We start from the raw sequence: 72089 nt of genomic DNA, 5'->3' as shown, positions 1-72089 counted from the left end.
ATTTGTATTGCAGGAGATTGAGTGAATAGTAACATGTATTTATTTTTTTTTATTGTATCGTAAGTTTACTAGTTTTATCTTATACATCATATGAACTTGTACCATAATTTCACGAATAAGTTTTGTCGACATGGAAATATGATAAAGGCAATATTTGTATTACATGCGTAAATGGCTTTGTTCAATAAATGTTAAAACTGCCAGTGATATAGCTCATTAAACATGTATATACTTAAACTAATTGGTTTACATGATCTTTTACCAATACTGGTTCTCTTTCGTTCTTCTATAATATTTCACTTGAAGGTTAAAACAGATGCTAACATCCATTTAACGAAGTCATAATGTAATTGTATCTGTTTTGTTCAATATTGCCAATTTATTTTTATCACCATTGTGTCATAAGAAATGAACGTTTAGGTGTAAGTGATTGTAAGAATCAGGCGAAATGAGGAAAAGCAGAATCATGCATGTCAAAGACCCACCGATCTGATAATGTAATATCACTCAAGGATACTTTCTCTATTTGAAAAGACTATTATTTGATCTCTGCATTACTGGCTTTGTGCAGAAATTTGTCAATAGAATGTTAAAAAAATAGGTTTTTGACAGAGTTATCTGCCCTTGGAAAATCTAGTCGTATTTCATTGATTCTGATGGAGAAAAAAGTATAATTAAACTTTCAAAATGATGGGTTTTTTTTCATACCAAGTTTCACAACTGCCTGATTCTTACAGGGACTGACACTTAAATCGTCTCAAAAATTAGTTTACCTATTATTTTTTTATAATGTCTTAATTCTGGTTTAAATTACTATTGTTGTGTGATTTTTCTTTTAAAAGGAGTCTATTTTGTTCGTGTTCAGGCAATGCATTTATTGAAATTGACTTATAATTTTCTTATTTGTTGCCCATATTGATTAAAAATGTTTGTATTAATCACATAAGGTTGAGATAATATTTTATTAGTGCCTAAATTTAGATAAGGAAGAAAATGACCAAGGTCAATATAACATTGCTAAATTGAATCAACAATGATTTAGAAAAGTAAATAATCAAGGCATCTGATATGTTTCTATGTCGATACGTTAGAGGATAATGAAATTAACAATGATCTTGAAATCTAAGTTTAATCTTTTAGAGTTTAAATAGCACTCCACATAAGAATTATGCAAATGAGATTCATTGTTGGAAAGCCTACATATTTTTATTTTTATTTTTGATATTTTCTTGGAAATGTCATACATGTACATAAAAAAGTAACTTGTGGTTTGTCATATATCCCTTGTTCATGGTAGTTGACAAAATATTTCGAATGTACTGTAGGATTCAAAATTAAGGAAGATAACTCTGTAAATGTCGCTAAAATACAAAAGAAACTGTAAGATTTTCCACGTGAGTTATTTCCTTAGAACAGTCAGACTGAAATGCATAATTATACATTTCATTGTATAGACTTATAAAGCATCTTAATAACACAAATATGCATGGCTTTTTTTAGGTGCATCACATTTTAACTTTTTTATGTGCACTTTATGTGATGATCGAATGTTTTATTTCTGATGTCTTAGTGGAGTGTAATAGCGTTGACCGTAGCACATTTTTAATGAAGCGCTCTATATCGACTTTCGAAACGTAAATGTCTGATTGAATCAAGATGTATTTTTAAAGTGAACAATTAAAATACACACTTAATTATGGACGTGGCCTATATTATTAGGTGGAGGGTGTCTATGAATGGCTCTTGAAACATTACGTCAAAGCCTGTTATACAAAGCCTAAATCAACATTGTTTTTGTTGCAGAACGTTTTACATCCAATGTTTATTATCAGAGGTAGACGTAGAAAATAATAGCCGTGATAAGACCTATACTGCTACCCCACTCTCCAAAGAAGAGATTGTGGAAAACTATAAATCTGTACTATCCTCTTTTGGTCTCTCTACAAAGGACGATGATTGTGATTTACCGTCTATGTACTGGATTCCTACACTCCACAAAAATCCATACAAACAACATTTCATAGCTGGATCTGCAAAATGTACCACCAAACTTTTTTTTCAAAACTTCTATACTCACAACTGTGAAAGAGGGTTTACAGTCCTACCACAACATTTGTTACTCCCTCAGTGGTATTAATGCAATATGGATCTGAATATAATAGCCCAAGGAACTTTAGATAAAGAATACTACAGACACAGTGAAGTCAGCCTCACATCTTGACCTACACATAGAAATCGATGGTGCAGGAAACTTTACGACAAACGTGATGAATTTTGTTCAGAATTGTCAACTTTCCTTTCATCTGTGGCAACATCTCTTCAGCATCTGCGTATGTAGTGTTCATATCACAACTCATACGTTATGCCAGAGCTTGCCGAAACTACGCAGACTTTTTGTATCGCGCTAGAAATCTAACAAATAGGCTTCTGGAACAGGGTTATGTTGCTACAAGATTGAAGTCATCACTACTGAAGTTTTCTAGTCGTCATCATGAACTCATGGATCGCCATGGTGTATCCTTCTGCGCCATGAAAACTGATTTATTCAACAGGTCAGTTTTCTTTTCCTCGTTTGTCTACTCCGGACTTGACTTTTTATCAGCAACGGACGCTTACCCTACCGGTGCACCTGGTCCATGCTCCCAGTTTTTAGTAGAGTCCGAGTTGCTCATTTGCTTTTGTTACTTTGTATGTATGATTTTAATTACTTTATGTTCTTCCTTGTGTAAGTCTGTTTTCCATGTCTGGTCTTTGTCCCTGGATAGCATTCCTTTGATTACCGCTAAAACATTGGTTCCCTTGATTACTCATTCAATGAGATAGACGTATTTTAATGATATGATATACATAGTAAATGTAATCATTTATCAATACAACATTCCTTATTACGACAACACAACTTATACTAAAACAATAAATACATTTTTAAACTATACAAAAAAAAAAAAAAAAAAAAAAAAAAAAAAAACCACACAGAGTTATTTCCATTTTTTTGTTTTCATATGCATGTATAAATATTCAGTTTTAGTTAGATCTAACTGAACTTAAACAAATATGTAGTTACAGAGCTTTTATGTCCATCACTTATTTTTCTTTCTTTCTTAAGTAAAAAATAAAACGAAATACAGAATTTTAACTAATTCTTATTGAATACCGATTTACTTTTGACATATTACATGATATATTGAACTATTGTAGCACGTTAATATTCTATTTCCTGGTTTGTCATCATATCTCGACGAGAACTACAAAAATATACAATCGTTTTATTTGTCCTGCAAATGTACGCATACATATATTATGAAATAATGTATATTTAAATGTCTTATCAAAAGAATAGTTTAAAAAATATATAATGACGAGACAGGTTAAATAGACACACACAACAAAGAACATGGAATAATAAAAAAATGTACAAAGACATCGAACTGAAAGAACTATTCGGATGCTATTTAGAACTGGGAGCATGGGCCAGGTGCACCGGCATAGTAAAAATGTTCTTCTTATTTTAGAAACACCTGTGAGTTGCTAAAATATATCACGTCCAGTGTCGTCTATAGAAAAAAAAAGACAACTGTGATAAGTTGGCACTCAATGTGCAGGTGAATACGCATCATTATTTCGTGTCATATGACCGCATGCTGGTGTCACTTGAAGGGAATGACAAGTAAACGTTCGTGATAAAGTTGAGATTCATCGAACAGAGTAATAAATCTACGGATATTATCATATAAAGAAGTGAAATATCAGACGTGTTCTACATCATAATTTGTTTCAATTTATTTATTTATTTTTTTTTTTTTCGCTTTCTAACTATCATCAACTTTATCTTCTGCAGTTAACTGTTTTCAAACTTATTTAATATAAATATTTATATACTTAAAATGGTAATAAACTAACGAAAGTTCCGCGATCTCATTAATTTTAAGCACAAATTTGCTTATTAATTTACTAGATTACTTCTTCACGTTTTGCAGCGATAAACACAATAAAAAATAATTATTCAATTGACAAATCTTTAAGAAAAAGCTATTGCATTTACATCTATGTATACATTTGAGAATTAGCAGGTAGACAAATGTTTGGTATTGGTATATTTTTCATCACACATGTCAGGGCATACTCTAAGTCGCAGAGTTGAGAAGTCGCCAACATTTTTTTTTTAAAATGTATTTCCAAGAAAGATGAAGTCGCTGATCAATGTGACGAAAAAGAGTTAACTCTAGTCCTTCCAAGTAATAAACAACCTAAATGGCAGCAATTTTTTAATCGCAGATAAAAGGTTAAATTAGAGGAAGCTTACTTAATTGTCATCATTTCCAATCAACCAAGGAAATTTTTAATCCCTTTTGGGAATCTTGATTATGGATAAAACCAGAACTCATCATTCACATAAATTACGGAACAAATTACAGTAACAATCTTATCACTTACTATTTTTAATTTCAGTTACTTATCATTCATTAACTTATTCATTTGCGAGTAAAGATAATAGAATTACAGATACACACTTAACGCATTTGCTTGTCATTATAAGAATACATTTCCATATTTAGATACAACTTTATATCAATGCAGTAAACTGTTTTAGACTTGGAGTATGATTTATCCCCATTCAAGGCAGCTTTCACACCTCACTCCTGTCATTTATATTTGCATTTAACCTTCCAATGTGCATGTCTTGATTGGCATTAAATCAATAAATCCAGTCGCAATAGACATTGCATTAATGTAATATAACCAAGATTTGTTTTTGTTTACATCATTGGTTATAATTGTTAATAATGGCTAATTTAAAAAATGTTTCTTTTTTTCCCTTTTTTTCATAACCTAACCAATTTTTTCGTATTTGGTTTGCCACTGCAAACAGTGAAAAAAGAGCAAAGAAATTTTTGTATCGTTTGTTTTTTTTTTTTTTTTTTGTTGGTTTTTTTTTTTTTTTTTTTTCATACCATTACATTCCAAATATCTTTCCAAACTTTCCCTTTGAGGTGCAACGCGTTAATTTGTTGACCATCTTAATTGAGTTCCTTTTTTTTTATCAATTAGTACTGATATACAAGTAATGATTTATTGACTAACTTTGATATTTTTTCACCAATATAGCAAACTCGACATACACATCTAACTCCATCAACCGTGTTTTTACAACTACCTCAATACAGGCAAGGATTTTTGGTGCATCTTTTTTCTGTAAGAGTATAAAATATGCATACCTCGTTATGACTTTTTATCAAATTCATTAGCTAGAATATGTCTGACTTTAATTTGACATATAGCTGGTATCTTTTTGCTTATTTTGCATATCTTTTCAAAATTTTCAAATAGCCTTTAAGAATTAATTCATTTATGATTAACACTCCATAATATATCAATAGAATAGTAGATAAAAAGTATCTTTTAAGGACCATACCTTCTGTAGAAGGTTTAGGGACATTAGTCCATGAATATTGCTACAAAAGTAAAACTGTTGTCACGACAAACTGATTGTGTAATCATGCTATAGTATGTAAATGTAAGAAAATCGATGTTCATTTTTATAACGTCATAATGGTGAAACTGTCCACAAAAACAACTTTTCTAAATTTGGACCTATGACAAACTGCATATAAGTGAAGGTACTTCCTTAATAAGAAGTTACTTCATAGCGATGGACACTTTTTCATTGCCATAGATATAACCGAAAAGTGATCAAACAGTAGAAAATGAACAGAATACTGTGAAAGTATTATTGTTCGTAGGAAACTTATTCTCGTGGTTTTCGTGCGTAGACTAAACCACAAAATATGGTTTCCAACGAATAAGGGATTGCTGTTGATGTGTATACTGTAAATTTCAAAACCACGAATTCAAGAACCCACGAACTTGTGCTTCTTTTTTGATCCACGAAAATCGGTATTCAAGATTTAAAGTACCTTCACGGTATTTGAATTTTGAAAAAAATCATTTTATCATTTTAATGTAAATGCTTCCAAAAATCCTCATGATGTTTTCTCAGTTTGTTATGGATTCAACTCTAGTGCCCCTTTTCTTTTAGTGGGAAATGCTAATTCATAATGCATGATTAAAAGGGAAAGGTTTACAATTAAAACACATCTATTATTCAAGTACGCATTTAGTCCTGCATAATATTTCGTTGTTTACGCTAAAAACTAATGGGCAATATCTATCCCGCTTGAAGGGGGTCCACATTTGAAACCTGAAGTATAATATATACAATGTACTTCTTAAATCGATGATGTTGCATTATTTCTTCAACACTGTTGTTTTCTGACAAACGCTTAGTTTTATAAAAAAAATCCTTGATTGAGATACGCCTACCTTTCTTTTGTAATTACTTCAATAATGTAACATTAGACCATTTAACGGTTATCTTTACCAGTATGACAGGCGTATGTTCACAGAATATCAATATCAGCCAAAGAAAAAAAAAAAAAAACGAAAGTCTTTCAAATAAATTTTAAAATTGCATAAAACATAATGTGTCATTGCAGTTCATGCATGTATTACACTGAAACTGACAATGAGAATAAAAGAAAAAAAATAGCCAAGTTGTGTGAAATATCTCAATAATTCATAAAACAAACCATGTAGAAAAAACCTACCCACTACGTCTTTCAAATAGGAAGTTAAAATACACAACATAGTATTTCAGTGAAATTTTTCCTTTATCCAGAGCATTGATTCGATTACATGGATTTTGTATTGTTGGACTAAGACAACTGTAAACTAATTTATTGTATTTTTTCACCGAATTTACAGTCAGTACAAATATCCCGGAAATAATTTATATTTACATTTAAAGCAAGTTATAATTTTTATCGACGACGGCGATTTGATTGAACGTAAAAACCGAACATATTTCGCTTTAAAGTGCTCTGTTTCCGTGAAAACCTAGAAATACCGACATAACTGCGAAATTAAATATAAGTGACTGCTAACTTGTTTGAAAGTCAGAAAAGTGCAATTACTGAAAAGGCTACATATTTTTATTTTTGTAATTAAGTTGTTGTAAAGGTCGATATAATGATATGTGTAATTATTCATTCCAATCTGTCTGCTCTTACGAGAAAATTTACTTTGAAAATCCAAAAGATTATATTGTATTTGAGTGTCGTTTACAGAGTTATCTCCCTTAATTTTAAAATCTACATTGTATTCTACATTTTTTTTTATCTCCTAAGAACATGGGTTATATAAAAAACCAAAACTTAATTTCTGTTTGTAGTGGCAATTCAAACGAAATATCAGAAATAAAAATATGTAGACATTTCAGTCATGAATCACATTTTGTATGATTCTTAGAGTGCTACTTAATGTCTTTAATCGGTTGGGGATAGATATCAAAATAAAACAGACGTGAAAGCAATACATACTATTGCTTTGCAATGTCCAGACATTAGAAAAAAACAGTGGCTGCGCTTTCTCGAAAAGAGACATTGCAATGACATGAAAACATTGACGCATGAGCATTTTTACCGAAAAAAAGATGCCAAAAGAAGATACAATACACAATATATTTTTTTATCAAATAATGGTCAGTGAAAGTTATGTTTCTGGCTCGGAATCAGTATATTTTGCTATCATTTCATTCGTGGCTAACGTTTTTGAGGTTAAGATATTTTGTATTTGTTCAAAGAAAATGATGACTAGATATCTGCATCGTTCAAACGCATGTGATAGTTCAATATATTAAATACTAAATCCCAAAGAGGTACCTCATGAACAATAATATGTTCAAAGTAGTTGGTTAAATAAGTCGTTATGACTAATTTCGTCTTTACTGTGACCCATTTTGTGTTCAAAAGTATATCTATAAATTGACATTAAATTACTATCTGCCATTCAATCAGGATTGATGTTATATCTACGATTTTTCCTTAAATTCATTTGTTTCATTGAGCAGCTTGAGCAATGTCATTTTGTTTTTGTTTGTTTGTTTGTTTAGTTTTCGTTGTTTTGGTTCGTTTTTATATACCACCCTCCCCCCTTTTGGTCAGTCCGCTTATATGATATAAAGGAAATCTGTAAATAGTGTTCTAATAAATGTATCAACAATCCTTGTTGAGCTTCAATTTATACTACGATTGAATTTCAATTTGAATGTGAGTCTTTTTCTAAGTTATTAATATAATAGTGTTATTATATGGGTATTTCCATTATAAATTCCAAGCCTAATACGACTGTACGAGGACTGTTTACAGAATTGTTATGAAAATACTAATGTTATGATGTCTCTAGTAAATGTGTTTAATTACTGTATAAAGACACTCATAAGCTAAATAAATAAAATATTCGTATTAGACCACTACATCCGTACGGTATATTAACTTTATTAAAATCTTAACATTTTCAGAAAGGATGATCGATAAAATTAGAATTACATTTCCTCTACATAATACGGTATCGTTAGTGTTTGGTTATACTTAAATGAAAATAAATAACTTGCATAATGCTACATGCAAATTGAATCTGTGAAAAGTAGGGAGATTTATATATTTTGACTGAGTTCATCAGCAAGTTTTTTTCTCCTGCTTTCTTCGTTTTGCCAAGAATGGATCAACTAAGTTATTTCCTTCTTGCTTATTTAACTTTTGATTTTGGATCTTTTTTTCTTTTATGCTATTGGAGGTAAAACTGGACTACAACTTTTTTATGAAATTGTTTTTCTTTATCCAAATGTTAAAACGAATTAAAAAAAAACATACGAACAGGCAGACAGACATAATCACTATATTTTGCAAGTAACATTCCTCAAAGTCATCACAGGGGTTCAGCCAGCAATTGTCTTCTTGCTTGAACTACAATTAAATATTTTAAAAGATATAGCCATGATCAACCAGTTAGCAAATCTAAATGTTACTTTTAACTAAAAAGATATAGCCATGATCAACCAGTTAGCAAATCTAAATGTTACTTTTAACTAAAAGATATAGCCATGATCAACCAGTTAGCAAATCTAAATGTTACGTTTAACTAAAAAGATATAGCCATGATCAACCAGTTAGCAAATCTAAATGTTACGTTTAACTAAAAAGATATAGCCATGATCAACCAGTTAGCAAATCTAAATGTTACGTTTAACTTAAAAGATATAGCCATGATCAACCAGTTAGCAAATCTAAATGTTACGTTTAACTAAAAAGATATAGGCATGATCAACCAGTTAGCAAATCTAAATGTTACTTTTAACTAAAAAGATATAGCCATGATCAACCAGTTAGCAAATTTAAATGTTACGTTTAACTAAAAAGATATAGCCATGATCAACCAGTTAGCAAATCTAAATGTTACGTTTAACTTAAAAGATATAGCCATGATCAACCAGTTAGCAAATCTAAATGTTACGTTTAACTAAAAAGATATAGACATGATCAACCAGTTAGCAAATTTAAATGTTACTTTTAACTATTGTCTATTTCAAGATATTGATATAGTATTTGTCATTCACTATATTTTTGTTTTTATGTATTTATATCAGAATTAGTTGCGTTTTAGGTCAGATATTTGCTGTTAAAGTTATCCAGTACCAGAGTAGGCAAATATCTGCACCTATAAAAGCACATCGTTCAAATCTTTCTTGCTTTTAGCGTAAAAATAAAGAAATTAGATGGAATACTAGTAGGCCCTAGTTAGGAGAATTCTTGAATAATTTCAATTATTTAAGACTGATATCCAACCCGATTGACATGCATCCTAACATTAACTATTATGCGATATTATCATTTTCGTCAATTACTATCCTTATATAGATTTATGGTATAATTGGACAGGGAAGGCTAGAGCCAACAATTTGTATGGATAATCAATGCCTAAAATTAATCATTTATACTGATACATAAACTTCAGGTGTGTACAACCAATACTCGCCTGCCTGTATTACTGTGTTAACTATATGCAATTTAAATGTAATGGTTTTTGACACTTGCTCAGTGCAAATTAAGATTAACATCTTTTACAAATACAATTGCTTTACCTGTTAAAACATACATTCTTTTGTATTAATAAAAGAAAACAAAGTGGTTCACGTACTAAGTGCACGATGGCTACATTTACATGTAAAGGGTAAAATGAAATAAAAGACAAGTTGAATACAAGTATTTAATTTAAAAAAAAAAACATAAAATAAGTCTTTTTTTTTCTCGGCTCAACATTTCGGTCTCATTCCTTTGCCAGGATAAAAAAATACTCATTGTAAAGACAAAACACTGTCAGGCCAGACTGTGGAAGCTTTCTAGTTTACGTGTTAATTTTAACTCATTTGTATTTAGTTTCCGGTTATATTTCAAAAGAGGCACTTGTTCACTTATAGATTTTTCGTTTGTATCAATGTTTGAGATTATTGATCCAAAGAGTATACATATATATAAATTGAACTTCCAAGGTGATTAAAGAGCAAACACTTGAGCCTCGCTGAAGTCATAATGGCACTATATCTGTATAATTATAGCGATCACGATCTTTGTATAACACCGGGTGTAAAATAGTGAATCGTATGCGTTTAAACTCTTTTAAAGAGCAAACTGTTCCCTCCATGTGTATTTTTTTCTAAAACATGTCGAATAATAAATATTTTGCACCAAATGAAGTTATTTTTTTCCAGTTCACCGACCAGTACCTCTATGTATACAATGGAACATGAATGTAGTGTTAGTAATAATAGTCTGCGTAAGAATCATGCAAATTCAAATTCTGTAAAATATGACATTCTCCTAAAAGGGTACACATTTTTATTTTTGTTGTTAAGTTGTTTTATAGGTCTATTTGATGAAATGTCTAATTAGTCATTTCAATCTGTCTGCTCTTAGGAGATAATACACATTGAAAATCAAACAGTTTATGCTGTATTTTAGTGTCATTTACAGAGTTGTCTCCCTGAATTTTGAATACTACAGTACATTCTTTACATTTGGTATCCCCTAAGAGCACGGGTTATATATAAAAAATGGTTTGAATTGCCATTGTTAACAGACATTACTATTCGGTTTTTCATATTACCCGTATTTTTCGGAGATAAAAATTATACAATATATACAGTAGCTTTGATTTAGAAATTAAGGGAGATAACTCTGTTAATGACACTGAAATGCTATAGAATATATTAGATTTTCAATGTTGATTACTTACTAAGAGCAGACAGATTGGAATGAATAGTTACGCATTTAATAACATAGACCCACATAATAACTCAATTACAAGAATAAAAATATGTAGCCTTTTTGGGGGTGTACAATGTATCACATTTTGTTCAGATTTTGCATAATTCTTCCAAAGACTGATACTTCATTGTATAGACGAATGCATCATAGTAAACTAAAACGTAGAAGAGTTTTAAATCTTCTTTTTCAACGTCCTCTTTTAATAATCGTATACATTATCATTTAGTATATAAATTAAACTTTCACCATGACTGACATTTACATATTTTTTTCATATTATATATCTTAGTATTAGTATTCATTCTTTAATAATTAAGCAGTGTAAAGCTGGTTACTTATTCAATATTCGTTTGATATTCGCTTGCCATCCTTTTGATATTCGTTCTGCATTGGTTAGACACACTGATATACAATACAAGATTGTACAGAATACCCCCATTTCAAATCAAGACGGAATAAACATGTATAATGTGAACACGTCCGTTTATCCGTCCGTCCATCCATCCGTTGTCCGATTGCCTGCCGACAAGACACATATTTTAGAGAGCTAACAGTACCAATGTTATATCTTAACTGCACCTTTTTTCACTTTTATAACAAGTACATTGTATTTGAAACAGACAAGTCTTTCTGGATGTGTTTTTTTCTTTTATTTTTTTATGATTATTCCCCTCATAAATCGACAAAGAAATATAAGCCCGCTTTTTGGTTGATGCAACAATTTTATCGTCAATCGCCTTTCAGTGAGGAAGACCCTAAATGCAAAAAAACAATTTTGATTAAAAAATTGTTTATCATTACAAATGCTAAACACTTTATAAGAGCATTTTTAGTACTTTTAGATTTGTTTGCTTTGGAATGCATAACAGTTATGTGTGTATTTACAGCATTTCAACCTTTGAAATTACTAATTCATATTACAAATTGAATGAACAGCATTTGATAACGTAGACATAGTTTACGTAAAGCGACAGAGCGAAAAATTCAGCAAAATATATTGTTAAAAATAAAAGTAAATCGTCATTATTTTTATTCCGAAAAACAATTCCTTCATGAAAATACTGCATTTTATTACCTAATCTAACATCATTTTTGACAAATGCCTTTTTAGGTAATGCTGATTTAATGAATTCTAATACGAAGTGGTAAGGATATATTTTAGGTTGTTTTTTTTGTAAACCTGGAATGTAATCACGAAATAAACATCGCCACACTGAAGTTAAAATATAAAAAAAAAAATGTTAATTTAGGTAATAAAGTTGAAGAATTATAAAATATTCATTAAAATGATAGATTACAAATGTTCAGCTACACAAACAGTGAAACCTTATCAACAGAACCGGGCTTTAAACGTTTGTAAAATTGCTATTTGACATTCGACTTCATATTGATTGGACGTCTTGAGGTCCCCTTAAACGGAAGTGTTTAATGGTTTAACTATATGGAGGTTGTAGTGCAGTCCCTGAACCGATCTGCGCAACGATTTGATGGATCGATGACCGTTGACTGATTGATCGCTGATGGATCGATGACCGATTACCGGTGACCGATCTGATCGCAATTTTGTTATGTAAAATGACGTACAATCTGTTTGAAATATAAGAAATGTAAAATAAAAGTATAAATTGATGTTTAAATTTATTACATTATGTAAATATGGATAAAATTGACAAAGAAACCAATAAAAACCCTAAAATACAGTGACCGCTCCGTGGTCAAGTGATGCAATCACCGGTTTAACGGTTCGGTTTGACGGATCGATGACTGACCGAAAATTGTTCGGCGACTGATGATCGATCGCAATTTTTGTTGCACGGATCGGTTCAGGTGCTGTATATATTTAGAGCAACAATTGGCGGCAAACCGATACCCGGTACCTAGGGTCTGGAATTCTTACCGGGGCCTTTACTTTTGAAAATTCTCTATGACATTTGACTTCGTACATTATGGACGTCATAAGATCCCTTTAACCAAAAATGTTTCACGGTCGGAATATGTAGGGGTTATAGTACATGGTTCGGACAATAATCATCAACAAATCGGTACTCGGTACCTTGGGTCTTGTACTGCTCACTTTTGTAAAGTTTGCTATTTGACATTCGACTTCATATTGTTAGGGCGTCATATAGGAATATATAGGGGGTTTCACAGTTAATTCGTTTACTATTTTGTTCCTTTGTGTGGAAAATGAGGACCTTGTTTACCTTGGTCACGTCTCATCTGGTATTCTATTATCATATATCTTCGTAATAAAAGGGCTATGAAGTTGCATTACCGTGCGGGGAGACTAGATCTCCATCAGCAGGAGTAATGTCATGGTTGTAGTAAATGAGGGTTGCAAAAAAGTTACAGAACACTAATCCGATGAATTAACAAGTCCAAAACAGATCTTGCAAAACACTAATTTAATTACCGGAACAGCTGGAACCGCAGTGGGCCTAACATGGAGCCGGTATTTCAAACAAAATGGTGGGTAAAATCTTGTTTTTAATATGACGTGCGTTCAGACCTATCTAGACCACAGCCATGTTAAAAAAAGTGATAAACACATGATCAATTAACATTTCGTGTAACACAAAGGCTGCGACTATTCAACAATATGAAGAAACTAGTCATATCAGAATCAAAATAAATCAGGGAAACTCCATTTGACCGCTATCACCATCGATCGGGCTAAACAATGCGACAACAGTAGACAGACCGTGAATAAACATTGGTACAATTTATTTCTTAATTTTACAGCGATCTAAACCAACCTCTTCCCTTGCGGCGAGAGAATAACCGTGGTGATAGAAAAAAAATCTGTACAAAAATCCCGGTTGCCAATTGATGGATTGACTTCTAATTCGGTGTGTGTGTTTTTTGTTATGTTTACAATTTCAATTGCTCCCCTATACCAACGTCCTGTTTGGCGCGACTGCCATTTTGGATTTTATATAAAATTAGAGAAACATTTCCCATAAACAAAATGGCTCCTAACGGATGGATTGATTTTAAACTTTGTTTGTGGCTTCATATAGATGGAGCATATGTTTTAAGCAATTTTAGTTGCTCTTCGATATCAATGCTTGATTTGCGGATCGTTGCCATATTTGACAAAATAGAATTATTGAGAAAATTTTTGTCAAAAAAATCTCGGATCCTTATAGATAGATTGGTTTCAATTTTGATGTGTTGTGTCATATAGATAAGCCATTTAATGTAAGTGATTTCGTTTTCATGTCATGAAGATCGTATTGCCTAAATTCTCTGCTTAAATACCCAAAGTCGGTGGTATATCAAGAAAGTGAAATTTCAGAAATATACATTATCACTCAAATTGAACTGGATTTTTGTTTCAAATATCACAATATTAATATGATGTGTGTTATCATCCTTTGATAACCTGTTTTTAAAGAATCATCTCCGATGAGTAATTGACACACCCATACCCAACATCGTTAAAGAGTGGATGGAGAACCACGTAAAAAACTATGTTTTTTTTTTAAGGAAATTATAAATATTGTCTTCATTAAGTCAATCTTAAATGCATATGTAAAATGTCTAAGATGCATAGGTTTTTCAATTATTCATTATGTCTAATAACTTAGAGACTAGCATTATGATGTTAGCACGTGCAATCATTATAAATAATAATATTTAAAAAAAAAACAAAGCATGAATTCCTGACTCAATGGATGAAAAATTGAAATCTTAAAACTCCTTCTTTTTATTATCTTTTAACAAGAAAAGTCGGGATTTTAGCGTCTGCTTTGGAAAAAGGTATTAGGGATATTGTTTATCAAGAATGTACAGGGGATACATTTGAGTTATGTTCAGTTTGTGTATTCTATAGCCAATAATTTTCTTTCACATTTAGACCGATTGCAGTTGGGAATGGGTACAATCCATACGTCTAAATGGCCTTAAATAAGTACAATTATGCATAATTGCTTTAGCTTGTTAGAATTCGAAGACACTATACAAAAATATGGTTGAATACAACATCGCGTTTGAACTATGGCATTTAAACAAGTTACAGTTGGGATGGAAGTAATATGAAATTCTGAAAATTTCCCTTTTATGAAAAGGTCAGTATTTTCAAATTAAAACTAAGGAATGTGCTTGCTCCTAAAATTAGTAAATATTTTGAATACATTTGTTATTACAACAAAAATATAAAGTACCTAACATGTCTTTGTCCGTCGCTTTTATGCTAAAACTAACGTTTAAGTTCATGTGGGGTATTCAGCCGTCTGAATGGATCGGATATGTTAATTATGAATGCATTGAGTTTTACAGTATCGGCATGCTATGAATGAGAATTTCGTTTTATAAAGAAGCCATTTTTCAAAGTGTAAGGATCTTAAACTTTTGGGGTATCTTTGTTTTCGCAAAGATCAGTTTTTCGTGCTTTTATTATATAGAAAATTAAAATTAAACTATCTATCGAATGATACCAACATTGCAACGTTTCAGATGAGCAAAGTTTGTATAATCGAATTAATTTCACCTTTTATGCGATTATGAGAAAATCGAAAATTCTTTTTTGCATGTAAGCACTAAGTATACATTTGCAAACTATCGAAATTACATTGATGCTCACATACATACGTGTACATACATATAAAACCTACAAACATACATGCAAATTAAATATGAATAATAAATTGTTAGACAAATTATTATTTTAATAAATTCAGGTTATTACATTGTCTACACAGTGTAATATCTGTTGGTGGGTTTTCGTATAATCTTGTTTAGTAAAAATAGGAATTCATCACAGTTTGCTTGACTTTGTAAAATCTTTGTTCAAAAACGCGCAACTATATATTTTTCTTTTTTTCTTAAAATAACTCTTAATGGAAATCATAAACCTAAAATCTTAAATAATTAATTTCCATGTCTGTATAATTTCTAAATCTAGTTATGAATCCCAGAAGAACAAAGTGCATTATTTCCATCGCAGATATTCAATACAAGCTGACAAAAACATAAATATTAATCACACCATTGTTATCATTTCAAATATTAAAAATAATGTGAATTCATAAAAGAGAAACCAATGATGCAAACATCTAACCTTTAAAAATACAAAACATTGAATAATCAGAAAAAGTTGACATTCACGCGTCATCGATTTTATGCAAGGAAATCAAAATATATAAATTAAAATATATTTCTTATTACCAATACCACATGATTCGTTTTCCAATTTGAAACTGATTAATAAAAGATAAATCAATTTAATCATTGTAAGTGTAAAGAACAAAATTTACTCAACATTTTATAGAGATCTGCAAAAGCCCTACATATTTTTTAACTTTATTGGTTTTGAATAAAAAATCATATCATGGAGAGTAAAAACATGCATTCCGTTAAAAAATCAATACTTGACAATGGTTCATTAATGTGGAATTCGAATAAAAATGACAATAGTTATAATAGATAGGAAAAAGTCACAGTTTTGTTTTAATTTCTTTCCATGAGACAATGTAAATGTATAATAAATTGACATCATTTTCCTTCATAAGTCCAAGTTCATTTTGTTACCTATGTGTACAGATCTGTTTTAATACAATTTCCAACATCTTTGATTAAATTTTTTTTAATTAAATTAAATTAGATTTAATTAAATTTGATTAAATTTGTTTCCCCCGTGCAGGTCCGGGTGATAAAAGAATAGGCCTGCAGCAGCGCTAAGCTTGTCGTATAAGGCGACTAAATAGTGCTCAGAAACCTAGCCGGGGGCTAGGCGCTCTGCCCATAGAGCAACTGGGATGTGTGCCCCAGGTGGTGGAATGCGGTACCCCTGGCGTGTTACATGCTGGGGTTGTCAGGCTATAACACGGAAACCTGACCGCAAACCATAGTGGTGCACCGTGTTGGGAAAGATGCCATGTTCCTCGCACGTTAAAGAACCCTGCTGTGGTATTCGATAGGAGTAGGAACCTTTGCGCTCCGCCACAGGAGGTTAAATTGCCCGATCTTACCCATCCCCCCTTTTTCCAGTGGCAATCAAAATTTGTCGACCATATTATCCTTGTGACCCATCCTTTTTTTTTCATTTCATGTTCATTATATCATCCGTTTCATGTTCATTGTCTGAATATAGCTGAACTATTGCTGCTCGGACGTTAAACCCCAACACACAAACAAACATTGATTAAATTTTCGATAGTGGATTAATGTATACATTGATTTATTCATTTATATGAAGTTTCTATAAAGTTTAAGGATTCTATTGGAAATATCATCAAAACAATCATGACTATATGTATACTTCACTGATCCTTACAATTAGTGGATTTGTAAAAGGCCTATTGACGTGTTCCCTAAATTATATCTACGCATATCTGAGATGGTTCCCGCAAAATAGATATAGTTCAGTGGGAAAGGAAAAGATCGTGGTAAAGCAGAATTACATGTAATTATATATATATATTATAGAAGGGTCTAAAAAATTCCCAACTGTCAAATTTGCAATGCAAATTTTTGATCGTTCCCTCCGCGAGACTCGAAATCGTACAGCTGTGACATCTATGGCAACACCATCTGCACAAAGTCCAGCGCCCTAGACCACTTGGCCAGCTAGGCTATAAAAATATAGCTTTCGCTGACCGGGTCATTCCTCCACGTAGGATTAATCTAGGGCTCTAACTTGGTACACGGTGTATGGTAGTACGAGACAGTTCGTCTAGGTGTTATTATGTAGGATAGAGGATCAAATTAATGATGCACGTCACAACAACCATACGTCGTTAGATTCTTTATTCATTTGATGCAATAAACATTAAAATTTGAAAATATTGGATACTTGTACGCATTCTGTTCTTAAACTTACAAACAAGTCGTACTTAAAATACCTGTGACAGATCACCGATCAAGTGAAGCCATTATCAAATATCGATTGAACACGTATTCAACACGGAAGATATACACGGAAATATGAAAGTCTCTCTTTTTGACAACCAGATATTCTATCTAGAAACAGTTTTGTATGACAAATTACCTGTAAGACATGAAAACCAATTTATTTCATTAGAATTAACGTTTCAAGTCACTGGTTATGCAGGAAATGGCAGATTTTTCTTTAGTAAATATTATGAAACGTTGATCACGGTTCATTTAATATCAGATAAACCCATCACTTTTATTAACTCTGAGAAAACAGCACAACTTTGATTTTCCCGCCGTGTATTAATTCTAGTAAAGAAATTTGGCCTTCATTTTAAAATCAGCGGCAAGACGCTGTCATTTCATCACTGGGTAATGTTCAGTTATTTTCCAAAATTGAAGACAGTTATTAAAGCAGGAATTTGATATATACCCGGCGGACATAAAGTTAGTTGATAATTTTAATTTATTGTCACAAAAACGTTTCAACGGTATAATGTGACTGAAAACGTTGTTTCGGATGTTGACAAACAAAAAGTAGTTCCATAAAATGTGGGCGTGGCCTAAATAGTAATTGAGTTTATACAATTGAAACAATGTTGATTTTTGTCAACAAACCAATCAAATGGCAGGATTCTCATCAAATTAAAATAGTTGGTGTTGGTGAGAAAAAAATTAATACCATCTAATTGGTTGAAAAACACATTTTAAAGATTGTTATGTTGTTTTGCAGTTACAGCTAGTGACATAGACGGGTGATCGTTACAATTTCCGCCATGGCTGATGTTAAATAATAAGTCCAAATGTTCCAAAGGAATCAACGTGAAAACAAGATTTATAACAACTAAACAATTAGTACGCAACATATCAACTTGCGTTTGTTATGATATTGAAATTAAATAACTTGAATTGTTATTTTGCGATATCTAACTTCCAATCATTATGAAATCTAAAATTAAGCCATGATTAGAATAAAAATATTCGAAATATAATGATATATAAATTATATAGAGAAATAATGTTACAAAATAATAATAATCAAAACATGTGATTAATTAAACTAAACAAGTCAGCACAGGTATGTTAATTCTAATATGACGTGATTTATATCTTAATTGCATCCTGCATAAAACCAGTATGTTCGTGGTTTGTCTTGACAAAAGCTCCATCAATCCCGCTCAGCTCACATTTTTTTTTCTAGTCTTTCTTCCAGTGGAATATAACATTTATTTTATCTGAGTAAATAATATTCAAATTGCCAGCATTGACCAAACAGAAATTACCCAACAAATTATTGTATCCTTATTTCGATCCTACAAATATATAGAGCCAATATTATACAAATATTTTATAGTATCCATTATTTCAACTGATAGACATTTAATTAAACGAGCCTCAACATTTCGAAGTGCAGTAAACCAGAATCAATCAAATATATCGGTTTGCAATACTAAAATTTAAATAGACTTGTGATATTATAAAATGGACGGATGCTCACGATTTGGTTTTAAACTCAGTGATAACAGTTATTTAAACCGAACAAATATAAAATAAGTTTTAGAATTACAAGCGTTGGTTAAAATGGGTAAACGTCAATACGTTGCTAAATTGGTATAAAACACTGAAAGTCTTCGATATATTTTTTTCGAATTATGTGAATGACGTTTGAGGATGTACTGGGCACAATATTTCCATGTGTATGTATGGATGGTTATTGTATGTGGTTTTTGTAAGGCATCGCAATGCATCGCCAATCAGCTGAGCATTATAGGTGGAGACTACCAGATTTCCACTTACAGCAATTCGTTTGTCATTAGGGAAACCTCTTACACAGGACCAAAAGGGTGCATCAAAGAATGTCTCTATCAGTATGGGTGCGATGCTGTCAACTATAAAACAAGTCATACATGTGAACTGCTTTCAACGATGGCTGGTGATGAAAAATGGACAAAACAGTATTCGTTCTTTTCTGAAATTGCAGATTGGAAAATGGTAATCATCTTATCAATGCTAATAATGTTTATTCACAGTTGATTTTTAGCATCAAGAACAAAAAAAAACCCCAAAAAAACCCAAAACATTCATTCAGAAGAATATATAAATTCAAACGATTAACTCTTATTCACTTTGGCCATATTTTAAATTGTGTCCTAAGATGTACTGTTTTCGATTCAATTTGCATAATGTAAAGTATCTGTATATAGTAATCAAATGCATTTTCATAATATTATCAATTCATCTTTTGTTCAGTTTTGAACTCTGATATTTACAACTTGCAATATTTTGTACTACATGTTTGTATTGAAATACATCGAAAATAATTAACTGTAATGTAATCGTGAAGTTTTACACATTTGAAAGTCTACTAGTTTATACCACAACTTCACTGGAAAGGTCAGTACCAAATCAAAACCAACGCGGTTTTATCTAAATTGTCTGATTGTATATTATGACATAGATGGCATACGGCTTCTTATGACTATTCATTGTGGTTTCGTCCTAGAGTTTATCATAATATTAGTATTAAATTCTCCATGAAACAGACTTAAATCGACACATCAATTCTCTGACGTGTATTTACCCTATCGACATTGCTTGTATGACTTTCTAAACAAATGCGATGTATATTGTATTTGCAACAATGCAGACGTATAAGGAAGTACGATGGAAGTTTTGGGTAATCACCCAAAGGAAATAAAAACTCAGAATATACAGTGAAACCTGAAAAATTGGAAACCTTCCTAAACAAGAAAATTTCGACGTCCTTTTACATCAGTTCAAATATATTTTGAATCTTTACAAACCGTACACCCGTCGTAACTAAACCAATATTTAAGAAGGTAGACCTAGGGTTAGAGACATAACTTATGAAGTCAGTGATATGTTTGTATTATTTTAAATTTCACCAAAGGCTATCAAGCTTTCATTTGACACAAAATGAAATCAGTCAAAGTTACTTTGGTGCTTACATGCCGTTGATGTAAAATGGTGAATACAAACGTTCCGATGATTTGTAAGGGTTGTGTTCCTTACCCTAGGTCTACCTCCTTAAATCCAAAATGGGCTTGGTTTTGGCGGGTTTCACTGTATATTGCATTAAAACTCTGGATTTATATAGGAAATAATCATATATTATGAAACTTTTTTAATCGTGTGCCGAATGGTATTTTGGTCTTTGTAATAGCTAAAGTAATTTTCCTCCAAGTAATCTCAAAGATTTGTGAAAATTGTTTTGTGTTTTATTTTTTTTTTTTTTTTCAAATTATAAGGGATATTATGATGCACAATTAGTTGATCCGGTAATATTTTTTTCATAAGTGAAAGAACGGCAGACCTCTAGTATTGCAATGTCCCACCATTCATTGAATGTCCGTAGTCGACTCCTATATGCTTTTTGCAGTGTTTCGTTGAATTGCTGTCTCTTTGACAGGGATATCAAGGAAACTAGAATTAGAACAATTGTCAAAGAGTAATCAAGGGAACCAAGGTTATAGCGGTAATCAAAAGAATCTAGTGACAAAAACCAGACATGTAAAGCAGACATACACAATAAAGAACATAAAGTAACTTAAATCATACATACAAAGTAACAAAAGTAAATGAGTTACTCGGACTCCACTAAACACTGTGAGCATGGACCAGCGTCCTCTGCTTTTCAAGAAACACCCGCCGAGTTCCTCATAAAAAGTCAAGGCCGGGGTAGACAAACGAGGAAAAAAATACTCTTTCCATAATTAAAACTGCACGAACAATAAAAAATACATGGTGACGAAGTGATTGATTAAATCATATAGCACCGTATTGCAGACGTCTTATTGTAAGAATTGTTGCTTGGTGCAAAAATCCACGTAGTTTCAGCATGTGTTATTTGGGTTAGTTCATGTTTTTTTTTCTTGTTTTCCCTTTCCAGTTTTTATCCTTTGGCTATATTCATTCTTTTTTACCGTTCGAATCTCGGTTCTCTCAAATACTTCTTGCCATTGATAAAACACAAAACGAACAGCCTATGCGCTTGGTTATAGTGTTGCCATGATTTTCCCATTTCCATCGATTTCTTGGTGAGGATGAATATATATTCTACATTTCCAATTCCTTCTATATTCTGAATGAATGTTTGTTTTATTTGATAAAAACTTTTACCACATCATACGTATTCATTTATTACAATGATTGGACACTGTTTGAAATTGTAATGTAAATAAACTATGTATGTATGTATATAATAACATGCAATTATAAAGAAGTTTTCTTATTATTTTCTTTGGAGGGGGGGTTGATTACACGGAAACTTAAAATTTTGCTACAGGATGTGGATCAAATATTATATGAACAAAACGGCAGAGGGAAATATAACCAAGTCTCGTGTAAAGAGTACAATCGCAGTACAATGGAAAACAAAACTTTCTGACAAGCGTAGGCATTTTGAAATATTGATCACAATGGCGTTTTGATTTGAATATTCGTTGGTGTTTTACATGCATCAAGTGAACTTTTTTACCTTGCATGTGGCTAAAAGGTATTTACTTTTATTAAAATTTCGGTGTAAATAAGATTTAGTTTATCATTTCAATGGAATATTCAAAGTTTCCATATACCACCCCATAAATTTCTGTTGGGAAAATAATGTAAGGATATTTTGTGAGTTAGAAATACTGAAATGTCATTATGAATATTGTTTTTGACAACTGCTGATACCCCTCTCATGTAAGGAATTAGATTATATAAGTTTTGTTTTAACAACAAAAAACAAAAAACAAAAATGAAAAACAAACAAACAAATAAAATACAAAACAAAACAAAACACGAAACAAAAAACAAAAAGATATATAATTTGCGAAAATTGTAAGTTTTTGTACGTAGATTTTAAAATTAGGAAATTAAACAAAATAACTGTGTAGTCATGCTGGCTGATGCATGCATCACAAATTGTTTGATATGACCAAACCTACAACTGAAAGCGTAATCAAGGGAACCAAGGTTATAGCGGTAATCAAAAGAATGTAATCCAGAGACAAAGACTAGACATGGAAAACAGACATACACAACAAGGAACATAAAGTAACTAAAAGCATACATACAAAGTAACAAAAGCAAATGAGCAACTCGGACTCCACTTAACACTGGGAGCATGGACCAGATGTACCGGTAGGGTAAGCGTCCTCAGCTTTTCTAGAAACACCCGGCCGAGTTGCTCATAAAAGTCAAGCCCGGGGTAGACAAACGAGGAAAGGAAAACTATGACCCGTTGAATAAATCAGTTTTCATGGTAAGGTTGGATACACCATAACGATCCACGAGGTTTATATGCATTGTATGCAGGTGGCTATGAAATATGTTTGTATTTTATCTCTTTTGAGTGTCTTACTTGGAATATGTTTGTTTTGTTTTTAAGGAGAAAAATCAATGTTGGCCCAACCCATGTGCTGCAGGTGAGAGATGTGTAGTTGCAAAACTCGGTAACTATGTCTGTCTACCTGTTGGTAAGTTTTTTTTCTGCAATAATTTATATTTCCATTAATATCTTGCAGCACTTGCTTAATATATAATATAAATATACAATTGAATTGAAAAGTCCAAACTGCATCATATAATTGAATCGACAAAATGTGTAGAAATTGTGTATGCGCCAGTTCCCTACACATGTAGTCTATCAACATTTTATCTGCATTGTAGAACTGAAAAACAAATACACTTCTTTGAAATTATTTGTATTTTTATTTGAATATGAATGAGAGATAAGCTCTATATAAACAAAACAGAAGAACTTGTTTTGTAGAAGTATCGATGTTTTGCAAAATACTAGGCTTACTTTAATGCAGTTTCAATTAATCATTTTTTTTTTGTATGAAAAGACATTTACAATTGATGGTAAATGGATTATTATTGATATTATTGATTTTTGAAGCATTAGTATTAGGGAACTGCAATTTAAAACCTTCAATTCGAACAGATCAAAATGCATTATTGCTCTTCCATAACAGAAGAGGTTAGGGTGTATGCAAATCAATAAAAAATGTAAACGAACGACAAATCTATTGATTAGAGTCTATATAAGGTAAATATCAATGGCGTCAAATCTAGTAATTAAACAAAGTGTGTTCTCTCTTTACTGGAACGAATATAGATTTTACTTCCGGTTCGTTTGGAACGTTGTCGTACTAGACAAATCCTTGGGAGCGAACCAATAACGGAAAAGACATCTGGGGTTCAAGTGGAACATACTGTATAATACAAAATATCCCTAGATATCAATAATAAATCAATAAGTTGAACTTTTCTACAACAGCTTCAAACTATTATGCATAAGCAAATTATTTTGATTTTGACATGAAAGAAGGGATCAGGATTCGAATGAAAAAAAAAATAAATAACAAGCACACATTTACAAAATGCATTAATCAAAATGGACTCCAATTGAAACCACCTGGGGTATTGACCAGGTGCATTGGTAGGATAAGCTTCCTCTGCGCTTTTAGAGCACCCGTTGAATTGCTTATTAATTGTCATGTCCTAGCATTTCCTATCCCTGAAGCTAGCCAACCGATCCTGTTGAAAGAAAGTTTTTGCGTATAGAATGTTTGAAAAAGTTCACAGTTTTTCTTTGTTAGTATAGAAACATTTTTCACCCAATTATTAAAGCATTGTTTATTTCATATCAATCAATCAGTCAATCATAATGCAAGACAAATTCCTTTCAAACTTATGGTTTGTCTCGTACGAGCAATTGCCTGGTTGGCACATGTTCAATACTATAATATATACCAGGGGACCCCCATAAGATGCCTATTTAAAGCAACGTTTCTTTTCAGTTTAAACAATAGTTTGGTTCAGACAGGTATAACGACATATAATCAGTGATGCAAAGTGAAGTTTCGAGTTTCATTATTGTACTTAACTCGATATTTAAGATAAAGCCTGCATGAATAATAAATGATAAATTCCATCCTATATTTCTTTGTTGCTCGTTATTTCAAAAATCTAAATGGAAAATGCACTAAGCACTTTTTTCAATAATTGGACATGCTAAGGTGTAAACACAAACAATTAATCACAATTAAACTGAAAAAAAAAAAAACAAACAAACAAACAAAATATCAAAAACAAATATCTTAATGATAGGGTTTCTATTGATATTTATGGACCAAACAAACTTGATTGTTATAATTTTTCGTTTGCTTTTTATTCATAGTAGAAAACAGTCATTATTTGTTGTAGTCTTTACTCCCGTTTTCGTGGAACATATTTTCATAAAAGATCACGGAACCATGACAGGGGCTTAGGCGCTCTGCTCACAGATAAACTAGGTTTGGTGCCCCAGATGGGCGGATAGGGTACCCCGGACTTGACGTTTTATGAGCACTTTGGCTTGTATTTCTAGAAAAGCAGAGGACGCTTACCCTATCGGTACAAGAGGTCCATGCTCCATTTTTTTAATGGCTATTCTTTTTTACAAGTACCTACCTTCTATAAGTTCGGTAAAATTTCTTATAACCCTAATCAGCCGAGTAAAGTAAAACCTAAAATAAAAGAAAAAAGGTATTGTCTATGTAACAGAAACAAAATATGATTTTATCCGTGTGTGTCGCCTTATTCCTTTGGAACTCTTTCTAGCTTGAAATACAGTGTACGCAATTATACTATTATGACTATAAATAATAAAATACAACAGTTTTGATTATTCAATTTATGTTGAATTAATCAGGGAAGAAATGGAATTTGTAAGTGGAAAATCTAACAGGTCGATTTTTAAGATGGTTATCTTGAAACTTACGCATTTATATCAATACAATGTAATCATTAATCATTCAAGTGTATTGACTTAAGAATTGGCAATGATAAAAATTTTGGCTAATGAAAAATAACATAAATTGTCCATGTGAATATTGTTTATTGTGCGAAGTGCAACAAACAAAATATACACATTGAAACTTTATGTTTTTGTTTGTAGTAGAGAACATTTTTATCATAGCCAATTCTTATAAATTAATTTTAAACACATTTTTATTTTTAAACATGAAAAAAGTAGCTCGGAATTTAAGTGAATAGGAGCTTGTCAATATTTTTTTATCCATTGAGATATAAGAATATTATTTGAACCAATCACATTACATTATTTATCTCAAATCAATTTATAGATCACTAGCTGGAACATTAGATAAAATGATATTTTTTTTTCATTTTCAAAAAATATTGAAAATAGAATTTCATAAGACATCAATATGCAGAATGCATACCAAAGTAAAGTGATATTAAAAAAATAATTAATATGAATTCAACCAAAAGACATAAGTCATGCGGAAATGGCAATATAAGACAAATAATATTGAAACAATGTTGGAAAATTGGAATTCCAGATCCCTATGGGATTATGTAATGACAAAATAAATCAACAACAACAAAGGGTATCTTTTTAAAAAAACACAAGCGGTACGTGTGGACGCAATCATAATGACAATAAGATATAATTTTAATTTTTAAATATATATACTTAAAAAATAGTCAGCCGTATGGTAACTGATAAAGTCTGTATATAACTGATACTGACTGCCATAGGAGTGGATTTGACTGATAAATTAGGTACATTCTTTTGAATCAATTGTTAGATTTGATATTTGACTGAGTAAGTCACGTTTCAACTGTCTAACTTTGTTTTGTGTTTAATCAGACATATTATGATTGATTAAACGTATTTTACGTTTAATCAGACATATTTTTGACTGATTAAACGTATTTTGCGTTTATTCAGCCGTGTTTTGGACTGACTAAACTCAATTTGAGTTTTATCCGACGTTTTTGGATTGAATAAATTATGTCGCGTATAATTAAATATTTTTTCTTGATTGATTAAACTTGAATAAATACTATAGTCCATAAAGTACACTACCAATAAAATGTTCTATCAATTTAACTTATATATCGTAAAAGTAAGAAAGAACAAATTATAATGTTCCTATTATTACAATTAATTATCCAAATGTCCTTTAAGGAGGTAGACCTAAGATAAAGTACACACTTACAAAGCATCGGAACGTTCGTGTTCGGTATTTTACATCAATCTCATGTAAGCATCTAAGTAACATGGACTGATTGCATTCTGTTTCAAAGGGAAGCATTGTATATGATGCAATCATATCACTCATACGTTATGCCAGAGCTTGTCGAAACTAAACCTTTTGTATCGCGCTAGAAGTCTAACAAATAGGCTTCTGGAACAGGGTTATGTTGCAACAAGATTAAAGTCATCACTACAGACGTTTTATGGTCGTCATCATGAACTCGTGGATCGTCATGGTGTTTCCATCTGCACCATATAAACTGATTTATTCAACGGGTCATAGTTTTCCTTTCCTCGTTTGTCTACCCCGGACTTCACTTTTTATTAGCAAATCGGCGGATGTTTCTAGAAAAGCAGAGGACGCTTACCCTACCGGTGCACCTGGTCCATGCTCCCTGTTTTAGTGGAGTCCGAGTTGCTCATTTACTTTTGTTACTTTGTTTGTATGATTTTAGTTACTTTATGTTCTTTGTTATGTATGTCTGTTTTCCATGTCTGGTCTTTGTCCCTGGATTGCATTCTTTTGATTACCGCTTTAACCTTCGTTTCCTTGATAAATCTTACAATGGACACCTTTTTCCGACAACCTGTATAAATGAACCACTAGCTTTAGTCGTTTCTTCTCATCGAACTCCGTCCAAGTTAAATTATGAAACCAAATTGTATAACCTTAGATATGGACAATCTTTGAACTAAATGTACTTCTTAGTTAATCATAATATCTAAGAAACAAATAGCTTCTATCATCATCTCAAACAGCTTTATCATTACACATATCATCGTGAATACATGTACACCTAGTGCATGCATTTTCCCTACACCTGTAACTGAAGGTTTGACCATTAAGGGTAATTGGTGGGAAAATAATCTATAGAACTGTAATGGAAATGTTTTTGTGACTTTATTAGTAAAGTTCGGTAACCAAAATTTAAAATAATGCCAGGTAAGTTGTACAATTTTAAAGAAATTTGATCAATCAGCTATATATATATATATATATATATATATATATATATATATGTAGAGAGAGAGAGAGAGAGAGAGAGAGAGAATGGTCTGAAAAATTCCAAACGATGTTAGAACTGTCAAATTTGCGATGCAAATTTTTGGTCGTTCCCTCCGCGGGACTCGAACTCGTACCGCTGTGACATCTATGGCAACACCGCCTGCACAAAGTCCAGCGCCCTAGACCACTTGGCCAGCTAGGCTATATAAAAATATAGCTTTCGCTGGCCGGGCCATTCCTCCTCGTAGGATTAATCTTAGGCTGTAACTTAGTACAGGACAGTTCATTTAGGTGTTATTATGTAGGATAGAGGATCAAAATAATGATGCATGTCACAACAAATCAATATTGCAAACTTTATATATAAGGTCTGAAAAATTCCCAGCGATGTTACAACTGTCAACTCGAACCCCTGTGAAATGTGAATGTTTTTTTAAAAAAATTCCTGTGCTTTGTCTTATTGTTCTCGAAATTTAAGTCAGTGAATTTTATATTTCAATTTCACATCATTTGTTTGTTGAAGGTCATCTTTGACAAAGAAATAAGAAAAATTTACATACTTAAAAATAACTTTTTTGACAAGATATTTTTTCCTTTGCATCATATAGTTGAACAATTTTTAACGGTACTCAATGAAGTCTTAATTCAATGCGCTTTCATTGTATTGTCCAAGATTTCAGTGGAATGTACTGTATTAAAAATTACGCCACGGAACTGTCCAGAAACTTTCTAAAAGTTCGTTATACACTTTAGAATATAAAAACAAATTGTGTTTAGTTTATTTCAAACTTTTCTGTCCACAGAAAATGGCTGCATTACGAATCCATGTTTGTATGGTGGTAGTTGTAGAAACACAGCTGTCGGTATTAGATGTGCATGCACAGTAGGCTACAGTGGTGACCATTGTCAAAGTAATGAGCTATCTACTTTATGTAGCGTTGTTTTTATCTTCTTTTATTGTTTTTTTATCATTTAGTTGGCGGCATTCAAATGTAATCGTATCTAAAAATCATGCAGAATCAATTACTAATTGATTAAACCATCACTTGTTTAACAGTATTTCAGTAATTGCAATTTACTATTATTTCTTATCAACAGCATTGGAAACAGTTACTCACATTTTGTGAGAAGTGTCAGTTTGAAAAAAAAACAGATTGTACACTGGTGGAGCGTTATGTTGTATCCATCTTGGCCATGAAAACTGATTTCGTCAACGTGCCATAGTTTTCCTTTCCTCGTTTATCTACTCTGAACTTGATTTTTTATGCACAACTCTGCGGTTGCACCTGGTCCATGTTCCCGGTTTTTAGTGAAGTCCGAGTTGTTTATTTGCTCTTGTTACTTTGTATGTATGATTTTAGTTACTTCATGTCCTTTGTTGTTTATGTCTGTTTTCCATGTCTAGTTTTTGTCCCTGGATTACATTTTATTGACTACCGCTATAAATATGGTTCCCTTGATTACTCTTTCACGATTAATACTCATTGCAAAAGTCATAATAAGAAGCCAACTCTAACACCGATAGTTTCTACCAATGAAATTCAAAGAAACTGGCACATGAATCAAAGTAAATGTAAGGCGACATTCAATTGCTGTTGTTGATTTTACGGCCCCTTTCAAGGGCGTGATAACTGGTGGGAAACTGTTTAAATGAAAACTTAGAGAAAACATCACAAGAGTCATTTTGGTGCCAATTAATTTTCCTTTTGAAATAAGAAAAAATGACATATTTAAAAAACCTCTGGATGATTTTTCTTTGTAGTAGTTTTCTGATAAGTACTCAGAAAAATGTTTACAGAGTTTAATAACGTTGTCGTCATGTTAATAGAACAAGCATCGGAAATCATTGTTTTATAAAGACAAATTTAAATGTGTAAACAAATTATATGGCTGACATTTTATCAGGATATTATTGCATACGTTTTTGTTAAAATTTCATCTCATTATATCGTTCTATTATCAAATATAAGTGGATCTGTCATTGTTTTTTGTTAATTGTAAATCTGTTTATAAATCAGAAACAGAATTATATCAGTACATTACGAGTATATGCAACATAATACGTTTTTAAATACTTTTCCTGTGGGACAGCTTTCTTTCAAACTTAATGTAGACGTCATCTCATGGAAGTAAAATAGTTAGGATTGAGGTCTAATTTTATTTTAAAAGAAATTATAACATTTAATTATTTATATAGCTGATACACATCTTTTAAATGAAATTAATTTGGGATTGTTTTAATGGATTTAAAGTATGGTTACCTTGAATCTAATATTTTGTCAATCCAAAAGTGGATAACTGTACTAATTACAACAACGTGCATACACGGAAAGCTTCCGGAAAAAATGATTTTGTCAACACCTTTCTCTAGACATTGACTTGATATAAATCGGCGACTGGTCTTTGTTCCAATTGTCGGGTCAAACAAAAGGAACGAATCTGTTCTTTTTTTTATATTTTTTAGAACTTTGAACTCAATATGCGATGCGTTCATATTATTCTTACATGTAACTATATAAACAATTCACAGTGTAACCTGTCTCACCCAAATAAACAATATTAAAGTTTTTCAAAACTTTTAAACACATTGAAACAAAACAGATATAAAGAATTCCTTCTGATGTTCGCTTGTCATGTTCAATGTTTTGTCATACTGTCGGACTCCTCTGAATTTACATATTTCTTAGCATTATCATATTTTTCCCAGTTACTTCCACTTTTCTTTTTTTGTAAGTTCATTTAAGACGCCTTGACCATTATGTTTTAGATGCTTTTGTGAAATCTATTTATAATCAAGAGAAATCCTTTTCCCGCCAAAATATCAGATCATTATTGCTCAAAAATAAGCATAAATATGGCTGAGAGATTCAGACAGGTTCCACTTCATTGAATATTACCTTCGCAGACTTTTATCACTTTTTTTTTCAATTTGATAACTCGACTACCCCATGCAATTTCTGTTTGGTGCATTGTGAACAAGATGACATTTCTCCATTTCTAATTTCGAAGATATTGTTTTATATGATCTATTTAGATGAATAATGCAACATTCAAAAGATCAATGTTTATCAAATAAAAAAAACCCGTAATTTTATACGATCACAACAAAACCATGCGCCCTGATTTGTGGGAAAAGATATAAGTTGAGAGTTGTATATTTCAATATTCAAAAATACTGCAATGGTGATTGTTTTCATTTGATACTTGTATTGTCTATATCTGTAACCATAACATCTTATATTCTTTCCCTACCATAATCATGATTTCAGTCACTCCATGTCAGAGTAGCCCGTGCTATTATGCTGGAACTTGCACACCGGTCGGGCCAAGCTATAAATGTACCTGTGTCAACGGCTACAGTGGAACGCGATGTCAAGGTACACTTGTAACATGTTTTCAGATTGACATTACATACATGATTAGTACATTACTTTTTGTACGTTTAAACTGGTTCATAGCTGGGGTATCCTATAACTACAAGTAATGTTCATTTGTGCAACGTATAATCAGTTTATTACATGTTTTAACAAGGAACCCAAACTGTTTTTAACTGATTTTTAGGTGAGTTATACTGTGAAATATTACACAGTGGCCAGATTTAACAGGGAAGGTTTGTTATCACGCCAAAGTACTTTAACACAATTGCATATTTTGCACCTGTTTCAAGTCTGTTTGTTTTCACTTTCCTTTTATTTTTATGTTGCTGGAGTAAATAAGGGCAACTCTTTCGATTTACCTGTGTATAAAGATGTGCTTATGCCAGCTGCAGCCTCTCATGCGGTGTAAGGGTTTCCTCGTCGTTCATTGTGTGGCCTTGAGCATACCCTATCATACCAGACTATACATACCATTGGTATATAAAAAACTAACATCACCACCAATTTCATGCGCCAGTCATCAGTCAGGAGATGTTTGTTATTAATATGTCCCCATATATTACTTTTTTAGCTTCATTTAAAATAAATCTTCGTTCTATTTACGGTATTACTTTGATATCTAAGTTATGTTAAAGTTTCTTGAAGACTTTTCGGTAAAGAAAATAATTATTTTATATTTGTGGTAATCGCTGGTGCAATTGTTGCACTTTGCCGTATCTATTTTCTGTAGAAGAAAATAAGTGATGATAGAGTATTTATTTGATATATGCCGAAGTCCTTTAACTTTATGCAATTTCTTTTTTTTGCAACACATCATACTTGGTTTTATGTAAAGAGTTGTTTTCAAGACTTTTCTACCTACGTTATTTTTTTCTTACCTTGACTGTAGTCATGTTAATGTTATTACTTGTTTTCAAATATCTACAATAATTACTTATGTCATGACTTTCTAACATTTTTTAAAAAGGGTGTTAGAATGTATCACATACAATCAAACTTTAGCTGCCACTTTCACATTATTGAATTGAATTTACTACAACTTTGGTGTCACAGTAATTACAAGTTATTACATGATAATGTAAAGTTTATCATGTGGATTCATTCATTCACTGCAGAATCCTTAAACAATGATAAATCTTGTCCGTTCAATTTTATCAATATGTGTCCTTTACTGCGCACAATTCGACTACATGTACAAGAACAGTCAGTTTTATAAGCTTTTATTTTTTTCCATTTGAACAGTAACTCCGTGCCACAGTGATCCATGTCTTCACCAAGGGACATGCAATCCTAATGGTTCAGGTTACATCTGCTCTTGTAAAAAAAACTACAGTGGGGTTAGATGCGAAAGTAAGATATACATGATGTACATTTATGGGAAATAAATGATCTTTTTTCAGTATATACATTGTTTGATTTTAAATACAAACACAACCAATGAAACATTTGAACAGTTTCAAAAGTCTCCTTGAGAAATAGATAAAAAAAATTATCAATATTTGAATTACTCCAACAACCATCAAATGTTATACTCATTAGCTAGAACATCTTATTGCTTTCTCAGGGAATAACAATACAAAACAAACCTTATTTTGCATATTAATCGAGACGAATGACGAACGTTCGAAGTTTTCTCAAAATAGCAAAACCTTTCAAATGAGTCCATTTTAAAATATGTTCTCATTTATTTTTTTTTTCAAGGTTCGAATACATGTATTACTTCTTAACGGTACTTACTTTATCTATATGCAGATACCCCATGTTCAAACGGCCCATGTATTAATGGAGGGACATGTTATTTAAGTGGAGACTGGTACACTTGTACATGCAAATATGGTTTCTCTGGTACTACTTGCCAAAGTAAGTCTTCTTTAAAGTAATTTTCGAAAAGACATGTGTTGAAGGGAAAATGATTTATTTTCGCATGACAATTCTTTTTATGAAACACCAGATAAAAAAGTACACTATTGCATTTGTATGTAATCTATTATTCTTCCTTCCATTAGGATTGATATGCTTTGTCCTTTCATATTTTCACGGCTTTTAAATGCATTATATAATTATATTAAACAAGTGTTAGATTGTAATATAAAAAAAGAAATATTGATGGCAGAGCAAGGCAAACATTGTTGAAAAACGAAAAGACTCACATATGAGTTTCTCAAACTTTACTATTTCAGAATTGAAAGTAAAATTTACTACAGTTCGACGTTGAAAAAGGAAACCGAATAACCTGTTTAGATGCCACTCGTTTCTTATTATATGCTTACTTTTTTTTACAATTTTCATTAAGATACCCCATGTACTAACAATCCATGTCTTAACGGAGGTACGTGTGCTATCAGTGGATCCAGTTTTCAGTGTACCTGTCTTTCTACGCATTATGGCGACACTTGTCAGAATGCAAGTAAGTTTATGAAGGCAACCGATGTATACTGGTAGTCATATATGTTTCAAACACAACACATAAAGCTATGGAATCGTATGAACTTCTTTGTAACGCAATTTACATTACCCAATTGCCCAATTCTTCCATTTTCATTCTCATAGGAAATTCACAATTCAAAATGAAATAATCGTTGCATGTTTAATTATTTCTCCGTTTGATAATTTCTTATGATGAGGTCATGCATTTCTTTTTTTTTTCAGATGCTGGTAAATAACATTTTAAACTTGTTCGACTGATAAGGCTCGTTTATATCAACCATATCTGATGGAAATGTATTCAATATATACTGATGAACGAAGCCTATATTATCGACATTTTCCTACCTTTTAAAACTTAAAAAAAAAGTGTTTTTATAATTACATTTGTGGTTGTTTCCTTTCTTATTTATGTCTGATTTGCCAATTCTTTTTGTACCACCTACCGTTTGTTGTATAAGAGAACAACTGCAATTTAACATTACTCCACCTTTCTCAACTTATCAACGTATGACTGCCTTTCGCCGCATAATGCATACAAGTATGACACAATGGGATCGTTTGTTGCGCGTAGTCATATGACTAGTAAATATGTACGGAATGCAATTCTCATATTATATTTCTAAACTAAAATATTGTTTTAAAATGAATGATTGTGTCATGGTTACTTTAAATTGATTTAAATTAAATGAAAATACATATCGTGCAAACAAAGTTTTTGAAAAAAAAAAAAAAATTGCTGGTCAATTTGTGTGGATATAAAAACAAACTTCAGAAAAATGTTTCTATTGTGGGAACTTTTACTTTCAGGGCTGTGATTTCATATTATACTAGTAAGCGATTGTGTTGCAATAAATTGACACATTATTTTTTTAAAGATTCCATATTTCTTCAGCATCATATAAAAAACGTCTTCTTTTGTATATCTTGTTTTAACAAAGATTTCCTCCTTTAAATAAGTTAGGCATCATCCCATCTTAGAATCATGTAAAATAAGTGATTAATGCACAGAAATGGTACAATCGTGTTTTTCTTCTCAACATATTTATTATGATTTGTAATTATATCCTAAAGTAATAAATCATTTTATTGACCCCCTAGCTTTGAAACAGTGTCTGACGTTCAGAACAAACGTTGGCCCTTGCAGCCAGCAATCTCAGAAAATACTAAAGTATAGCAAAGTCCGAAAAAGTGAATGATTTTACTCGAAGTTATCTGATTTTAAAATGACGTATGATTTGAATGTTTTCCGAGAATTTTGAAAGGCCTGGCTTCGACGACTGTAAGAGAAATACGAACGACTTCCGCTGTAGATCTGTGTGGAGTTTGCAACTGACCCCCGCCATGGGAGGTATAATGTATCTGGTAACGAAGAAAAAAAAGGTTCCAAAATAATCCTATATGATGAAAGATTTGTTTTTAGACCAAACAAAAAGAGATTACCAAGATAGAATCGGCCTTTTCGCGATTCTTAGCTGGCATGGATTGCTACTCATTTTTTTTATTGTCTACATGTAACATTTATTAATAAAGTGTATATTGTTTTTCGTTATTGAACGCTAAACGCTGAGATACTTTGACTGATTTAATTTCGTTTTTTTAACTGCTAAACCAAAACATCGACCTAGAATAATGCCTTTTGTATTTTAAACAATCTTTTAAACAATGTGTATAACTTGCACATTAAGTTATAACTTAATTTTGTGGAAATGTTATTATTATCGTCATATTAAAACCAAGCAATTGGAAAATAGCAGACGTATGTTTTGTTTTTGTTTTTGTTTTTTAATACTTTGTTGTATTAATTTCATGAATAATTAGCGACTAGTCCTTTGGCCCTAAAAACCAGGGGACTCACATATGCTTTACTTTTTATTGAATTATCGGTTTGGGAAAGATTCAAGATTCAAAATTGGCAGATGAAGTGCGTGCGGCATATTTAGTTTGTAATATATACCTGTAGATCCAGAGGGTTCCGCCCTTATGTGAAATTTTGCTAATTATGTGCAAAATTTACTAAAAAATGAACCGTTAATAGCATGGACTCCTCCCTCCCTCAATTCATCATCCCTGTATTCGACTCTTATAGTGAGGTTAATATCGGTCAGTCTAAACACCGCAAAGACCGGTCTTAGTGCACTAAGACCATAAAAGTTGTACTAAGATCAATAATATGATGTTTTCTTTTTCTCAAATAAAAGTACCACCACTAAATTAGGTATCTAAAAATGCATATATTGCAACTAATTATGTATAGAAATAGTCATTGAACATGTTGAATAGATACATATTGATATTTAGTCATTTGTGCAAAGTTGTCTGTTTGTGGGGATAAAGACCATGAATACATAGCGACTTCATCTCTAGAACTTACGCTGTTGGTAAACACACACAAGACAGACACAAATTGATATCAATGTATTTATGATATATATGACAATAAATTATCGAATTTTCCCTGTGTAATAAATTTCTAAATTTCACATGTGAAATAAAGCATGTAGTTCCGCTATCGGATTTTCTTCGGCCAAAATACTGATGAATTAAAAATTTATTTGAAAATTGCTATAAACTGTTGAGAAAATCAATTGGTTATCGTAAATGACCAAAGTATAATAGTATCTTGAGATTTAACTGTTTTTTTGTTTTTTTTTTTTGTGATCATGTTTCGGCTTTTTACTTTCTTTCCAATTAATCATCATATCTATATTTTTGGAAGAACTATGAAACTAAAAGAAAAATCAGACAGAAACAACTTTTTTTCAAATTTCCCTTAACCTCGTTCTTATGCATTTCAATAACAAGAACATGTCATATCTTCAAGTAAAACAGGTTTTAAAATCACCCCGGAAAAAAAACGATACCATTTTACGATTTGAAAGTACATGAAATAATAAATTATTGATGGTTGTCTCATAAAGTTTTATTACTAATCAATGAAAACATAGCCACTGTCGGATTTCCACATGGCTGATTTTAAATAGGAATAAGCGAATTTTATACATATTTATGTTGTTTTTACTTGAAATTGACGAAAATGCATGCATTTACTTTTATTGCTCGAGTTCAATAAATTTTTAAAGGATTTCATTTTTCATATCATTTAATGTTCTAATTTAAACTCAATTTCTACTCTTGCGATTTTATCTACAGTTGAATACTAAATGAAAACTTAGGCACTATCGGATGTCTACACGTCTTGTTTGAAATGTTTTGAACAAATGTTCAACAAATAAATAAAAATATCCACACCCAACTGTAGACATCAGAGAGTCCAGGTCAGGGTCTGTTGCCCACGTAATGGCTGACTTATAATTAACTTAGAGCATTACATGCAGTTTTACATGTCCTATTCACTGGTAGTACTTTTACTTGTGAAAGGTGTATTTTTATTGTTCTTAGCGCAACTTTTATGGTCTTAGTACACTAAGACCGGTCTTTGGGGTGTTTCGACGAACCCGGTAAATATACTTAAAATAAACAAGTACTATCTTTAAAACAAGATAGCAGACGCAGTAGAAATTGTTCTTTTTACTTATAATTTTCATCAGCAAATAACATGAATAACGCAATGCAATTTCCTTTTTCGAACTCCACTATGTTATCAGTATTTGGCCCTTCTTATCAGGTGATTTGCGTTTTCGTGGAAGAGTGCCTTTAAGGTCAAAGGGTAAAAAGCGAAACTATACCAACTGCATCGGGAAAAAAATTCGGGGGTAGCAAGATCAGAACATATATATGGACTATTCGACGTTCCACATGTATATACAAGGACGTATAATTATGTTCTCTTGCAGCTTGAATACAAGTGGACTTAGTAGTAGTAGTATACAGGGAGTAAATAGTGTGATATTCTTATCTTCTATTTCTGGTTTCTGGGACTGAATAAATTACTACTAGATTGAAATTGGGTTCGACTCCGGGATCGCTAAAACTCAAATGCGGATTCGGGTTTTCAGGTAGGAGAGGGGGGTTAGTATGAAGAGTTGCAAGACAATTGGGAAAGATATTACTGAAAAAGCATATTTCTTGCAATAAAAATCCCAAATTTTATGGTGCGTAAACCCGGCACGCCCGTTCTTGGATTTGCGCGATGAAATATGAAACAGTGGATATAGGGCTGCTAACAAATACAAGGATCGTTATTTATTATTTTTGTTTTTTTTTTTGTTTTTTTTTTTTTTTTTTATTATTTTTTTTTTTTTTTTTTTTTATCATTTTTTTTTATCATTTTTTCAGTAAATTTTAAGGCGATCTAAGGTTGTGTTAAGACTGAAATGGCCGAGTAAAACTTAAAACTCAGTATCGGTGAGAGTATGTGAATGCATGCTGTATTTCACATTATAAGATTAACATGAGACTTGCTCTATACTGAATGTAAGTCTTTTTGGGTACGGTTCCACGACACATGTATATTCTTTTGAAAGCGTAAAATAAAATGCCTTCCCTGTAAATTATTCATTATTTCCACGATTATTAGAAATTTATGGGGGAATACACAGTCTTCATCGGGGAATAATTCATGGAACTTAAATATGTTCAATCTGAAGTGCTTGCTTGTAATCACAATATCCTCTGTAGTTTTGCTCTATATTGTCTAATTTTTATGTAAAATCGTACAAGTATGTGAGCGCTCATACTATAACAATAGTACTGCTTTACAAAAACAATATAATCACGTTTGGCCGATTTTGCTCAAATAATGGCGTATCTCGACATAGACTGATTTGCAGAACATATTCCTCTAAAAAATATCAAACCTCCTAAATGTAATACCGTAGATTGTACATTGGAAGACTTAATCAAGCAGTAATTTACAATAAAACTTGTTAGTCACAAATTTTAAATAACATAACAAAATAAAATAACAGACTCGAACTATAGGTGATGTGTTTTCATCTAAACTGGACGTTAGTATCTTTATTTCAATTTAGATTAATCAGTGTTTCAAACTTGTTACTCAAAATATTTCCAAAAAAGCATAGAAGTGCATCTGTAAAATTTAGATGTAGTGTTGCCCTTTTAACAATAGAAATTTGACGTTATGAAAATAAAAAGGTGTCTAAGCACATTTGTTTTAGTTGTAAAGATATTATCAAAGATGAAAAACGTGTTTTAACTTTACGTCCATTATATGCAGATCTTTGTAATTTATTATTTGAGGAAGGGTGTAAATATAATATATTTTTTATACATTGTCTGATAACGATAAATGTATTTATATTTTTAACTGTGAAGAATTTTGTCAATTAGCTGCTAAAACCTGCTATAATATTTTATGTAGAAGGACTTGTTTTTTTTATTATTTAAATAGTTAACGTTTTATAAATGTGCTGTATATTTCTTCTTATATTTTATTTTTCATGTATACATATATGAATATACCTTAATAGTCTCTCATAATTCTTCATAGAATGGCACTTGTATACTGCTTTTCATACTTTTAAGTCTTTTATTATTGACTTTTAACAAAAGTATGTTGTATATATTATGGTTTTTTATATGTTGTACAAGTGGTGAGACTTAAATATTGACTTATGAATCTGAATCTGTGCAATTTACGCCCCGGGCATTCTACGGTCGGTTGAGGCCATAGTTCTTTGAGTCCAGGTGCACAGGTAAGGATCAAAGGAATACCGAATTACGTAATATTGACACCTGAGGCGGTAACCTTTATTCATTACCTGAACTACAGGTAGAAAGACTTGCCGTTCGTTCAATATGATACACTGCATAGCTCATTACAATCACGACCTTTTAATTAAGATTTTTTTTTCGTTTCATTCATACATGCAAACGGTACCGTATATGAAAAAAATGTAGTTCCTATACAATTCCCGGGTTTTCAGGATTACGCCTCATCGCGGTTGGTTATTCTTATAAGGTATACTTAGTCTAGTACGCATTAATAACATTGGTTAAAATAAATTTTCTGTCCAGTAGGTTTCATTGCGGTATGATCTACTGAATAGATATTTTTTTAAAATCTTTGATTTCTCTGTTAAGAGACTAGATACACTATGTCGTGCTATGAGAATCTACATCCTCTCGCACAATAGCAAACATCGCTAACAACATGTGCCCCAAGGATATTATGCCGCATGCCAATGTGGCAAATGATTTCAAATCAACCCATCAGTTTATTCAGTAAATCTTTTATAACAACATGTCACTTTAATTAATTGGTAACACAGATTAACTCAATAACAGAAAGGAATACATATGTAAAATAATGAAAAACCCTGGTTTGATAAAGACTGTAAACAAGCCAGTCAAAAGTTTAGAAAGTTAAAAAAAAAATAAGACTATTGGTAGCTGATATCCTTGAAAGAGTTAATATAACATTTTGTAAGTTACTCCTAAACTTGAAATCAACAAAACCTAAAATTTATTCTGAAACGGCGACTACAAGACCAATCTATACTAAATGGACACTCAACTATTTTCGAGATGGGTCCTTGCAAAATTTCAATGGGCTAGAAATCTCTTAATACTGTCATAATGACAAATAAAAGGTTTAATTTGGTGCGTAATCAATTGGCCAAGCCAAATAAGTAAACTGTTTAATTCTATATCCACATATGTTTCCGTAAAATGGACATCCCTGAAAGCAGGAAAAGTAGTTTAATAAATACATGGAAAGGCCGCGAGTTTCGTTCTCCGCTGTATGATAATCGTGTCTCTATTAGCATATGAGCTTTCCCCGCTCCAATGTAAACATTCTATATATATTCTGTTTGTCACCGTGTCACCGAGCAACCGCAGTATTTACAAAAAATTATGATATTCTTTTTGTCCCTGCTGTCCCCGCTCCAATAAAAAATTCTATATAGATTCTGTTTGTCACCGTGTCACCGCGTAACCGCAGTATCTAATTTTATTTTAGAAAAAAATCTGTCCCCACTGTCCCCGCTCCAATGTTAAGATTCTATTTAGATTCTATTTGTTACCGCGTAACCGCTCTATTTGGTTGTTTTTTTAAAGGCTCTGTTTGTAACTGTTCTCGGTTACGCTCATCCCTATATTGCATTATATGTCAGCAGTGATAAAATGTATGCCAAATAAATTCACACCCGAAATAAGGACATATCTTATTAGTCACGTCACCAAACAATATCACTTTACCACTTGAGTCAATAGGAGGTAGCAATTATACATGCCTAGTTTGTAAATTGTTTGATCAAAAATGATAAATGTTTCGTTAAATGTTAGGCACTTCTGTTTTGTTTTACATAATTTTATTATACCAGCAGGCGCCAGTGTTCTCCAGTTCACCTTGCTGATGATGCTTTTCACTTCTGAAGCGGTAGACCTGATCAAAATTAGCAAGAGCTGACCTAAAGAATTTACTTTTAATGGTCAGAGAAGCCTTACTGCAAAACGGTACTAAGCGTTTTATTTGTGATACATCTTAAAGTGATGCTGACCTAAAGAACTTCATTGGGACTAATAACATTAATGACATTTTATCGCACCTTACATGAGTACATGTACTTGACACACAGGTCTCAAGTACTAATACTGCCCATGGTCTGTATCTCATCAAACTTATAACTGAACTTTATATTAAAATACTATCAACGCCCTTTAATTTATCAAATGATGCAGTCAGTCAGACATAATGTCAAACCTGTCTGAAGCTTACCTGTCTGATCTAAGTTGTCCCTGGATTACATTCTTTTGATTTCCACTAGAATTTACAGTGACTTAAATTTCATGTTCATTACTTTACCATCAGTTGGCCAAATCAGATTATATAAAACATTTGTCAAATTATTTTAATAAAAGCTGAGTGATATGAATGATGTCCTCTTAATCCAGATAGTTCTTGAACTTGAAAAGATGGATATTGAAGACGCATGGGAAAGGGCGCGTACAAACTATAACTTTTATTTACAGATGTTACAATGTTTGAAAATATATATAAAAACAAGTCTAAAACTGTGGAAATACGAAGTAGTTGTATCTACAGTAATTAAATGTAAAAAAAAAGGATTATGTTGCTACAAATCTGATTGATTGATTGATTGATTGATTGATTGTGGGGGTTTAACGCCCGAGCAGCAATATTTCAGATATATTAAGGCGATGGACATGAAATGGGTAAAAAAATGAATATGAAATAATGATGAAATGAAAAATGGGAGGGGACATAAGGATAATTGAGTCGACAGTAGGGTCGGGTAATTTAGCCTTCTGTGGCGGAGTCCTGTGGCGAAGTCCTGTGCTTCCTACTCCGGGAGAATATTACAGAAGAGATCTTTAACGTGCGAGAAACACGACATTTTTCCAAACACGTTGCACTACTACGGTCTGCGGTCAGGTTTTTCGTAGCATGGCCTGACGACCCAGCCTGAAACATGCCAGGTTTGCCCAATTCCACCACCTGGGGCTAACAACCCAGTTACTGTGTTCACAGAGTACCATAGCCCCCGGCCAAGATTCTGAGCACTATTTAGTAGCCTTTGACAAGTTTAGCGTTGCTGAGGGCCTATTCTTTTGACACCCGGACCCACACGGGGCTACAAGATTGAAGTCATCATTACAGAAGTTTTATGGTGGTAATCATGAACTCGTGCGTCGTTACAGTGTATTCATCTAAACCATGAACACTGATTTGTTCAACGTCACATTTTCTTTCCTCTTTCTGCTTATCTTGATTTGACTTTTTATAAGCAACTCTGCGGGTATTTATAGAAACAGAGGACGCTTGCCCTACCTGAGCACCTTGTACATGCTTCCAGAGTTAAAGTTGCTCATTGACTTTTGATACTTTTTATGTATTTGTATTATTTTGGGATAATATGATTTTTTTGTGTGCCTTTATCCATGCATAGTATTTGTCCCTAGATTACATTCTCTTTACCATCACTCCTTCTTTCATATAACACTGGTGTCGCAAATTTGTGTTTTCATTTGATATGGACAAAACATATTTATATTTATGTTGTCTGTTAATTCAGCAAAACTCTCTAGTGGAATACAAGATGTAATTAAGTAGGTTTTTAAATTATTGTGTTTATTACATACACTGTGACTTGGATCTGTAATGGGTTTGTTGTGTTTCCAACATGTTGCCCAAAGACAATTTTTCTAATTGGAAAGGTCGATGATCCGAATGCATACTTATTTCCATAATTCCTGAAAATATTAGAAGACAAACATGACAGGAACTGTAAATACCACTAGTGCATAAGCTGGTTAAAACTCGAAATTTAGTGATATGTGTAATGAAAAATAGGAGTCTCTTTCATCCCCCAAGAACATGCGCTGTATTATCTCTAATCGATGTCTGTTTAACCTATTATGATTTTCTGTAAGCAAGTTAATGTGCAGTCTGAGTGTTGGCTTAACCGTATGAACTAACATGCATATAATTTAGGATGTTATCGCACAATACAGCATGTATAGTAAGAGGCACAGAGAACATTTTTCTCGTCCTATTCAAAGAGTAATCAAGGGAACCAAGGTTAAAGCAGTAATCAAAAGAATGTAATCCAGGGACAAAGACCAGACATGAAAAACAGACATACACAACAGAGAACATAAAGTAACTAAAATCATACATACAAGGTAACAAAAGTAAATGAGCAATTCGGACTCCACTAAAAACTGGGAGCATGGACCAGGTGCACTGGTAGGGTAAGCGTCCTCTGCTTTTTTAGAAACAGAAAACATTCAGAGTGTATTTTTTTGACAATAACCCTTATCATTTTAATAATTTTAACTTTAGATAAATATAGATTTTCTTTTCTTTTCAGCACCTTAATTATGTTGATGTAGGATAACCAATCAAATTGACATTTAGGATGCTGCTTGATAACTATACTTTCGACATTCAATAACAAATGAAGTCAAAACAAAATAAAATTATTTAAAGATTTAAAAACATTAATTCTGTCACAAAAACAAAACGGGTACATCTGGAACGTGTCTATATCATAACCTTGGGTATAAAGTTCTATCGGATGATAATTGGTGTGGTTTATAAAATATCATCACTGGTAATATCAATGTACAAATAAGGAGAAATTAAAATCTTGTATTGATTTAAGTAGATAATGGTTGCAGCATAACAGAAACGTTTATTGAGCATTGTCAATTAAATTTTAGTGTCGGAAATCCAACAAATACAAAAAGTGATAAACGATTTGCTTTTACTACGACTCGTTTGCGTTTTAAAGGTGTTTTTCTTTGTACTTGTAAATTGTAATAAAACTTTATTGTTGTCATATATACACAAATTCATCATTTGGTTGACTATGAGTTGCTGAAGGCAAGTATTTGTCAACCTTTATCCGCAGATGTTACAGCAATCGTATTGTCTCGCTTGCTTGAATATTCCACTGAAATCGCCAGTCCTTTTAACTTTATCAAATGCTTAACTGAAGCTTATATGTCTTAATTAAACTGCTATTAGCTCATTAAAGTATTTGCATAACATACATTTACTATTATCGTAGAGAACGTGACTTGAAACCTGTTGAAATACCTACCCATAGCATACTTTTTATTACAATATTACAAGGTGTAAAACATACACCACGTTTAACAGTAACACCTTGACAGCATTGAACATTGTCCAACTTGTTATCTATGATAAGATGATCCAAACGAATATCGAGGATGGTATATCCCCATATTGTCTTCTAAACAAACATATGATATTACATTGTCACGAGAATAAAGTGTGTCGAACCATTTAAGACATGTAGGTTTGCAAAGCCTCAAACTAACCAAAAAACAAAAACATAACAAATCACAAACAAAACAAAAACTAACAAACACACACACACACATAATCAAACACACACGGACACAAATGAATTTAAAGCTAAGTTTTGCCATTTCCATGTAATGTCTATGTTATTCTAAGAAAGTGTAGCTCCTTTGTTCATCTTCGTTGTTCTTAGACAGCTATTATATTTTCCTGACAAAACACGGTTTTGTGAAGATCGTGTTAAACCAAAACTCTATGAATTAGTACTCATTTTATGTTTTTTTCCTCAAATCTTTGCTTAATTTCAGAAAAACCATAGTTCAGATTGAATTTATATTTATCTAAAAAAAATCAGCATTTCGTTTGATTAGAAGCCACTATTGTTAAAGCAGTTTGTTTTGTGTTTAGATTTTACGTGTATAAATGTGTCGTTGTCATTGTATCAAACAAATATGGATTGCAGAGTTAGAAAAACTTCATGCGACTGTCTTTTCGACTGAATAAAGATGGCAGTTTTCATTTTCCAGAATAACATTGAATATGGAACAACACATGATTTTATTACCATTTAGAATAAGCATGTTTATATTCAAAGGTCATTACGATGAAATTAAAACACTATATTAAAAAGTAGTTGGGTTTTTTTTCGGCATGGTATAGGTGGTGTCCTAATTGTATGACTTGTGATGTACCGTGGTTCTCATACCTATATGGATAGAATTGGGAATGGCATTTTACATACGATAGGGACATACATTCATGTCAGTTAACTGCTAGTAGTCCATAGTTTGTACTTTTGTACATTTATTTACGGTTTTTTATTCTCGTACAGGTCCGGGTGTTGAAAGAATAGGCCTGCAGGAGCGTTAAGCTTGTCGTAAAAGGCTACTAAATAGTATTCAGAAACCTAGCCGGGTGCTAGGTGCTCTGCCCACAAAGCAACTGGGATGTGTGCCCCAGGTGGTAGAATGGAGTACCTCTGGCGTGTTACATGCTGGGGTTGTCAGGCTATAATACGGAAAATCCGACTGCAAACCATGGTGGTGCACCGTGTTGGGAAAGATGTCATGTTCCTCGCACGGTAAAGAACCCTGCTGTGGTATTCGATAGATGTAGGATGTGTTCAATAAAAAAAAGTAAATATAAAAGGTACAGATAAACATTGGTTCAATATTGAAATCAGGAAGGCTATACTTGTTCGCAATAGTACCCGGAAAAAATCCAAAAATACCAGCAACCCGGTGGTAACGAAAAAAATATAAGAAACAAAGAAATAAGGTTGATAACTTGTAAAAAAAACGGCAAAAGAAAAAGTTTATTGGAAAATTATGGAGATGCTTTCAAAATCTGAAAATGTTCTTAAAATATTCCGCCGTTGACAAAGTCTCAGATATTCAGTCACTGTTGAATACGGTGAACGAGGACGATGAAAAGCGCATCGTTTTAAATGAATACTTACATTCTATATCAAACATTAAAGAAACAAATAACCCTTTACCAAAATGGATGAAAATCAAATAATGAAATATTTACCATAAATATGGAACGTTCCTAAATAGAAGATGCTATCAAAATTCTAAACCGGAATAAAACATCAGGTTCTGATATAATAAGCCATAAGATGCTAAAAATCAGCCCTGAAAAATTTCAATCAATACAAAAATAATATGTAATAAATCTCTTCAATATTAAATTCGCTCAAGGCGACAGACCGCAAAAGTAACTCCGATTTAAAACAAAAAAGGGGATACCGCTTAACCGTCGAATACATAAATATTTCTTTGATAAGCTTAGTAGTCAAAATAATGGACAGCATAACTCATAAACATGTTTACAATCACTTTTTTTTAAGAATGAACTGTTGTAAGCTCATGTCACGAAGAATAACATAATATTAAACTGAGACTAAACTTTTTTCAATTTTTGTGACAAATTGTCAATGCATCTGATTTGTTACCATAAAATAAAAAGATTGTAATCCAGGGACAAAGACCAGACCTGGAAAACAGACACATACAACAAAGAAAATAAAATAACTAAAACTATACATAAAAAGTAACAAAAGTAAATGAGCAACTCGGACTCCATTAAAAACTTGGAGCATGGATCAGGTGTACGGGTAGGGTAATTGTCCTCTGCTTTTCTAGAAGCACCCTCCGTGTTACTCATAAAAAGTCAAGTCCAGGATAGACGAAAGAGGAAAGGAAAACCATAAAACATTGAGCAAATCATTTTCATTGTACAGATGGATACACCGTAATTGTCCACAAGTTCATGGAATGGTAGCAACTTTTCCAGAAGCCTAATTGTAAGTATTCTAGCGCGATACAAAAAGTCTGAGTGGTTACAGAAGGCTCTGGCATAACATGTGTGGTGATATGAAAACTCCGCACGAAGGAATATTGCCACAGATGAAAGGAAAGCTGACAATACGAAATGACAGCTCATCACGTTTGTCGTATAGTTTGGTCAATGAATTCCTTTACCACCGATCTCAAAGTGTAGGTCAAGATACAAGGCTGACTTCCAAGTGTCTGTATTATTCTTTTTTTAAAGGTCTTTGGGAGAGATGCAAGCCATAATTTCCCTAATTTCTGCCAGGATTGTTTAAAGATAATACGTCATTTATGTAGCGGAAACTGAAACTAAACGATCTAGCCAAACGATTTTCCTTCTTTTGGATCAGATCAGCTATTATGTTAACCTGATAAAAGTGAAGGAATAGGCTAACAGGACGAATAACACAATGTATTACCATTGGAATGCGATTGTGTATTAAAAAAACGTGTCCACCACACTGAACAAATATGTTGTCGATCAAAACTTCCAGCATTTTGAAAACTTCTTCTGTATAATTGGAAGATAATTTAGAATCATTTTTACAAAGAATGAGGAATCGTTACCAAGAACTACAAATTTGTACCTAGGTGTACCGTAGTTTTGGAGTAACAACGATGTATAATGCTTTTCGGTCAAGATTGTAAGTATGGGGAAAAGAATCATAAAGAGTTGAAAAATCATAGGTTTTAATGCTATTGCATTCTGATAATAATCTTTTATATTGAAGGTTTCCAGAAAGTTATGCCTACGTGACTTTTTAGATGCAGTGCATTCCATTTAATTATTTAAAACTCAAGGTATCTTCCTCAAACTTTTTTCCAAGTAAAATTTGTTGATTCAATAATGATGCCATCTTACATTCCAAATATGAACATGCATTTACTTACACTAGAGTAGGATACTATAATTGTATGTATTGATTTATTTACCACTTCGTAATAATCTTTATAGCTTATTTGCTCATCTCACTATTTTTTATGCTTGCCATTTTTTTTTCATGATTAAGAGAACCAAGGTTATAGCGGTAATCAAATGAATGACCTGTTAAGTCAGCCTCATATCTTGACCTACACTTAGAATATCGACGGTAAAGGAAAACTTTTGACCAAACATTACGACAAACGTGATGACTTTTCATTCAGAAGTGTCAACTTTCTCTTTATTTGTGGCAACATCTCTTCAGCATATGAAGTTTTCAAATCACCATTAGTACGTTATATACAAGATATTGCCGAAACTACGCAGACTTTTTGTATCGTGATAGACTTCTAAAAATACGCTTCAGGAACAGGGTTATGTTGCTACAGGATTGAAGTCATCAGTACAGAAGTTTTATGGTCGTCATGATGAACTCGTGAATCGCTACGGTGTATCCACCTGCGTAATGAAAACTGATTTGTTCAACGTGTCTCAGTTTTCCTTTCCTCTTCCATCTACCCCGGACTTGACTTTTTATGAGCAACTCGGTGGGTGTTGGTGCTCATGATGCAACCATAAAACGTCTGTAGTGATGACTTCAATAAATCGTTGTTCTTAATTGTTTTTTTTTTTTTTTTTTTTTTTTTTTGTTTAAGTCTATGAGACAAAACAAATAGTAAAATTGAAGGATACATCAAACGGATACACAATGTAGAAAACAGATCAATACATGTGAAATGGAAGATAGGAAAAACAAACCACAACACACAGCAGCAACAACAAAATCACTTGCAAGATAAACCTTTACTAAGGAAATAAGCCATGTCGGCATGGCTAGTGGGTTGGGTTAGTTAAATAACAAACGGCAAAGAATCTTGTAAAGGTTAGTTTTACAAATATTTTTTTTAGTTCAGCAATGAAAAGAAAGAAAAAAAAGGTAGAATTGTTTTTTCATATTTTTAAACAAATAGTTATGCAGATAGTAGACATGATAGACAGGTACAATTATTAAAGAATCATATCCGAATAAAATGTGAAAGATCCTAAACAGTTGTAAAATGAGATTTATGCTAGTTGGGAAGTTAATGCACATATGATTTCCCCCAAAACAGTTTTTGTCTTTTATCAAATTTGCGCTTTAATATTAAACTTTGAAGCAGGAATACCTGACCATATCATATGATTTCCTACACAATAACAACTCATCAAGAATTGACTAAAAAGTCAAAATTGATTTGATCCCAGAATTCTGCTAGTTCAGGATTGATTGTAAAGAGTAGAACGATCCAGTGTTAAAAAAGATTTACAATATCAAACAAGAATTATCATAAGAAATAGACAGCTGATACGGTAAAATTTACAATTTCCTACATTTCATACCTAATGCATGATATGAGATGTCAATTTTTGATGCAGTTTTTTAATACCACTAATAAGTTATCAGTATTTGGCCAATTGAGAAACAAAGTTACGAGCAGGTGAACAGCTTTTTCATAGAAGAGAGTCTTTACTGTGAAAGGGTAAAACACAATACTATATTGTAACTGCCTTTGAATAACAAGGTCTATATTTTGGAATAATTAAAGGTTACTCATAGTTTATCATTGCTGTAATCACAACTCAATTATTTATCGATGAAAGTGGGTCATGTAGAATATTTTTACCAGCATAGTCTTTTTTTAATTTTTTTTAAAACCAAGCCATTTATAAAAGGTGAAAACTGGCCCAATACAAGTTATTTTAGATAATCTGTAAAAAACAGAAACATTCCTTTTAATTGGATTCCAGTAGTAATTATGAAAATTAGAATTATATTCAAAACATTATTTAAACCAATCAACATTAATAATATTGCAGTACAAAATTATGTTATGCGAAATATGTCTGGCTTGTTCAAAGAGACAGCCAAACAAAAATCTTGTTATAAATTAAATTAATTTCTTAGTTTTTAATTTCACAAACTGTACAGATTGTACACAAAATATCTCTGTGATGTTATTGAATCATGACAAAAATTTTCAATAAATTTCTTTGATTTTAAAGTTTGCGAAAAAAATAATTTTCGGATCCTGTTTTTCAGACACATATATATATGATATACAAGACACTTGTAACAAACTTAAATCTCATATTAACACACGACACGGACCGTGACTTTATATTTATTGAAACAACAATAACAAAGTTACTTAAATGATCAACTAAGCATTGGCAACATTGAAACAAAACCTTCAATTTCCCATTCTATAATATCTAGCTTTCATGTTCAAATCACAATTAAAAGAACTATTGAAAACTAGTTACGTACCCCCCGATTTTAACAACAAATAAAATAATTCAAAATTTAATTCATGATTTTCAATTAAACCTATCATAACTATTTCATTTCAAAAGACAATTGCAAAAAAAATCAGTATCATCATTGTTTGGTTCATACTCTCACTTTTCATTGGCGTCCGAGTTGCCCATTTACTATTGTTACTTTATAGGTATTATTTTACTTATTTTGTGTTATTTGTTGTGTTATTCTTTATTACATATCTGGTCTTTGTCCTTTTTTTTTTCATATCCGCTTCAAACTTAGCTCCCTTTATTACTCTTATTATATCTTGAATTTGATACAACTATTTCAGATGCAAATACCCAGGGCAAAAGTAGTTTAAGAATATGTGGACAGGTCAAGGAAACTTGTTCTCCGCTGTGTTATATTATCAATAAACTATTTCTTATCTCTGTTATTATATGTCCTTGGATTTATTGACTTACAATTTAATTATAAAAGTACATTACATTACATGGCCTGTCAATGAACCATGCAGGAATTATAATCAAATCACAATTAAGTAGTACTCCAGCTAAGGATCATGCAAAATGTGATTCGTGGGTAAAAAGCTTAGATATTTCTATTTTTGATATTTCGTTTGAAATGTCACAGTAAACAGAAATTAACATGTGGTTTTTCATACAACCCATGCTCTTAGGAGATAAAAAAATATAGAATGCACTGTAAATTTCAAAATTAAGGGAGATAACTCTGTAAATGGCGCTTAAATGCAATATAATCTACTGGGTTTTCAATGTGGATTATATCCTAAGAACAGGCAGATTTCTATGAATAATTACACATTTCATAGCATACACCCATAAAACAGCTTAATTACAAAAATAAAAATATGTCGTCTTTTTGGGGGTGTATCACATTTTTCAGATTTTGCAAAGAAAGTTACTTAAAACTTTATATTTTGCACATTGGTTAAACCTAAATTCATTAAGATAGTAAAATTTGTTGTGAATACAATGACGCCAGATTATTTTATTTTTACATTTACTTGTTCTTGCTCAACTACAACATTTTTCCTAACTTCTTTCTCCCTGCATCCACAAGACAAGCAATCATGAACCAAACAGACATTTTGGCAAACACTACTAGCTTTTATATATTTTATATCATCAGTTAATTCTAACCTTGTTGAGTGAAATTTCAATATAGAATTCAAGTCAACTTTTACAAAGATTTTAATTCCAATCACTTGTATGTTTTTTTTTTCACCATCCATCTGGAAAGCATCTTCTGAGACACCAATGGAAATCTGGAAACATATTACAAGAATTAGATGTAGTTTGTAATGGGATGTATGTGATACTGTAAACAAATCAAACTTGATAATTCATTTTCTTGGTTTTCCGTTGTTACACTTCAGTAATAAAGAAGATTTATAGAATCTGACACACAAAAGAACAAATTTCATTTTGGACAAAAATCAGTAAGATAAGACTTATGTTTGACCACACATATCATACAATTTACCTGAATTTTACATTAACAGCAAGTATTAATTCCTGAAGCTAAGTATGTGCAAAATCTTCATACATAAATACCTGTGGATTCTCATCTGTATAAAGAATGGTGTTGCCTATGTATGCTAAGTTCCACGCTTTGCACCTCACAGACTTGTGGTATTTAATGAGCCAATTTGTTGTGTTGACATCCCCCGTTAAGATTTGTGCAGTTCTAATTAACTCCTGGTCAGTTATAACATGGCTCCTCATTTGTCTGGCTTTCTCTTTCAGCCTTTACTAAAACACAATCACTTTCCTCCTGAACACTCACTGGCTGTCCAATGAAAGCTTGTATTTCCTTTTTTTTTTTTTTTTTGTCAAATGTTTTACACGTTCAGATGATTGAACCCTGCAAATAAGTCAATTGACGTTTAATTTCAAAATATAGTTCTCTCTTGATAAAACTAGTAACTCAGAGATTACAAGAATACTTCCAAGAATGTGTATTATACATACATACATGGAGCAATGGTTATAAGAAGGCAAACGTGAGTTGGTGATTAGCTGATGGCTATAAAGTAAATCCTAATTTCAAAACCTGTTGTCATGGACATTATTCTGCCAAACAAACTCTGTATTGAAGTTAAACAGAAAATTTTGCTTTTTAAGAAGAATTAAGATAGAAAATTAAATAAATGAAAAAAAATATTATTCATTTGGTCCCAACTCCCCATTTGTACCTTCCTTCAGCAAACAGACAACAGATGGATGTACAAATCATTACAGTTGAATTTAATTGCTCAATCAAAAAACTTAACTTATTTTTTCTATTGAACACGTATAAAGAATAATTGATATTTCGGTTGACTTAAACAAATATGTCATGCCGTCAAGGGGTATTTGTCAAAAATAATGAATTAAAGGAAGTCAACTACAGCGATAAAAAAAAAATCTCCGGTCAGCCAGTAAATGTTGCAAATACCCTTTGCCAGTATGATATATTTTTATAAATATGTGATTTGTAAATTGATCATGTTACAAGCAGATGTCCTGAAGTAAATAATTTACTTGCTCGCTTACTACATACTTAACATCAAATTTCTAAAGAATTTGAATGTAAAATAGTTGTTAATAAATGAATGGTTAATTCTCACCACTTTTTGTCCTCTGTTAAAAAATATCCACCAGATATGAGATGCGTGAGGAACTCTTTCTCAGCAAAAGCCATAGCAGTATCACCACACTTTGCTAGATTATTTTGGTTGAATTTATGCCTCCTGATACCACCATGCATTTTCTCGAAAGCGTCTTCCGTGTAACAAAGTGGTGGACCATGCTCTTTGATATCATCTATCTATATAAAAAATATAGCATTTGTATTAATTGTATGAATTTAAAATTTACTATTCAATATGGTACCTTTGACCCGATACATTTTTGTGACGATAAATGAGTTCCATGTGTGGAAGCAGTTTTGCGTTTATGTTTTAAAAAAATATTTGTAGTAAACTTTGTGGCTTACACAATATTAATTGCAATATTCACTCAATTTCTGCCATTAGAAGCATTAGACATTGGGGAAAAACAATTTATTTAAAGAAATTAATTTACTATATTTTCCTGTAAATATTCAACAGACATCAAGCACATATAACTTAAAATATGTGTTGACAAATGTGTTTTCACCCTTGACAACAGGGAAGGGTACACATGTTTTAATCGTCGCAAGTAGTTGTCTATTTTGCTTTCCAGCATATGCAAATCATGTGTAGTGTATTCGTCTTTGGTTACTATCTCTTTGCAAATATGTAAAATAATGTAAAGATAATTTAATCTATTAATTTTTTTTGTCTTTATGGTTTTCAAGCTACTGGCTAAAACAGCACAAAAGTTGTTTTTTATGCTTTTCAGGGGCAAAACCTCTAATGAGGAGTCCTCCTCTAACCGCTGTTTCTACATTTGCATAGATTTGAATTACATTTGCACCATTTTTTTTCTTCTCCTGTACCATTTTTGTTTGACATTTTATTTTTTATTGTTAGAATGTAGTGCCCCTCATATTACCAGTTTTGGAAATATTCATACCAACTTTTGGTAAAATCTTTCAAGTTGAAATTTTGTCCAGGAAACTAAAAAGAGAAAATTCTATAATTTATTGCTATTTTACTTATGCTAACTTAGCAATTAGATCAGCTTTTATATCTGGTAAGCCAACCATTTTCATGTGGTAAGAACCTATTTGAACCTTAAATTAAAGAGAAAGATAATATATAATGTAATATATCATAAAGTAATAAGATACACCATTGGTCAACAAATTATCTCAAGATATTTGATATCCAGGCTTTTTTTTCAAAAACGCATAGGCATATCCAAATGGTTAATTGCCTACATAATAGAAAAATTGATTGTATTGAAAATTCAATATAGCACCAGACTCCCTTTTCTGTATGCGAAGTCTCAATACTTACTACTAAGACATGAAAGTGACATGAACCGGCAATTTTTAAACCATATACTGCCTATTCATAACTAAACCAAGCACTTAAATATTGTTTAACATCTTTCCCTTGTCTAGAATCAACATATTTTATAAAGTCTCCTCTCAATTTATATGAAAATGAAGATTGGTCCATGCCGTCAATTAGAAGTTGCAGTTTGTTCTTGTTGAAGCTCAGTTAGATCTGAAATGCATTGTTTTATAAGATATTTTGAAAGGCCCAGGAACATCCAATGTAAGGGATCAACTGGGATGTCACTGAAATAGAAAATGTAAAAAGAATAAAAATGAAAATTAATAATATTGTATTCTTATTTTTTTAATTTTGTAGACCTCACCACTGTGATAATTAGCAAAGCATAGGGACTTACAAGTATGTTTAAGTATGCATCAATTTTAAAGAAATACCCAGTAGTTCTCTTCAGTCTAGCTATGCATGGAAAACTAAAATAACTTTTTCCCCATGGTCAATAGTTCATATGAAATGATCAGGTCATAGGTACTTTAAGAGTTCATTACAACAACACATCTTTATTTATTAGTACTGAAGTTGATGTTCTGAATTAAGAGGATATGTTTTAAATAAGAGAAAAAGGATTGTACACTGATCATAGCAATAGCTGTACCTGTGAGGATTAATGGTGTCTCATATACAGTTAAGGTATGGTTTTAATCCATGTTGCTGCCTCAAATCTTTTCTGTCATTAATGGCTAGACTTTGGAGGACTTGTTTTGACTCTTTCACAGTTCGTGTCTTTCCTGTCGTAATACTGTTTTCACTTGTTTTGCCTGTAAATGAAAAGAAATCAATTTAGAAACAACAAACATCACAGAAGAGTTATTCATATCAGTGAATATATTCTGTCAATCCTCCACTCAAAACAAGAAAAAAGATATGAAAATGCTGTGTATTTGTCATAAAAGTGGACCACATACATGTATTTATATTGAAACATGACTCAAGTTTTAAAAGGAATGCCGTTCAGTATTAGAACTGTGATTTACATTGTATATCTTACATGACATCTTTGACAAAACTTGTTTGTGCTTGAACCCATATGATTTGAAGTTTCAGCCATCATGTTGTAGTCACATACACAAAGCGATATCTCTGTAACTACCCGTATGATGTTTTCCTCCTTTCCTCCTTTTCATCAATTACAAACAAAAAAAAACAAACAATTAAAGCACTAAATCAAACTTTGTTTTATCGTTATGGTGTTATATTTACACTACATTTTTGTAGATCAGTATAACCAGTGCGAATCCTCAAGTCACACTTATAAATGGAAGTCATCTTCAATTTTTGAAAGTAGGTGTGGCAAGCAAGACCTAGTTCTTAATCTATTTTGTATGCATTATTTGGTGCATTCTAATGTAGATTTCAATTTTGTCGATTCAATCAAAAAAAATTAACTAACATTAAATTTTAGATTTAAAAATGTTGGTCTATGATATGTTTTAATAAAGAATTATTTTGTCAGTAAATACCTATTCATTTCTTCTGCATCCTTCATTATTGTCTTCATCATGTCCAATATTGACTCATCTGTTGATGCAGATTGGCGGAAAGACATTGGCAATCCTGCAAACTGCAATTGCTCACAATGACGTGGATACCAGCGATGTTAGAACTTCTATCATCTAGGAAAAAAATTATTGGGAGTTTATGAGTTTCAATTTCTACTTTGAATCTGTTTTTGGTTAAAATCTTGTTCTTCATCTGAAAAGTTCCAAACCAAATATATCAATCTGCAAATAAAAAAATCTGAAATTTCATTTGCGAATGACTGTTTTATCGACCCAAAAAGATATATACAATCTCTATTCTGGTAGGAAAAAATGGACAGCCTTGCTTTAATATTATGAATGTGACATAAAATTTAGATGTGTATATTTTCCACTCTTTTTTAATTCATTTTTAGGGGGAAACCAACTGGTCCATAGCAATAACCTATACAACCCATACCAACATGAACTATGTGCTAAATATAAGAAAATAAGTATAGTATTTAATATATCTTATATATTATTCAAAGTCTTTTTTATGTTATACAGATGTCTTAAATAGTATGAATTATATATTCTAAATAATATGAAAGTCATCTGATGTATTATATGAGATATCAAAGATGCAATAAAAAAACCTTTTGTGAAAAAAACAACAGAAATAGTCTTCTTACATCATCAGATATAGTTTTCAGTTCAATTTCATCCTCATCAAATAAGTAAAACTTTAGTTCCTCATGGTCATATGTAGTTAGAGTAGATTAACCTCGATTCATCTTCTCCATTGCAAATTAAACTGAAATAATTGAAGTACTAAAACATTAATATTTTTCCTTACAGATGCTTAAGCAACATTTAAGCACTTTACAAGTTAAGGTTTGATCTAGTTACAAGTTATGGTTATTTTACCTTTTTTCACAGCCACCAACTTTCTGGAAGATTTGCATCTATGCTTACATGCATCTATCTTGGACTTGCAGTTATGGTAATTTGAGTCAGAAGATTGTTCATGCAAATATCAGTAGAAAAAAAGAAATTAAGTGTAAGTCATTGTAAGAATCAGGCAAAATGGGAAGAATCAGAAACATAAATGTCAAAACCCCACCAATCTGACAATGGCAACTTTCTCAATTTGAAAATACCATAATGTGATCTCTGCATTACTGGCTTATCCTACCAGTGCACTTGGACCATGCTCCCAGTTTTGAGTGGAGTCCGAGTTGCTCATTTGCTTTTGTTACTTTGTATGTACCGGTATTATTTCAGGCATTTTATGTTCTATGTTGTGTTTGTCTTTTTTTTTTCATGTCTGGTGTTTGTACCTAGATTACATTCCTTTGATGACCACTAAAACCTTGGTTCCCTTGATTACTCTGTCCACAGAAATTTTCAAATAGAATGTTAAAAAAAAAAATTTTTTTGACCGTTATCTGCCCTTGAAATGTTCATTTTCAAAGTTTCAATGAAATTACAACTCAATGCACCAACATATGAAAAATCTTGGTTTTTTTTGCATTGATTCTGATGGTGCAGAGTCAAATCACACTTACAAAATGATGGTTTTTTTTATACCATATTTCACCTACTGCCTGATTAACACAGAGATTGACACTTAATACAGATAATCCCATGTTTACAAACTTTTGTGAATTTGTTAGACAAATAAATTTATTAAGTCACTACAATATTAATTTAGAGGACATGAGATAGTCTTCTTTCAATGGTACTACAGTAATATCATTTCTAACTAAATAGACACACCATAATTAATGTTACTTGAGTATTTTCGATGAAGTTAGTTATTTTCCCAATCTCCTTTGTAGCAATATCTATGACAAAAGCATCTGAAATATATCAATTGAATAAGTCAAACCCTATTTAAATCATCAGACACCAAATTTGTCAAATGTTGTATTTATGCATCTTAAATTATGTTATTTGGATGGCCAAATACAGTGTTGTTAACACCATGTCGTAGCATGCTAGAACATGTTTGGGGTTAAATGTATAAAAAAGTTCTCAATGACTGTTGAATGTTGCATGTTAATAGATGTTACATGCATGGACATTTCCTCTCCACTCTTTTGCTACATCAATAAACAACATAACAAGATTAATAACATTTCAGGACCTGTGTCACAATCACATATTTGTTCTTAATTATACTATGTCAAACCTTAATTTGTAAGGTTATCTGAATGTTCAAGGAATGCTTTCTGTATGGTTTCGGTTAAAAATTTAAAGTATACACACGTACAAATACCTGTAAAATATAAGTTTTGTCTGTAATTGGCCGATACAGCTTTCAAGGTAGAGTTCCATTTATTGCTGTCTGCTTCCTCTCTCCAAATTGTGTTTTCGGAGAATCTTCCATACCTAAATTACATACAATTACTTTTTTTTTAAGTTGTCTTCCTTCAAAAAAAGCAATCTTTATGTGTACCTATGAGTAACTATATAAAATGATTAAACAAATAAATCAAATCATCCAGTATATGTCAGTTAGATAAAACAAATGACAGTCTCCACTTTTATTTTCAATTTTGTGGGAATCAGCTTTATATTTCGGCCCTTTAAGTCCCATTGGTGAAAACAGTAATCAACTGAAACAAATCTTAAAATAGCATCATATCATGCTTAAGTTCCGGGAAGTGGGAACTTAATAGGATTAATAATGATTCAATATAAAAAAATATAATGCCCAGAATCTTGCAATACAAATTTTATCCATACACAGATACACATGTACATTTTAGTTTTATATTTTTTAGAGTTGTTTTTTGCCACTTTTTTATGCCTATAACTGTTAAATGTAACTGTAGGGATTATAAGCCCTCTAAATACATCAAAACCTTTTTTTAGTGATGTAAAACACTATGGCACAATATCTTCGAGCATTCAAACCACTTTTACTCATGCTATTATTTGCTAACCAATTGAGAATTACAGATTGTCTTATTCCTGAAGCACTCACCTTATCAATTGTGTAGCATACATAGAATGAGAATAAGCAAGCTTGATTAAAGCTGGTGGTTTTATGTACCAAAATGGTAGTCCATTCTGTCCTACTCTCTGTTAAAAGATGATGATGATGATGCATTGAATATATTTAATCTGAATAAATATTGAAATAATTGTTGAGTAACTTGACTTTATCAAGTTTATCAATAACTGACCATAAACTAAAGATTAAGATGGGTACACAAAAGAAATATATGTCACAAGTCGTGGAATAAGTATAAGTTAAGGAAGTATTACTGCTAAAGTGTTACAAAGGACTTTTGCTGCAGATGTGAAACATCAATAATATACTTATATTAGTAAAATTCTGAAGTAGAAGGTAAACAATATTAGAATTCTCATAAAGTATAAAATATGTCACAAACTGTATAAGATAAAGAGAATCTAATAAATAATAAAAATCTACTTAATCATAAAAGATATCTACAAATTGGAATAAATACAAATACAATATGCCATAATTGTATACAATATATCAAGTTTTGAGCTCAGAAATCTATAACTGAAAATTGTAATATACGGATACATTGCAATATATTTTTTTTATATTAAAAATTCATTTTCTAATATTACAAATTAGAATTCTAATACCACAAAACACTTTTTTAATATGAAAAATAGATTTTCTGATATTGGAAAATGAATTGTCGTATTCAGTTACGATTTTTTAATATTAGAAAATCATTTTGTAATATCAAAAAATGTGACTGATTTTGCAATACTGCAAAGTGATTTTGTTAATATTACAAATTCATTTTCTAATATTATAAATTCATTTTCTTATATTACAAATTCATTTTGTATTATTACTAAATGTGCGATATTTTATAATACTACTAAATCAGGAATTTGTAATATTAGAAAATGATTTTTTAATATTACCAATTGAATTGTTAATATTACAAAATGAATAGTTATATAAAAAAAATGTTTCTAATATTAAAAAAAAATAATTTTGTAATATTAAAAATTTTTTTTGTAATATTAAAACTTTTTTTTGTAATATTAAAAAAAAAATTTTGTAATATAAAAAAAAATTTTGTAATATAAAAAAAAAAAATTGTAATATTAAAAAAAAAATTTGTAATATTAAAAATTCATTTTGTAATATTAAAAATGCATTTTCTAATATTACAAAATATTGATTTTTGTCCACTTTGGCTTGTCATACTGAACATCATAATTAATGGGAAACATGTATATTATGCACGTACATACTTAACTAATATAGTGGTTTGTGGTAAAACACATTATTAATTAAGATACATGTATCTTAGAATTACAAATATTGGAACTTTTTTGTCAAAATACAAAGGGATTATTTTTTGTATTATACCTTTTCCAACAGAGATTCTGGTGTAAGCTTCCCAAATGACTTAGATTTGACTGATGAAAATGACGGCACGGATAATACTGATTCTTTCATAATAAACAAAATAAATTTGGCTCATCACTCTGAAAATATATTCACAAACATAATCACAAAGGAGAGTTTACTTTTGCTAGAATTGGTTCAATATTGGAGTACATGAGCACTTATAAGTATGGTCATATTTTGGTTATAATCTCTTTTTGACAAATTAATAAGTTTATTATTATTGCCATTCTTGACTTCTGATTAAAAATAAATTAATTCTGTTTTCATAGTTGCCATCACCTAAAAGATGCACAGGTGCATGTAGGATATGCTCTATATGTAAACTTAGCCTTTATAAATAGTTTTTCTTAATTCTTAATTCTTTGGCAAGTAGTGTTTGATAACTCTAATTTTAAATACCATACCATGTGTTTTTGAGTGCAGCAATATGTACAATACCAATTCTGACTTGAAAGGAAACCAATCTGCAGAGGTGCTTGCAAAAAAATGAATATATCCATGCGCAACTATGATTTATATAAATGTACTGGTAGTTTTTCAGGAAAATGCTAAATAAGCATGAATTATGTGAATAAAGATGTTAACAAAGTTACAAATATAATTTTTTGGGTTCAATTATACTACTGGTAGCTAGTACATTTACATGTATATGTACACGCATGCATTTTAGATAATACATAATCACGTATTTTGCTTAATTATTTTACCCTTATGTCTACCGTATGACATGTATTGCATAAACACGGACATTTATATTTTGGACATAAATTTGCACACTGTACTCTCAATTATAATTTTTCTTCAGTTAAAGAATTTTGAGATAAAGCACATACGTGCAATGTAACATATTATATGATTGTCTAAAGATAACTACAACACAAGATGTTTTCATTAAATGAATTTAAAAAAAACAGTGGTAATAAATTCTTTCTTCAGGACTCCCAGAATGAAAACCAATCTGAAGAAAATCCTGCTGAAGCTGGTAGCCAGCATTCAAGTTCAGAACTTCCACAGCTACAACATGAGCATTCAGTTACATTACAGTGAATTGTTTAAAATCTACATTATTTACTTTTCATGATGTAATACACTTGTACATGCATGCAAGTTGATGTCTTCAAGTTTAATTCAAAGTGCTAACTCATCATTTTTAAATTTGAACTTTTTTTATTACTACCATCCATATAGCATGTTATGAAAGCACTCGGACACCTTCAATTCTTCATTTTCATTATATCTATGCAAAAGGACGCTTACCAGTCCTTTTTTGATCTGATCGAGTTACTTCCCTCGCAACTTATTTATTTTTGTTTAATTATTTTCCTTCGTGTGACATAGTAAAAACACTAACAGGCATTCACATTTTGGATGTTAATTGGAAGACTGTTCTTTTATTTAAGTATACTCTGTTTTAGTTAAAGAATTAATGGAGGTTAAACAAAACGAGAATGAGACAATAGAGAAGCTACACAACTAGTTAAAGTAATAAAATAATTATTTAAAGATTAGGTATAATGAATTAAAAAATGGAAGAATTACTTTATTTTGCAGGAGACGCTTACCCTACCGGTGCACCTGGTCCATGCTCCCAGTTTTTAGTGGAGTCCGAGTTTCTTATTTGCTTTTGTGACATTGGTAATTATTTCCATTTTCCAATAAAATCAGTGTAGTTATATTGGTAATCTGGCTACTGTTTAATATGTGCATTGTGTAAGAAATTGTAAAATAAAAAGGCATAAAAACGATATTTTATCATTAAAATTGACTCATAACTTAACATCATCCCTGCCCACTCTCTCACTACCCACTTCCAGGTCAAATGGCCAGCCCCTATGTAAGTACTGAAAACATACTGAACCTAGAATTATGCATACTAGGTGCATTATTTGTGTGTATTCTGATCAAAATTAGTCAAAATAAATCTGAGAATGTGTACTTAAAATCATATTTATAATTTACTACAAAAGTGTATGAATATTGTTAAATGTATACAAGTCTGAGTAATTTGCCTCCATGGTGTCAGTTATATGTAGCAGAAAGGGTAAAAATGTGAATTTTCAGTTATATTTATTCAAGTTTATTTTGTGAAGAATTTCTACAATTATCGAACTATTAGCACTGTGATTTTGAAAGCCTTATTTTCCAAACTTCCCAATGTTATGCAACTTTAAGCTGTCATTTTTACTATGAATCCAGAGAAGCCTTGAAAATTACTCTTTTGACATGGAAACGTCAGTAGTGTTCATTGAGACCTTTGACAACTCCTTAAAGTTATCAACCTTGAAAGGCAAAATTTAACTAGGTGAGGGATTTAGGCTCCTGGAAGCCTCTTGTTAAATGATGCCATTGTGCATATGCTATTTATTTGTTTTTTCCATTTTAATGCTGAGATAACTAATGGGTATCCTACATGGTGACTAGCAAGGGAAAGGGTATCACCAAGTGAGCTTTGCTTATTGTTTCTCTTGTTGAAATTCATGGTAGATTGGTTTTTATTTCTGGAGTTATGACTTAAGGGCCTAATAGGGGTTGGAAATAAATATCATCCTGAAGTCCCATTGCTAATTAACATGCATAAAAGTTAATGGATCTCTTTGAAATATCAGCACATTTCATGGAAGAAAATATGGGATTGATTTTCAGGGTTGCAACTTGAAGTGTTAAGGAATTCAAGGGATTCATGATGTCTTAACAATAATTTGAGTGGAAAAGTATTGCACTTTGACTCTTTGAAATTGTGCCACAATTAATTAAGGTAATTCTTAGATTATTTTGTTATCTGAATATGAATGTTATCTAGTAAATTCAATTTGCAAACACTTGATTGTAATGATTAATTTAAATCAAAGAATTTGGGTTATGTTATTTTTAGAAACCTGTTGTGGCTTATTTGAAAATGAAATTTATGGGTTACCCATGGATAGTGGAAGAAGATCCTGAAATCAAGGTAAAGTTGTATGACCATTTTCCCTTTAACTGCTATGTCAGATAATGAAACTGTTGAAAACTGCATTATTTTAAACAAAAATATTCTGTTTAGTATAAAATAACTACTGTCTGTATAAAATCATTCTGATTAGTCTACATTTGGCAGCCAAGGTTTAATTTTGTTTAACTTATAATATTAAGTACTTTGACATCATACTGGTTAATTGATATACAGTATGCACCTCTGTTATGGTCCATTTTTCATTCTAATTGTGTTTATTGTGAAAAATATTACAAAAACAGATATAATAGGGATTGTTTGGACATAACTTTCTTTTTTTAATATTTTAAGCTTATATCTTTAATCTGATTTATTAAAAATTAAACTAACACAAGTAGCGTCATTTATTTGGTCTACAATTGAAAGGCTAATTTATAATATATATATATATTGACAAATTAGTATTATGCTTATGATTTTCAGATCTCATTATTTTATATTTTGATGTATTAACTTCAAGAAAATTTCTGTTATCCAATCCAATTGTTTTTCCCAATTTTTATGTACCAAACAAATTGTGATAAAAAAAAGGTTAAAGAGTAATCAAGGGAACCAAGGTTATAGCGGTAATCAAAAGAATGTGATCCAGTGACAAAGACCAGACATGGAAAACAGACTTACACAACAAAGAACATAAAGTAACTAAATCATACATACAAAGTAACAAAAGTAAATGAGGAACTCGGACTCCGCTAAAAACTGCGAGCATGGACCAGGTGCACCGGTAGGGTAAGCGTCCTCTGCTTTTCTAGAAACACCCGTCGAGTTGCTCATAAAAAGTCAAGTCCGGGGTAGACAAACGAGGATAGGCAAACTATGACCCGTTGAATAAATCAGTTTTCATGGTGCTGATGGATACATTCTAACGATCCACGAGTTCATGATGACGACCATAAAACTTCTCTAGTGACGACTTCAATCTTTTAGCAACATAACCCTGTTCCAGAAGCCTATGTGTTAGAGTTCTAGCGCGATACAAAAAAGTCTGCGTAGTTTCGGCAAGCTCTGGCATAACGTATGAGTTGTGAAATGAACATTCCATAAGCAGGAGCCGAAGGGATGTTGCCATGGAAGTTTCATTCCTTTTTTATTAGAACAGAGCAAGCAGATTGTTGATGCAAAGCAGAGTAAGTTTAGAGCCAGTAAATATCATAAGATGCACGTCATATGCTTCTGTGATGTACACCAATTGGAGGAATCAAATCAGGAAGAAGGTTACGTCATAACTTGAATATAAATCCCATGTTTACAAAATTTAAGTTGACAATTATTGCAATGAAATATAAAGTATATCTTTTTAATAACTAAGATAATCAATGGTATGGCATATTCGTTATATCTGGGCTTCCTTTTGCACTCTTGATTATATTTTGGTTATTCACTCATTCCAATTGGTTATTTTGTTTATATAATGTGAATGTGTTTGTGTGGTTAGACAATGTAGATTTGATAATTCATTTCTGAACTTTTTTCAGCTTGTAACAAAAGAAAAACAATGTTGAGAAAATGAGTCTGGATACCTTACAAGACTATTTATTTGGAAGTTATAGGCTTCCATGGATTCCATCGGCTACTCTGGGCAACGATAAAAGGCTAGTCATACCATTGTTTAGTAATTATACCAAGTTATAATTAATTTATTGCAAAATGGGGGGAGTATAGGGATTCTCTCTTTCTGTCTGTCTATACTTCCTTCCATTACTCAGGGGTGGCCCATCATACCCCTGAATGGAACTTAAGGAAACTTTCACAAAATCTGAATAACATGATGTCAATGCACACCTCCCAATTTAATTTCTGATCCCAATACATATGGGGATGAAGAGTGCATGTTATCAAATAGGGGAGTGGGGTATCAAGTTAGTGAGCATTTATACAAGTATTTCTGTTTTTTTGTTTTTTTTTGTTGTTGTTTAGATATATATATATATATATATATATATATATATATATATATATATGTTAATATTTTATTATATCACAATATTATTCAGCTTTATACAACTACAAGAAAATATAAACAAGATGTGTATTTTTAATGCAATGATCCGTCTGTGTATACAGGTACTTGAAATATGTGTCATTGAATTATAATGCTGTCAACTTTGTGTAAATTCAGAATGTAAGTAAGTAAACTAACATTTATTATGTCTTAGTCACACATTATATTACTTTAATGATATGCTATACTTATAATAGTTAATTAATCAAAAGAAATAAATTACATTTCTGAATCAATATTTTTTTTCTTTATAGAGAGCTTTTACCAGCACACAGAAACTATTCAAGAAAGGTTGCACATCAGAGTTGGACTTCTGTAAGCAATTCCAGAAGGTATACCTGTCATTAGAGGATGAAATTTTACGAAGAACAGCAATTAAAAAAATTAAACAAGCTAATAAAAAAACAGAAACTTGAATGTCTTTGTTGAATATTCAAATGATTGTGTAACCAGGATATTTACGACAATAAACTAATTAAGAATGGTATTACATCATATCAACAACAAAAAGAGATGCATTGATTAAAACCCCCAAATAGTACATAAACTCTTGAAAATCAGGCATTACACAAACAAAACCGTAATCAGTAAGATACCAGTAAGAGTACGTCAAAATGACTAAGAATTCATAGCTTATTTTCAGCAAGGTCATTGCAAATACTAATATACTAATATACAACAACACAATCTTAAACATGAAATTCACCAATTACCTATAGTGAAGATTTTAAGTATGAAACAATATCTAAAACCATATGATAATCATGTGATGTGCTCCATGTGATGACCATATGTTCTGAAAAAAACCTAATCATATGGTAACCATATCAGGCTCGATGCATATGATAATCATATGGCTGAAATCATATGATAATCATATGTGGCACACTTACTAGTGTATCACGGTGCAACTGAGGATAACCTGGTTAGTGACAAAATGCATTTCGGGTTTTTTTCCTTGATTTTGTGTTCCAATGAAATTAAAAGTCAAAGCGTTTGTGGTATAGACGAGTCTTTTGTTTTTCTAACCACCGATTTGTATGTGTTGGTCATGATATGAGGCTGACTTCTTGGTGTCCATAGTAAAAATGAGTTTAAACGATCAAGCTGAACAATGTTCCTTCCTTTTCTTTTCGATCAGATAAGATATAAAGTGAGCCTACTACTACTAAAGGAATAGTAGAAGAGCACAATTTGTTTCCAGTGGTATGCTAACCGTTTGTTGAAACATGCATCCAACAGTCGGTTCGGTATATCTGGAAGATGATATGGAATAATTGTTTACAAGGTATGATGAATCTTTACCAATAACTACAAATGTATATCTGAGTGTACCGCTTGTGAGCGTGTGTGTGTGTGGAAAAACAATGATGTATAATATTTTTGGGTTGGGATTTTAACTGAGTAAGGGAATAGAATTATAAAAAGTTTAAAATGTTAATGTTATTGTTTTCTGATAATAATCTTGAAAAGAGGGTCTTTCGAATTTTTCTGCAAAAAAATATTACTGGGATGAAATGATCTAGCTAAATGAATAACCTTTGACACTATTTGGAGTATCTCAACCAAATACTTCGTATTTGAATCATCGATAGAACGAATTTATGGTTTCCCACAAGCTATTCTTTTTAGAATGTGGTAGCAGTATACGTCTAATTTGTTATTGTTTTTATTTTCTGCGTGTACCTGCGATATAAGCTTTGAATGCTATATGTTTGTTTAGACAAAAACAATGTCTGCTTGTACGACAAACTTTTTTTCATGTTCAGTGAGCAGTGTTTTTGCTTCATGGAGATATTTGAAAACTAATGTAGCATTGACACGCGTCGACCTTTTTGTAACATTCGTACGTTTCAAGGTTCAAGGTTGTTTAGTTTTAACATACTTTATTGCTCAAAAGAACAAATGGACAACACATGTTTCAAAACTTAGTGGAGTTCTCTCCGTGACACATATATATATTACACATATGTATACTACAATATGAATCGGGATAATTTTAATTATTTTACATCATTTTACATGCGCATACATAGTGTAAAGGCGCGATTTTAAACCAGCAGTAAACATATTATATGAAAGGAAAGAACCAAGAAAAAAAAGAAAAAAAGAACCATATAGAATATATCAAAATATAAAAAAGAACGGTATCAGATAAAGGAAGTTTATATATCGTCTCATTGAAATAACGTAGGCAGAAAGTGGTTGTCATGTTTCGTAAACTCATTAATCCAAAATATATAGAAGCATAGGGTTAAAAGTGGAATTTTTTGTTTGTTTATATTTATCAATATGCCATATGCTCACTTAACTACGACTAAATCTGATATCGTAAAAACTATAGATTCAACCTCGATTACACTTGGTACTTATCCTATCGATTATCTTAGAATAGCATTGTATTAATTAATAGCAAGTAAACAAAGATTATAGCCAAACAGACAACAACAATCAAGTCTGTTAGCGCCCTTTCAAAATGTAGGTCCAAGAAAAAATCAAATATAATTTCTATTCTTCAATTTGACCCATTCGAATTCTACCCTGTCCCTTTTCATGCAACATTTATAATTGCATTGTGACCATGCAATGCGTGATACTAGTTCAAAAATGTGCGTATAAGTACCAACTGTGACCACCGCCATCATCCTTCTGGTATTGTTCTTTATATATATTTGCGTTTGATTGCTTGGTAGATTATAATATTGCAAGTTTAGGAATAAGTCTTTTCATCAATAATTACACTGGTGGTATTTGTTGAAAGGTTTTGCAACACGGTTGTCAGTATATGATCAGTTGGTCGTTGCATTCTAATACATTACCCTTTGGTGACAGTTACAGAGACTTTTCAACATATTATGATTTAGAATATGGAACGACGAGTGTACGTAATTGTGGGTTGAGGATGTTACCATAATGTAAGCTTTTGTAAATTCTTCAAATTTTCCACAAAATACCCGGTAGTTTGATCCATTAAATTTTCCAATTTTGCACAATTGTGTCTATACTATATATAAAATTTATGCTAAAACAATTGGTCCGTTCACTTTGCTAGTCAAAATAGCATGTTTCAAGTTTCTAAGTGATTAGCATGCAAACATTTTCATTTATATTGTTAATACTTAACTGCTGAAAAAGACCTTGTAAAATTCCCTTTAAATTCTTATTTCAGACCTCGAATCATCCTATACTTGAAAACATAAAAGAGTTATATTATTTGTAGAAATGATTTATCTAAAATTAAAAACCGAAACTTGGAAACAGAAATCATTGTATAGTCACGACCACGCCATTTTCAGTCTGCGACTGTCATGTATGTATATTGTGCTTCACTCGTTGCTGTAACAACTTCCGAATAGGGAGGGGGAGCATCAGTGTATCCGTCGAGTTTATTATCTATAAAAACAAAACAGAATGATTAGGAATGCTTTAATAGCGAGCGCCGCGAAGCGGTGTGAGCTTTACCGTTATTACGTGTATTTTCTAAATTTCCCTTAAGGTTCCCTAATATACTAACGAAAAAAAGGCATATCGGAAGTAACAAGAAGTGACTGTCCTTACGGAGAAAATTCATCATTTCCTTCAATCAAACAAATAAAAAAATTATAGGTTAAGATTACGTTTCAGTAAAACATTGTAAAAATAAATTCATCTTTTCTGATAGTTGTTTTACTTATTTAAGAAAGTGAATGTTCTTCGGGAAACACGTGGATCTACGTACATGTATCTCCGCTGTTCCACTGTTGCTGTTGTCAAGAACCTAACCCGCCTCGGAAAAACTCTGATTATATTATCAAAACCAAGCATAGCTTTTCTAAGATAGGAAAGGCAATCATTTTCTTGTTTGTAATTTGCAGCTGTCGTCTGAATTTTGTTTACGTCACATGATATTTGTAAAATATTCCCACCGTCCGTGGAGAATCTAATACTTTCGGTATCTGTACAGATTGATCTGACAGGCCAACACTGAAATGGGTGTTGCTAGAGATGCGCTTAAGGGATAAAAAATGTAAAGTATTGAGAAGTGCTATAATGTTATTGACCATTTTGAGAGGGGAAAGTGGGATATGGGGTTGGAATTTTTGGGAAAAAATATTCAAGCCATTCCTTCCTTGAAAAACCTCCACATTAATTAACAAGACATATTTTGAAATAGAAATACTGATCTTGCTAACTGGTTAAATATAAATAAAAATATTGCACTTGTGAAGCAAAAATTTTCATCCGGGTCGACACCCACCCCCTTAGCAAAGTCCATTAATATTTTTACGACTCTCGCAGAGACGGTACATGTATGGTAAAACCCACGGTGCTCGCTGATTTAGGCAATGCCTACCCCATATTCAAAGGTTTTTTTTTTTGTTTTTTTTTTTTTTTATTACAGATTTGTTCTTAAGTAAGATGTTCTATTGAACATTTTAACATCAATTATCTATTCAAATGAAAAGCCATTGTTTACTTCATCAATAAAATGCCTCGACCTATTCAATATTTTGTAATGATTCTTTAACGGACAGTTTCGTGTATACCAAATACCTGGCCTTGCAACAAAGTGGACAGGGTTACTAGCTCCTTGATGAATTTCCCTGTTTTGTTGAGTTTCAGGTGGTATCATATATATTTGATTGACTAGACGATGGAAACCAGGATATCTTTGGTTTTGAAACGGTCCATTGTTTGATAATGCAGTGTTAGCTTGAATACGGGTTGATTTCCGTCTCTGACACTTAAGACGATTTGATCGACAAGCATACAAAACGATGCCTCCGAATATTGATAACATCACAAAACCACATAAACCAATTATTAAACTTGGTCTAAAAAACAGTTTATCACATTTCATTTTATTTTTCACATTTTTTATTCAGTTTAATGTAAAAAGTCTTTCGAAAGATGTAAACTCGGTCTTTTAATTTAGAATGCCGATTTATTAACGATGTTGTGTCCAAGCTTAATCCCATATTTTCTGAATGGATCATGCTACTATATTGAAACCTCTGTACCGAATCAGGAACATAACTTTTTTTTCCATTGTGTTTTGGTGGTTTATTCTTTGCTTAGCAAGTTTATGTATTATTTAACATGTCCTTCGATTTGTGGATTTGTGATTATAGGTTTGCTATTTTTTATTATATTAATTTAAATATCATGTAGGGTTGAACATCAACTACACTGGTGGAATTTAATTTTAATTATCCTTCTGTATAAAAAATGATTATAACAAGTGTAATTTAAAGAACATCACCTTCTGATGTTGTTTTCAACTTAAATACAATTAGAACTACTGAACACAAGTTGTATGTTTGAACATGTATGTATACGAGGCCAGTATTATGGTTTTCACTTTTTATGAGCAACTTGGCGGGTGTTTCTAGAAAAGCAGAGGACGCTTACCCTACCGATGCACATGGTCCATGCTTCCAGTTATTAGTGGAGTCCGAGTTGCTCATTTGCTTTTGTTACTTTGTATGATTTTAGTTATTTTGTGTTCTTTGTTGTGTATGTTTGTTTTCCATGTCTGTTCTTTGTCCCTGTATTACATTCTTTTGATTACCGATATAATCTTGGTTCCCTTGATTACTTTAGCACAAATAAAATGCAATATATCAGCTTGAAAATAATTGAAAAATAACAAAAGCTTGTTTGATAAATATGTATTCAGCTACATATATTGATATCAAGCTCACGGATGATTAAACATTGATCGTCTCCCTGTGGAGGCATCTTACAATAGTTTTGTGCATTAATTCGCATCAACGTATGATGCATAACTGTATTAAAAATGATTTGTTTTATTTGAAGCCATTTAAAAACCAACAATATATCCTAATCAATTCAATAGTTCTGGTCATAACATGAATGAACAAAACAAAGGGATGGACAGACAAACAGGCTGATTCCTTTATATATCCAAACTGTGTTCTATTCTTGTATTTTAAAATATCTAAAATATTTTCATTGATATAAAGAAAGTGTAGTACATACATGTTGATACTAATTGATGCCCCATGTCGTTGGAATATCGAGTGGTCGTTGTTATGTTGTAGTTTAGTTGAAATGTTGTTGTAGTCGTCGTTGTCTTTATACTTAACAATTAAAACACATAATTGATTCAGATTAAAACACATAATTGATTCAGATTAAAACACATAATTGATTCAGTGAGGTAACAACATGTTGCAATTCACAACTCATAAATGTAAAGATGACTAAAAAAGCACTGACAATTTGTTTAAAACAAAAACTACATGTATGCTGAAACATCGTTCTATAGCTTGCTCGTATTGTTATGTGTTATGAGTATGACCAAAGTATACATCATTGATTTATGGTGTTGCCCATGTGTTCTTCAATCACTGAAGCACATGATATCAATTATAGCGAATTAAAATAAACCAGATTTATTATTTAAGTTATTTGTCGGGCAACTTATTGATTTGTTTGTTAACGAGAAATATATATGTAAATCTTTGGTTTACTTTACTTAACTTACTCTGTTAAAAACTCACAGGGATGTTGAGATGTAAAGTAGACACAATACCGCGTGGAGTTCATTTTGCAACAATGACAATCGAATAAAGAAATACTCTCGGAACAAAAAAAATGTGTCACAATATCTGTCGTAGATATAGTTATGTTCACAGATAACTTTATTTACGAAAAAGGTGGCAAATAATTTTAAACTTTCTTTTGTCGATTTACATATAAATTTTGATCACACACTTCAAAAAATATTTCCCAGTTCATATCTTCATTGGAGATCTCAACAATGTTACAGCCATAGCTGTGTTTGAATATTAAAATACAGATATCATATATTGTCCGATAGGGTAATTACTGCGACAGCAGAGGAAGATACAGAGATTGTAAAAAATGAATGAACAAGAGAAAAAAAGGGGCCCGGGACTATTTCATGACATAGCTCATTTTTGTCCTACTTTTGCATGACATTAGCAAATTATTCCAATAAAAAGGGGTTTTCCAACCCGGGTACCATCAACTCTGTCCATGCGACAGTAAATTTAAATTTCATACATT

At 31.6% G+C, this 72089-nt stretch overlaps 1 protein-coding gene and 1 pseudogene across 1 annotated transcript; one reads left to right on the top strand and one right to left on the bottom strand.

Annotated features, from left to right (window-relative positions):
- Positions 1 to 19522: 19522 nt before the first annotated feature.
- On the top strand, positions 19523 to 34547 carry LOC148598561 (uncharacterized). The gene is made up of 8 exons (XM_088561679.1): positions 19523 to 20027; positions 23428 to 23515; positions 28900 to 29007; positions 31366 to 31473; positions 32716 to 32823; positions 33226 to 33333; positions 33767 to 33880; positions 34123 to 34547. The coding sequence occupies exons 1-8, from the start codon at positions 19707 to 19709 to the stop codon at positions 34134 to 34136; spliced, it is 969 nt and encodes a 322-aa protein (XP_088417805.1). The 5' UTR covers positions 19523 to 19706; the 3' UTR covers positions 34137 to 34547.
- An 8372-nt stretch (positions 34548 to 42919) lies between these two features.
- Positions 42920 to 61247, bottom strand: LOC148598560 (uncharacterized; annotated as a pseudogene).
- Positions 61248 to 72089: the final 10842 nt, after the last annotated feature.

The sequence above is a fragment of the Perna viridis genome, chromosome 14 (genome assembly GCF_037379345.1).
Source record: "Perna viridis isolate PV_CMFRI_1.1 ecotype Kerala chromosome 14, ASM3737934v1, whole genome shotgun sequence".
Taxonomy (NCBI): domain Eukaryota; kingdom Metazoa; phylum Mollusca; class Bivalvia; order Mytilida; family Mytilidae; genus Perna; species Perna viridis.
The sequence above is the reverse complement of the archived record's forward strand: the minus strand, read 5'-3'. Positions and strand labels throughout refer to the sequence as shown.

Bases quoted from the DNA above. Each gene is read 5' to 3' on its own strand.
- LOC148598561 (XM_088561679.1), top strand. From the start codon at position 19,707: ATGTACTGGGCACAATATTTCCATGTGTATGTATGGATGGTTATTGTA. The intron at 23,516-28,899 runs GTAAGTTTTTTT...TTCTGTCCACAG, and splicing joins CTATGTCTGTCTACCTGTTG to AAAATGGCTGCATTACGAAT. The intron at 33,334-33,766 runs GTAAGTCTTCTT...ATTTTCATTAAG, and splicing joins CTCTGGTACTACTTGCCAAA to ATACCCCATGTACTAACAAT.